General features: G+C 37.1%; 2 protein-coding genes and 1 long non-coding RNA gene across 3 annotated transcripts; 2 read left to right on the forward strand and 1 right to left on the reverse strand.

Annotated features, from left to right (window-relative positions):
• The first annotated feature begins 28,524 nt into the window (after window positions 1–28,524).
• Window positions 28,525–35,719, forward strand: stc2a (stanniocalcin 2a). The gene is made up of 4 exons (XM_067366173.1): window positions 28,525–28,850; window positions 30,951–31,093; window positions 31,376–31,587; window positions 33,960–35,719. The coding sequence occupies exons 1-4, from the start codon at window positions 28,712–28,714 to the stop codon at window positions 34,315–34,317; spliced, it is 852 nt and encodes a 283-aa protein (XP_067222274.1). The 5' UTR covers window positions 28,525–28,711; the 3' UTR covers window positions 34,318–35,719.
• A 7,634-nt stretch (window positions 35,720–43,353) lies between these two features.
• On the reverse strand, window positions 43,354–45,886 carry LOC137005440 (uncharacterized). Its single transcript, XR_010892246.1, has 3 exons — window positions 45,781–45,886; window positions 44,213–44,431; window positions 43,354–43,692 (listed from the first exon to the last, which is right to left on the reverse strand). It is a non-coding gene; the product is annotated as an uncharacterized lncRNA (long non-coding RNA).
• On the forward strand, window positions 43,772–46,738 carry nkx2.5 (NK2 homeobox 5). The gene is made up of 2 exons (XM_067366279.1): window positions 43,772–44,567; window positions 45,585–46,738. Exons 1-2 carry the CDS (start codon window positions 44,222–44,224, stop codon window positions 46,184–46,186), a joined length of 948 nt encoding a protein of 315 aa, XP_067222380.1. The 5' UTR covers window positions 43,772–44,221; the 3' UTR covers window positions 46,187–46,738.
• Window positions 46,739–55,835: the final 9,097 nt, after the last annotated feature.

Here is a 55,835-nt window from a genome sequence, read left to right on the forward strand (position 1 = left end):
ATTCTTTAAAATATTTTCTTTTGTGTTCAACAGAAGAAAGAAACTCATTCAGGTTTAAAACAACTTGAAAGTGAGTATGTGATGACAGGATTTTAATTTTTGGGGTGAACTATCCCTTTAAGGACAAGGGTCCGCATGCTATTAGGATGCTGTCACTTTAAGACCTGCACGCGTCCGATTTTCTCAACTCACTTCAGACATAACCAACTGTGTTTATGTAAACCTTTTGTGTATTTGACAGTATTATAGCGCAATCAGACGCGAAAGATGAAGTCCAGTAGTCAGGTGCTGTTTGACAGGCTTAAGTGTGTGTGCACGCTTCGGGTGTATGGGGTTGGGGTCAGAAAAAGCGCATCTCAGAACAGCACACGAATGACAGGTTTAACTGGCTTTTAAAGCACATGCAAATAAAGAACTTGTGATTGCGAATAAGTGCAGTGTCCCGTGAGTAACTCTACCGCTGTGTTAACGTGTGATGTGAATGTGTCGAGGTCGAGATGTACGGATGCGGCACCAGAACTGCAACTGATAAAATGTACTTCAAAGGCAGAAAGTGGAGACAAGTCACACGACATTGGTGTTCGTCAAAAAAACAGTAGGAAAGTTAATTCGGGATTTTTACACGGGTGATGATGATGAGAGAAAAACACTGACATTCTGAATTCAAACGGCAATAAAATCAACCGACTCGTCCCTGTAAATGTTGAAAACACCTTACGTTTTAATGAGAAACAATTACTATCCGAATAGGGCTTAACTCGTAATAAAAATAATAACTTGATGCAGCTGCTATCTCACCTTTTTCAACGTGTAAAGCACGCAGATCGGCGACGGTGTCGGGTGAAGATAATTGTGAGCTGCCGCTGCACGCGGGGTCTTCCACTGGCTCGGATGTTTTATGTGAACCGAAGCAGTTAGTTTTGTAATTTTTGCTGTAAGATTAGCATCCCTTTTCTCCCTTTCAAGCTTATTTTTCATTTTTTGCGCAACACTATCACTTTTTTTAATCATTTTGAACACCAGCGAGGCTGAACAAGCAATAAAGGCCAATTTTCTAGTCTACATGCGATGCGATAGCATAATGCAAAGAGGCGTTTCCCGGTGTCATGTCGCGAATTGTAAAGTGATTTTGATTGGACAGTGATTTATCAGTCAGGCACATTTTCCAATCATTTTTTCTTGTTATTTATTAGACACAAATCAACCACCTTTGACTTGTCAATCTCATTTCCTCCAGCCAATCACGGGCCCCCTCTACCCGCGGGCCCTGGGGCTTCAGCCCCACCTAGCCCTTATGTTAATCCGGCCCTGGTCGCCACAACGTAACTTTGTGACGTTGCCAGTTAGTAACTGCGACGTCGTGGCAACGTTGTGTATCAATAGTTGTGTGTTGGTCATCAGTTGGTAATTCTTATATTTATTTATTTTTCTATGGGCGGACATGCAGTAGTTTAACCTAATTTATGTCCTCATTTGCCCAAACTAATGTAAAGGCTATTCCAACAGCTGTGAACGATGAATGCAGACTCGAAATGAATTCAATTCATTTATTTTGAAAAACACACAGAACATGAACAAAACTCCAAATAAAAATAATGAAATACACTCAAACTATAAATAAAAACATATAGCCTACAGCGAAACATAAAATAAAAGCATTCAAGACGTTTTGCTCTCAGTATCATTAAAAACATATGCTATGCTAACGTAACATATTGCATAACATATATTTCAGACGATAAAGGAAATCACAAAGGTAAAAATATTAACAAAAGTACTTAAAGTAGACTGTGGGTAATGTTACTTAACCAATCTGACGCAGTTGTTGAACTTTATTGCTATAAAACTGACGAGAAACACGGAGACGTCGACGCTGTCCTCTCCAGCAGCTTGAATGTTTTCCCGGTTGCCATGGCAACTCTAACGGCCACCTGCACTAACGTAAACATAGCAATAAAAAAAGGTTTTGCGTCTTTCCAAAGTTAACTTTATACATTTTTATAAAAGCCATTTATTCGTTGTCACCTCGGAAAAATTAACTTTACACTCTTATCGACATACTGTGGTCACGCGCGCACTACATTTGTGGAGGCGCGCGCTGTATGTCACGTCACTATATATAAAAACCAGTCATCCATACTCTGATTTGGTGAAAAGAAACATTTTTTTTCTTAAGGGGACATTTCAGTCTTGTGTCTGACATTTAATTACACGTTTTATATTGCAAATTACGAGCACATGACGTTGCTGCTACGTTGCCAGTAAGTCATGGAATTACCAATATATTACGAATAGAGGACGTATCTGGAACGTTCTGGGTAATCTTATAACGTTAGGAGAACGTACTGACGACGTTGTGAGATGGTAATCTGAAGGTAATGAAATTACTGGCATGCGACGTCGTAGTTACGTTGTCAGTTAGTAAGTCATGACATTACCAAAAATTACGAATACATTACGTAACTGTTACGTCGTGTGTTAGCTGGTATTGTCTTGTCATTCTCAATTTGCTTCAGATTTCAAAAATGCAATACCTTCACTTAAACATCTAAACGGAACCCTGCAATGCTGAAACATTGTAATTTCAATTTGCTGGTCTAAATCATTACAAAAAGTGCAGGTATTTTAGGTAAACTGTTTTATTATTTTTAACATAAAATTGCAAGGCAAATTCCCTTAATTGTAACCCCAGACTCTGAAATAAACAATGCCGAAAAATGTAACCCACAATTATGGTTTTCATACTCCTGATGTGGTATTTGTGAAGCTTTTGCCAAGTCTGTTTTCATGTTCGTCTCAAGTTACTGCCTAACATAGCTTCCCTGAATCATTCATCAGCACACAGCCCTTAATGAATATGAGTCTAAAACACTCAGCCAGTTAAGAGATATATGCATTGAATTTGGTCTCCACAATTCATTCCTGCTTCAATAGAATGGTCCAAATATAATGATGTCCTTAATAAATCAACACCCATGAATTATCCCTAAAATGACCTGGCCCATGCTATCAGCATTCATTCACTTCCAAGGAATACAATGCAAGTGCTTCATTTTCTTCATCAAGTTATTTTAGGTCACATGCTGAAATGCCCTCTTTACATTTCCCTGGAAAATCCCAAACACAGAGCTATCAGAAACAGTTACCAGTCGCAGTCACCCTGGCAGAGCCACTGGTCAGCGTACTGTATGCAGTGCGCACTGGGACCAGTAGTGATTTTACTCAAGAAAGTTTTCTTAGTCCAAGTGTGGTAAAGTACACTGGGAGAAAGGTGTGCTTTGAATATGCATACACAGTATTAATGCGAGCATGCGCGTGTGCGCACACACACATACACACACACACACTAAGAAAAACGTGTTGGCACTTTGCATGAAGTATAATACTAGCTGGCTGATAAAAATATCAACCACAAGAGACTGAAGAAAACAGGCCCCAGCCTAATTGCATGCAAAATAAACATGAAATTAGAGGCATTTTTCCAAGGCTGTCACGACATTGGCACTCGTTCAGTGGCATACTTGTAGTCTGCTTCATTTAGTGTCAACACTGACACTAGCTTCTAAAAACCGATATCATACAGCAACAGACCCAAGTCAAGTCAAGATTTTTGTTGATAAGGTTTCAATTTATTAAATAAACTTAGTAACTTCAAATTTGAAATTCTACAAAGCAGGTCAGGTCTGAGTAACCTTGAATTATAGGAATAGTTGACAATACTGTCATAATTTCTTGCAAGTCATGTGGCTTAATGTCATGATGTTTTCTCAAGCTCGTTAAACGTGGGTTGTATAATCACCACGAATTCATCATTCAAAGTATTGCTTAAAGGGTTAGTTCCCAAAAAATTGAAATTATCCCATAATTCACTCGCCCTCAAGCCATCCTATGTGTATATGACTTTCTTCTTTCAGCCAAACACAATTGGAGTTATATTAATAAAATTTCTTACTCTTCCAAGCTTTATAATGGGAATGAATGATGTCCGAGATTTTGAAGCTGAAAAAACGCATAAAAGCAATCCATATGACTCCAGAGGGTTAATAAAGGACTTCTGAAGTGAAGCAATGGGTTTTTGTGAGAAAAATATCCATATTTATATCTTTATAAGCTATAATCACTGGCTTCCGGCAATGGCTGTACACAAGTCGATTCTGATGCATGACGTATAGGAGTAGTTGAGGTTCAAACAAATAGGGTTGTGCAACAAACTAAAGCTCCTTTACTCATATCTAAATCCTCTGACGTTTCAAAATTCTCGCTTTAGATTTCTAATTCGTGGCCGATGTTTTTGTGTTTCCATGTTTATTAATACGTCATATAGGTCGGGTCAGAGGTCACTCTTCTGCCGAAACTTGACTTATGCATGGCCGTCTACTGGAAGCCAGTGATTATAGTTTATAAAGTTATAATTATGGATATTTTTCTTACAAAAACCCATTGATTTGCTTCAGAAGGCCTTTATTAACCCCATTGATTTGGATTACTTTTATGATGGATGCTTTTTTGGGCTTCAAAATTTCAGGTACCGTTCACTCCAATTATAAAGCTTGGAAGAGCCAGGATATTTTTTAATATAACTCTGATTGTGTTTGGCTGAAAGAAGAAAGTCATATACACCTACGATGACTTGAAGGTGAGCAAATTATGGGATCATTTTCATTTTTGGGTGAACCGAAGACTTGATGAACTGCTGAGTTTTGTGGATTACTTTTACGTTACCTTTATGTCCTTTTTGGAGCTTCAAATATCCTCTTGTATTCGGAACAACATCATGAGGGTGAGTAAATGATGACAGAATATTCATTTTGGGCTCAGACAAATACTATGTAATGTGAAAAGGTCACAAACAAGCATTTTCTGTCCTTTTTTCAATCTTGATTTTACAAATACATCACAAGATGTCTTACACTCTTTCAGCAAACGGTTGCATATAATACCTTCTGTGTGATCAGTTTACAGCGCCCGTGGGTTTGAAGTACCTGCAACCTTTCCCAGTGTACCCGCAGGGCCAGGTTCCTTCACGATTGCCAAGGCTGCTCTGGATGTGTGTCAGCACAGCAAACGGGGTGGGCACGCCGCCAGTGTTGTGTTTGGCCAGATGCATTGAATGCTCTTGGGTTAGCAGAACACCCACTTTTTTGAAGAGTGCTGGCAAGCATCTGCCAGGGTTGTCACACAGAGGGGTAATGATTTAGGGGCCCAAATTAGGCTTTACACTGTACTTCATTTGTTCCTCCATGTTTATAGATCATTTGCAACCACCATTCCCACTTCTGCAGGGTCTCCGCACCCCCCTAACAGACCAACGACCTTCCTAGTCCAAACCATCACGTTCTCTCCTGACCAGCGCAGAAACAGAACAGCGCTGTAGATTAGCATTCATATGCCATCTGTGGGAGGTACATGATAAAATGAACTTCATTTACGGTGCCGAAAAGTTGAGCAAGTACATCTTGATGCTCCTCAATGATGCCTCATTTTTATTCTTTTGGGCTGAAAATGAAAGGGATAGTTCACCCAGAAATGAAAAAACTTTAATCATTTACTCGCCCTCATGTCGTTCCAAACCTGTATGGCTATGAAGATATTTTGGTGAATGTCTTACGGTGACTTTCTCACTTTTATTTTTGTCTTGTTTTCCAGATATATCCTCAAATGAAGATACATTTACTTGAGATTTTTTGAAAAAAAAATGCATCAAAATGAAGTGAGTGTATGTTTAAAACAGTACAAAAGTACAATTGGGGTCAGGAAAATAAACTTATTCAAAGGGATATTCATTTGTGCTTGTTTTAAGCTTAAACTCAAGTCATTATGCTTCTCAAATAAGATATTTGAACTGGAACTCAAGACAAAAATACTGAATAATACAATTATTTTTGCAGTGCAGTGGTTTTGTGTTCATATATAGTGAAGGTCCAATACTGACACAGTGTAGGTGCAAATATCTGCAAATGTAAAAAGGCTAGTTTTAGCTCTGGATCAATTGAATAAAAAGCACACTCCACAATACGTTTTACTGAGACTTTTTATTACTAACATAAAAAACAATTGGGATTAGCATTCAGTAGTACATTCTGTACAGAAATTTAATTCAAGACTTCTGTAAAATTCTCACCAACTTGAAAGTGAGGGATCCTTTTCTTGAGCTGATCCACCTCATCTGGCGCTACCTCACATAACCCCTCTCCTCTCGCCCTCCCCTATTCAAATGCTATACTGGAGACTGACATAAAAGTCAGACTCAGATTTCCTCCTCAGCCCTGGACAAAGTTCATTTTAGGGGAGATATTTTAATGAGTTCGCACTGATCTGCATAAGCCAGCGGGATCGGGCTCTCTGCAGGGTTCCTGTGTTCCAGCGACTGTTTCTCAATCTCCACTTGAGGCGAATCATTAGACATTAAACGAATCCTCTGTGCTCGCAGCTCTTTTAAATTTCTAATGAAAATAAAACTTTGTAGCGCAGTGCACTTGCTGTGTTGGTTGCGTAATATGAGATAAGGAGATTGTTGTGGCATGGGAATGCACAATGAGAACGCTATTGAGAAGTTAGCAATAATACCTTCAGTAAGGGTTAGTTCACCCAAAAGTGAAAATTCTGTCATCATTTACTCACCCTCATGTCATTCAAAACCCGTAAGACTTTCGTTCATCTTTGGAACACAAATTAAGAATTTTTTGATAAAATCTGAGAGCTTTCTGTCCCTCCACAGACTACTGACATGTTGACGCTTCAAAAAGTTCATAAAGAGATTGTAAAACTAATTCATATGAATTAAGTGGTTTAGTCCAAATTTTCTGAGGCGACTCGATCGCTTTATATTATAAACAGATTTAATTTAGGCTTTTATTCACATATAAACATTCATGAACTCACACACAAGTTATGGTAAACAGAAGCACAAGCATTTTTGCATGACGTACAAGAACCAACGAGGTTCATTCTCATGTTTGAGCTTCCAGAAGAGGTTTGTTCTCATGTGTCAAGCAGGATCGGTTGAGCTTCTGTTCGCTGATCAATGTTTATATGTGAATAAAAGCCTAAATTAAATCTGTTCGAGTTTCTTAAGAAAACTTGGATTAAATATGGATTTAAATACGGCTCAATTCGTTTTATGATTTCTTTATGAACTTTTTGAAGCATCAAAGTGTCAGTTGCGTAGCTGTCTATGGAGGGACAGAAAGCTCATCAAAAAGATCTTCATTTGTGTTCCGAAGATGAAGGTTTGGAACGACACGAGGGTGAGTAAAGGGTGACAGAATTTTCATTTTTGGGTGAACTAACCAACATTGTTGGCAGCAGGTGTTGTATTATTCTCTCTCAGTGCTATTTTCATACATTATCATATTTACACACCTTTTTCAATTGTGCATGTAGCTTTTACAGTATTTTTTAACACAGTTTCATAAAATGCAATCAAATGCATTGAAGGCAGAGGTATTAAAGGTTGCAATGGTTGGAGAGTAATACCATAAGTTGTTATATCTCTCTATCACAGGAAAAGATAAAACTAGCACTATTAAAAATAAACAGTGGTTGTAGTAATAGTATTAGTAATGGTAGTAAAAGTAGAAGGAGTAGTATACAAAAGTAGTAGTTGTAGCAGTATAAATAGCAGCAGTGGTTGTTGTGGTTCTGGTGTTGTTAGTGGTCACAGGGCTAAGGCCAGTGTGGTGAGCTGAAACACAGTACAAGAATTTGAGGCTTAAATGTGGGCGAGACGCTGCAAAAAAAAAAAAAAAAACTAAAACTTTTTAGTAGTTTGAAGCTGTTCTTGGCAACCGTATAACGACGAGCACCTTTACGGCCACTGATGAATTATTATTTTTTCCGTGACAGTCAGGTTTACCAGACATCAACAACCCAGGAGCTTTGAGTTACATCACATAAAACTGGGTCACTGGAGAAGTTTAGTGCTGGAACCATGTTTCTGCTCTCTGGTTACAAACATCTTTATTTTAACTGCGAATTCTCCATAATCTCAGTAATTCCTTCATTTTAGTTTCACGCTCTCCTTACCTCTGATCCTTTGATTTGGGCTAGTTCAGATAATGAATGCTACCCAGAAAATGCCTGCTTTGTCCTCCACTTATCCACTCAGTCAAACGCTTACATCTTGGCCTGGATATGCAGACAGTATGCAGAGCTGGGCTCCTCTTTGCCACTATCTTCTGGCACGACTCCCTCGTGACTGAACGTGAGCCATCGGAGCCTCTACTTTGCTGCACATAAGCTGATTTTTGGAGCCTAGGGCCAGTCCTGCGGTTGGCAAAAGAAATCCATTAATATCAACTTTGGTCTCAATGTAAAGTGAAAAATGTAGCCTGTCTGTGTATGCAAAAATCTGATGGAATGAAAAGACTCACCACAAAAGGATTACACTTGGCCTAACATCCGTAAATGCCATTCATGCAAAAACATTTTGACAGCAAAAACCAAATTCCACAAGGATTTGGTTTCTACTCCTCTACATTGTCACTCCCAGGTTTTTAAACACTCTTTCACTACCCTGTAGTCGAGCCTCTGGAGAGCGGTAGAAGAAGCTCTCAACAGTTTGTTGACAGCAAAACTAGAGCAATTTTTCTAACGAATTAACTCAATCATATTCTGAACAGTATGCGAAGCCTTTTCATTTTAAAGAGCAGCTACTTTTTTTAAATTGAGATAATCCAATGCTGTTCCAATTCAAACCATAGTGAGTCGACTTGCTGTCTTGCTGCCTCCATAGACCGCTGCGTGATTAAACTCTAAAAGATCACGATCTTGATTCAAACAAACATGCGATCTTATTTCTAAATGATAACAATTTGCCTGTGTCTTAAACCTTTGAAAAAACGACAGCGGAACATTCAAATCTACGTTTGCGCTACCGCTGATCACCTTACAAAAAATGACCATGGTTTTACTTAGAATAAACCCAAAAAAACATGATTCTTGTAGTTATTCTATGGTAACCACAAATTAACCATGGTTTTGCTACAAAAACCATAGTTTAACTATGGTCATCAATGGCAAATGGTTATCAATGCACCAAAAACATGGTTAATTTGACCCAGAGAAAGCATATCATGTAGGCTTTTGGTATGAAACAGCTTTACAGTCTTTTCAACCATACAGGGCCCTATTTTAGCGATCTAAGCACATGGTCTAAAATGCACAGTGCAAGTTCACTTAGGACGTGTCCAAATCCACTTTTGCTAGTTTAACGACAGGAAAAATGGTCTAAAAGGGTTGTACCTAGTCTCTTAATGAGTCATGGGTGTGTTTTGGGCATAAGGTGCAATAAACCAATCAGAATGTCATCTCCCATTCCCTTTAAAAGCCAGTTGAGCTCGTGCCATGGCGGATTCGCTATTTACAGGGTGGAATTTGCCAGCGGAAAAACTGAACGCTTCCGGAAGCGAAAAAAAAGCAAGCGGATTCAGCATTTTTATCTTATTGCACACAATAATAATCTTTTACATTGTAATCCTTTTATTTTTAATATTTGTTATGTTTGTGTGCTACTGTGCGTCCTTGTGTGTAATAATCAGAGTGTACGTGTGTTGTGCATCCGCATATAGGCGCATATTATTATATATTATTATATTAACGTGCACTTTAAATAACAAAAAAATATTGCGCCATTGACTTTAGAGCAGGTTTTTGTTGGTCAATGGCACAGTTGTTTTCAGTTCCTCAAAATAGCAACACGCCAACAATGCACCTGAACACACCTCGGTTTCAGACCATTATGCTCATGGGTGAACAGATAACTGCGTCTGGCTGAAACAAGCAAAAAACACTGGCACTGCATTGCAGCGGGTGTATGACAGCGCCCACAGTATCGTTATTTCTGTTTTATAATTCTCACAAAAGTACTGATATAAACTCTCTGATGTCTATGGTATCAAAATCAAATCACAAGCAAATCACCTTTTGAAAGTAACATGGTGCTTCAAATAACGATCGTATCAATTACATCGATACGCCAGTAGGTGGCGACAAGTTTCTGTTAAAAATGTATTTGTCATTGAATCATTCATTCACGAGATTCATTCAAAAAAAATGATTCATCCAGTCATGAAATAAAAAAATTATAAGTATATGTACTTATATATATGTATATAAGTATATATTAGTCATTCATTGAATCATTCATTTAACTATTTTTTTTAAATAATTCCTTCAGATTAATTAAACATTTTAAATTGACTGCAGTTATAAACATTTCGTCAGAACCTCTAGTGAATTGCATGTTATTTTGTTTAGTTGTCTGTTGAGAATCGTGAGAGATCACCTCTGTTTGAAACATAAAAAACATTGTGATTCTTAGCAGTGTATCCAGTGTTGTTCAGTTCGCAGTTTTCCCGCAGAATTGGGCTGCCACAGATTGTTTTTCATGTCCGCGGGTTGAAGCGACCCCAAATAACATGATATTTAGCCCCTGGTTTTCGAATTTTACCAGGGGAATCCCGCCAAAACGCAATTTTTTTCCAGAAGAATGCAAATTTTAACAGGAGAAAACCCACTTAAAATCATTGGGCTAGTTTTGGGCTACTTTTGAGTAGCAATTGGCTGGGAACCCTGAGTGTATCCAGAATCATGCAGTGATTTGGAATACTCTATATAGGCAGCAACTCATGCAAATTAATATTTTGGTGATAACGTTGACTCAGTAAAAATATATGGCACACACAATAAACTTATAACCAGTGTACATTTCTACTTTAACGTGAAGGATACATGTGATGCAATATTGTTTAGATGGAAAAAGCGTTTCTTGTGTTTCTGTCATGAAAACAAGAAATTTTTGGAGCGGAGCTACTGTGCTTATGGAAATAAATGTGAATTGTCACTGGTTTGACAGGTTATGGCAGTACAACACCCAGAATTTATGTGATCAGCTATGTGTCTCCTCAGTCACCTGGACTCACATCAAAGCTATAAATACCTGCTCCAGTGTGCAAAAATACACGTCTTTGGTGAAGAGACAGAGAGATGAAACCGTTAAATGCTGATTTATCGAGTTTATTTTTATTTGTGTTTTTTATTTTGCCTTCTCAAAATTAAGTCCTAACTCAACACTCAAAAGGTGGCCAAAAACCCAGCGTTCTTGATTTAATGTGATTAGTGGTGAAGAGCAGAAGTTCCTCAAGCTACAGATGGAGCAGGACATGGCATCAGTTAGAAGATGCAGGGTATCACGAGAGACTGGAGATCAACAATCAGCAGCTGTGACACGCACAAAACTTCAATGACCCAGAGATGTAAGCGTGACTAAAAATACCAAGAGGAAAAAAGGAACTATTAATAACTTAGCCGTGAGAGAAAGGAGTGAATTACTGCAACAATGAGCCACGAGACACACACATGCACTTGGACCTTGAAGCGACTGGGGTACAAAAATTGGTACCAGCTGTCTAGCCTGCAAATATGTTGCTGTGGAAAGGCAAAAGTGTCCAAATGTGAGGAATTAATCATTTACTCATAAAATCTGGCCACTTAAGAAACCTCAGGCACTCCATGTATTTGCTTCCATTTATGTGTGGTGGTTCTGGCTCTTCTCTTTCTGCATCCACTTTGCAGTCCAGTTTTGCATGGGAATGCTGAGCAGAGGTGGAGACGTGAGAGCTGTGCCACCTACATTCCAGGTGGTTTAGCAGCAAGTGACACGAGCTGCAACCTCTATTGTTCCTTTTCAATAGAGTTCACAGAATAAAAAATCTTGTGTTCTGGTCAGTTATTAAACTGCATGCAAATGAGCTTTCAATCCTTCCAAATACCATGATAACCAATATATTCTACCAGAATTTAAAAAAAAAAAAAATGCTTGGTTGTTTCAACCCATGTTTGGGTCAAATATGGACAAACCCAACCGTTGGGTTTAAAATGTAAAAATTTAAAAGTTTGTTCATATTTGACCCAAACTTGGGTTGAAACAATTCAACATTTTTACAGTGCATATTTACTAGTTATTATGTAAATTATGACACATTAATACCAAAACGACAAAAAAAAAAAAATGCTGGGTTAAACAACACAAGTTGGGTTGAAAATGGACAAACCCAGTGGTTGGGTTAAATGTTTGCCCAACATGCTGGGTAGTTTTATTTAACCCAACTATTTAAAAATGACTATATGGCTGGCTTAAAATCAACCGAAAATATGTTGGAAATTAAAAACTCAGACACATAATTACTAGAGGCAACAATAATAATCAAAAGGTGAACATTTATTAATAAGCAATTTAATAAATGTTTATTGATTAATTAAGCAAGCAATACAGTAATTTTCAAACAATAGTTAAATAAAACTACCCAGCAGGTTGGGTAAACGTCTGGGTAGTTTTATTTAACCCAACTATTGTTTAAAAATGAATGTATTGCTTGCTTAAAATGAACCCAAAGTATGTTGGAAATGAACATTTATTAATATGTTTAATGAATAATAATTAAACAATAAACATTTATTAAATTGCTTGTTAATAAATGTTCACCTTTTGATTATTATTGTTGCTTCTAGTAATTATGTGTCGGATTTTTAATTTCCAACCTATTTTGGGTTCATATCAAGCCAGACATATTGTCATTTTTAAACAATAGTTGGGTTAAATAAAACTGCACAGCATGTTGAGCAAACATTTAACCCAACCACTGGGTTTGTCCATTTTTAACCCAACTTGGTTTGTTTTTAATCCAGCATTTCTTAGAGTGTACATGTACTAAACAACACTTAAAAAATAAGTATAGTTAACGTGGTTAATTTTTGTAAAGGTCCAGGCATATGGAGGAGAGCTATGCAAAAACAAGGCTGACCTAAAAAAGCATACAATGTGCACATTTTCCAGTCTCATTCTGTTCTGATCTTTTTCTGTTAAATTACAGTGAAGCTAATTAAACCTAAATTTGAATTCAAAGAAAAAGTGTCACGACTGAATGCCTTTCTTTATAGTCTGAATTATAACGACTCACTGTGACTCAATGGATTCCTGTCGCAAGAGTCAAACTCTACAAATGACTCAGAAATGGTAAAATAAGAGCTTTTCTCCTCTGTCATATGCAAAGTTGACCGATGCCTTTCATTTCACAGCCTCTGACTTGGCTGACTTTTCATATCAAAATACTTTACTCACTGAGATGGCATGAATAAGTGCTAAGGGCTAATTTTACATGAATGACGATATAGTAAATCATACATAAGTCATTCTGAGTTGGAGCAAAGATGAGTATCTGCGTTTGGTGAACTGATGCCTCAGTATCTAGAACCTGGCAGCCAGTGCTCTCTTAAATCTAGTGACTTACTCCCAAACATTCCTGGAAAAGCAGGCCTGACTTCGAAGAAGAGCGTGTCACACGTCTCAGTGAAGGGTGACATGATCTCAACGCTAACTCTGGTGACTCAGTGCTTTTGCTGAGAAAAAAAGATCACTCTCTCATATACGCACACATACAAACACAACATAGCATCTGTGAGCCTTTGGTTTATGGGTCTAGAGCCTTTCTGCAGCCTGAGAGGACTCTGTTGACATGACTGTTTTATAAGTCAATAAAATATCATTCAAAATCACTGGGCTCTTGTATAACTTGAAAAGCCACATCTGTGGACCGTTGCTCTCTCATATGAGAATGTAGGGAATAGGTTCAAATACTACAGGCTGCACAGACCCCCATAACTTACATCTGAGAAATCTGCCCTTTCTAATTAAACCATCTGTTACTCAAACACAGCTGAGGTTTGAAAGCAGCTCTGCTTATCCTGCAGGTTCAACGTCTGGGTCTAGTGTTTGGAGAACATACTGGGTCCAGTATGTCTGTGCATTGCTTGTGTAAATAGCCGCGGATGTTGGTCTGCATTGATTTGAGCAATATATATATATATATATATATATATATATATATATATATATAGGTGTGTGCTGCACAATATGCATGAATTCTAAACATCTACATCAATAAAAAAAATGCATATATTACTGTTCAAAAGTGCTCACACCCAAATAGGAGCAAATTTGACAAGCTATAATAAATGATCTGTGGGGTATTTTGAGCTGAAACTTCACAGACACATTCTGGAGAAACCAGAAACGTATAATGCCCCTTTTCACAAGATGCCCTTTTTAATGCATCTTTGCTGAATAAAATAATTAATTTATTACAAAAAAACAAAAAAAACAGGGTCTGGCTTATTTTAATAAATATAATCATTTACTCTCTGTTATTATTGCATCCTGTTAATATACAAAATACTGAGGTGCAAATTGTATCTGCCACTATTTCTAAGTATAAACAGCATCTAACAACTAGAAGTGCTACTTTTATATAGTGTAAATAGAATATATGGCTATTTTCACTTAGTGTATATCATCTATCGCTATTTGCATAGCTGCTGCCAAAAAAGAAAAAAATCTTATTGAACCCAATTTTTCGAAAGGCAGTGTTATGTCTTTTCAGCTTTCCAGGAATCACACATTTTATAAATCTTGTTTTATGGCTTTTCAGCGAAGCACAAAAGTAATTAGTTAGTTCCTAGAACTGCCTTAATAAGCATTACTTATCAATAGCAGCTAGATTTGAAAAACACCCTAATAAAACAAGTGCGCAATTAGAGTCTGGTGACGTCATATTTCCTCCAGCCAAAGTACAATGCATGGAAACTTGTCCTACCGAGAACCCTTGAGGAACAATGTATGAATGCACGAGCTCACAATCATGTCTGCACTCAATCTGTGTTCGTTAAGCCTTCAGTTCAAGCCAGGATCAGTCTGCGTGAATACTGTCTCACTCGCCATAAGCTTTTGATAGTCACATCGTTTGGATTAAATACCACCAAGACTCACTTGCGTGCTGAATTTGAAGGTGTCATTCATGTTGTGAGGGGATAATTTTTTGCAGCTCTTGTAAGTGAGTGAAACACTGGAAAATAATCCAAGCTACAAAGGGAGGAGAGGACAAACAGTGATCGTAAAATGAGAAGCAAGTCAGAAGACAACCTTGGTCAAAGCTGAGGTCTGTTCACTATCACACTCAACACCCTCATTTTACACACCACCAGCGCCGGTCAGATGCTTTTGCCCACACCGCCGTCCTCCAGCCAACTTGAACCCCAACAACTGTCCTCTCTCAGCCAGCTTCACAGCACCAAGAATGTGAGAGCAGCAAATAGCTGGAGGGGAAGAGATGACAGATGGCCATCCTGAAGATAATAATTACCACATATTTCTCACTGCTATGCATGTCTCTGACGTGTCCCCTTCCACAGCACAATGAACTCCCACAGAGAATGAGAAAATAGAGAGATGGATGTACAAAGAGACAACAAAACAAGAAACATAACATTTAAAGTTTTTTAAAAAGAGATATACTTGAGTTAAGGATGATATAATGATAATGAAATTGTAAAGAGCATCCATACACATCTATAATAACAACGGCAAAGAGAAAAAATATACACTCTAAAAAATGCTGGGTTAAAAACAACCCAAGTTGGGTTGAAAATGGACATTGGGTTGTTTTAACCCAACTGTTGGGTTAAATGTTTGCCCATTATGCCCAACCTGCTGGGTAGTTTTATTTAACCCAACTTTTGTTTGAAAATGACTATATGGCTGACTTAAAATGAAATTAAAATGTTCATTTATTAAACATATTAATAAATTGTTAATTTTCAAGATATTTTGGGTTCATTTTAAGTAAGCAATACTGTCATTTTTAAATAATAGTTGAGTTAAGTAAAACTACCCAGCAGGTTGGGCAAACATTTACCCAACTTGGGTTGTTTTTAACCCAGCATGTTTTAGAGTGTAGTTCAAATCTCTTTCAAAACTATTTTTTCCAGATGACGAACGAAAAAACAATCAGAATCCATCATCGGTACAGAGTACATTATTTCATTCACAGGTTTTTGTAAAATCTTGGGTTATTTTTTTCTACCCACGTTCTGGGTTGAGCCTTTGGGTCATTTTTTGGGGGTTATTTTCCCAGTGTTTCTGTAGTTTTGTGTAGTTTAAGACGTAACCCAAGGGGTTGAGTTATTTTTCACGTGCTTTTTCACCCTCTTCAGGAGAGAGCAGGGAACCTCTGTCAAATTGGTGCATGTCGTCGTTAAAATATAGGTTTGTGTGCGTTTTATTTAATCTAAAAATGTGTTATTGTTCTGTATATCGTTTAATTGGATGCAAAGCAACATATGGTGTCGCCTAAACGAGTGTCGTGTCGGTGTTTTCGCGTGATGGAAAGACGACTGATGACTTGCATAACATTTTATGATTTTATTCAAAAAGATTCAGAATATAGAATATTCAAATATGTTCTCAGAATTTATAATGATTATTTATGGACAGGTTATGGAGTCAGTCAAGGCATTTTTCGGCTACGAGTGAAACACAGGCGGCGGTCTGAAGATATCAGTTCCCCCGCTGAACGCGAGTCATCTCCGGCACGAGATCCAGCGCCGTTACGGTGGAAACAAGACAACAGAGACTGATAGATTACACTTTAATTACTTTGAAATGTTTAAGTTTTGTTTATAATATTTGTTAAACAAGCTTAAATGTAGGCAATATGTATTTAAAAAATGTATAAAATATGCTGTACTATAAAACATGTTTGAAAGTAAAGGAATTATCATGCAAACCAGTGGTTGTGTGGAGCATTTTAAAAAGTTTAGAGGATTTAAGTTAATCGGCAAACATTAATTCATGTATGAAGTAAAAAAAAAAAAAAGCTAGTATTATAGGAAAAATGAATCAACCCATTATGCTAGGTAAAATTAACCCAACATGTGTTCTGTCCCAGCCCTTGGGTTGTTTTTAACCCCGTCTTTGTTGCATGTGTTTGATTCAGTAAAAAGAGTAATTCGTTCTGGAATCGGACTACACTGGTTGCACTAGTAGAAAATCTGATCAGAAAAATCTCATCACTTGACAAAGGAATTGCATTTTCCCAAAAAAAATATTTATTGTATAAAAGGACTAAAACAATCAATAATGGAATCATTAATTGGAAGCATTAAATGCTTTGCAATTGCTAACCAAAACCTGACTTGAATAAGCTCCACATCTTTTTTGTTTCACGAGGCCATGTCATTGTGAGAATGAATGTGTAGTCCAGTGATCCGGCAGGCAGGTTAAGACCTCCAAAGTAAGCTTTCCTCAGGAAGCGATGATAGATGATGAACTTTCACCTCTAGGTCAGGAAGCCAAGTGACCCCGGCATGTCAGTACTTGCTCTGCTTGATTCATGTGGCATCTGATATCAGAGTTGTCCTTCATCATGACTTCTCTTTTAGAAAGATGTGTCATGTTCATAGTGGGATATTTGTTAGTATAGGCTACCTACTGCACAATGCATTATGAAAGAAGAGTATGTCTTCATTTTTCTATAAAGCACATAGAAGATGGACACGAAGACTGGACACGGCTGTACAACTTTTGTTGGGGGGGGGGGGTGGGGGGGGGGTTGAATGATGAAGACAGAAGAGTCAGAAGCACCTCAGATGTCATAATTATGAGGTAGCTTTTGGAATTCCTCTCTGGGATCTTTATATCACAAAGTCAAAGCTTGCTGCCTTCGGAACAATTCGACATGTGCCAAAAGACAAAGGGAGAAAAGATAAACAAAGGTCCGGGAGATCAAGATTATAGAGTCAGTTTCCTCAAGCCTCTGTAAACTGTATCACCACCCTTGAAGCAAAGATGCCATAGTTTTTATAGAGCTGTTATATTATTAGGGTGTCTTGCGATGCATTTCTGAATCAGGTTGAAATGAATGACCTATCATTATACAGAGCCAGTCTGGACTCTTATCAGGACATTTCATCCGTCACAAATTGGCACATTTGATACATTCCCATCCATTATGAAATTGCAAGTCTGTGTGGAAAACATTTTTGAAAACCTTTGAGTCTGAAAGCTGATGTGAAATGTAAGGATTGTGCCAGCATATAAGTGAGAGAAGCAAGACAAGTAATATGCACTGTTCGTTCAGTATTTTTTCAAGCTTTTGTATAATAATATGACTTTATTATGTCTAAATGTGTTAAATATGTGATAAATTTCATTGGAAACGTCGGAGGCATGGTGGAATTGGCTTAAAAGTCATGATTTACGACTTCACAGAATTTATTGCTAATCTTCAATAAACAATGTTTCAGTAGTTTTCTTTGGTTACAGGCCTGTTTTTACACTGCTTCTAATGATAAAGCCAGGCAAATGAAAAACAACATTTTTTAACAAGGAGGCAAACAAGGGTATGTTTGTTCTGAGAGTGAAGAAAAAATCTTGAAGCTGAAATTGTTATTTCACAGAGACAAAAATAGCCCTGAACAGTACTGTATATCACTCACCTTGATTAGAATGAAATCAGAAGATGAATATTTATAATGTAACTAACGATACTTTCACATACACTTCTTGTTGTCTGTTGCCACTTACAGTTAAAGGGACAGTTTGCCTAAAAATTAAAATCCTGTCATCACTTACACACCCTCATGATGTTCCAAACTTGTATGACTTTCTTTCTTCTGTGGAAGATTAAAAATAAGATATTTTGAACAATGTTCATAAACTATTTTGGTTACCATCAATCTCCAATTTATGTACAAAAAACACATTTCTTAGCTCTTTCCCCACCATTGACAAGATTTTCCATCATTTATGACAAAATGGTTGCATCCGAAATCGAATAATCTCTTGAGTAGGTACTTATTTTGAATCAGTAATTTCTTTGGGACCACTAAAAAAGTATGTTCTATATAGTATGAATGTGTGTATTTTTACTGTAATCCAGATGTACTACATTAGCTATGTTGTCATTATCATGTGACCTACCAGAGTCAGTTGCGTCGCTTCACTGCCATTCACAAATCCTCTACCGCGGCCTCATGAAATAGTAAAGTATCCATCAAATGCACACTTCAGAATTTCATTGGAAATAGTAGGTCATCCAAATACTTTTTGTCTTCTCTATTATGAGTACTGTGAATTCGGACATACTTTTTTGTGACATACTGTTTTTTGCCTACTATATAGTGGGGAAGTATGCAATTTTGGATGCAGCCAATGCTTTTCCCGCAATCCATGTTTTCACTGTTATATGGTAGGGGGCGCTGTTACTGAAATAGTTCAGCATCTCCGGATGCAAAAACAAGCAAAGAAGAAAATCTGCATAAACCAGAAGGCGTGTGCCAAAACCCAAAAATGACATGTAACCAAATTCAAGGATATTTGGATATTAGAAATGGGTTACTCACAGCCGGATTATATTGGGTCTATAGTTAACTGAGATGCTGAAATGATGGCTATTGCTTGCTGGGTAAACTTGCCAACATTCAAGTATTGATAAAAAAGAAAGAATGAAACTAGAAAAAAACAGAGAAAGCAGAGGCTCTGTTCGCTCTTTTGATATATTGGCTTTACATATTCTTACAACAATATATTCTGGGTTCCATTTTATGAATTTGATCAAAATCATCTTTGCTGTCGATGAAAGAGAATAAAATATCTTCTTTTGTGTTCCACAGAAGAAAGAAAGTCATACAGATTTGTAACAAATAACAGAATTTTTATACCAAAGTCCCTTTTCAAGGAAATTCCGGTTCACTCGGCGGCCATATTTGCAACACCTCAAGACAGCTATTTCGTGCATTCAAGACCAAGTCCTATCTATTTGAATGGGGGAATCCTGAAATCTAAAAAACTGCTTGGCGAACTCACAATTAAATAACATATTTTAAATCGGCAACAAAATCTGACATGAACTGTCCCATACATTTTGTTTCTTATGCTCAAATAGCATTAAAAAATCTTATTTTTCAGGCTAAACGAGCCAATGCGCATGCGCAGTCCTAAGCACGAGTCTCAGGTTTCTATGGGAGCTTCTAAAGGCAGCTGCAGTGATGCAATGACTTTATCAATCAGCGATTGGCTCTATTACTTAGAAGGCGGGACGTGTACCGCCATATTACGTGTTACACCGAGGGAAAAACGATGGAAAATTACTGCTTCACAACATTGTCCTGTGACGTTAAAAACCTTGAAATAGAGACAAACACCCCTTGAATCTACACAATCATAAGATTTAAACAACAATAGAAAAGAAATCATATAAAATATAAAACATACATGACATAAATACATAATAATAAAATGATAAATGTGATACATTTAAATGAAATAATATGAATAAATGTGTGAATCAAATAAGAATAATAATATGAATAAATGAATGACAACTACATAAATGACTAATGATTATAAATAATCATATAAAAAACAGAGTAAATAAAACACAGATGTATCGTTGCTCTCTTAAAGTAACACACACAGGTTGCTATTGAAAATTTCTATTGTTTCAATTGTTAATAATCAAAATGTTTCCCATCTTCATCTAAGTAGGCTATTTACCCTCTGGTGAGTTACAACAAAGCTATGTTTCCTCAAAGTGTGCTATTAGATTAACATAAACCCTCCAAACAGACATGCCAGATCAATCATTGGTGTTCACAGAAGAATTGTGAGCGGGGGAAGGTATGGGAGAGAGCGCTGCTGCTCAACAAAAGGCCTGTAAGCTGATTGAGCCCCCTGTTAAGCCTCCTCCCCATAGAACCAGGCGGGAAACTGCCCTTCCTCTGCCTCAGGCAGGGTCAGAAAGACCCCCTCCCTCAGGCTTCATACGATCGCATGCTCCCAGTCACATAGGCAATGGCTGCAGATGAGGCATCCATGAGTCTGCTTACACACTTAAGTGAGCAAATGCATGACCCACACCATTGCCACTAGTCAAAGAAAAGTGTGGGGTGATTATTATTTTTAAACCACTTCTGTGAAGATCTCTTTATAGTCATTTTGTGAAACTGCAATTCAACTCTAGAAAATAGTTTTAGCACATTCATCAATGGACTTTCTACCACCAGCAGACAAGCTGCTGTGAGCATTGCTGCAGCTGCATGAATAGACATACATAAATCCCATAGCAGATCTAGACAGGTGGAGCTGGGGGAAGTGGCGGGTTTCAGTGAAATCTGAACCAAATGTTGAGCAATTTCATTGGCTGCTTATTCCGCAGAGGCCAATCAGCTTGCGCCGTGTAGTAATGATGCGATTGTTAGCAGATTGCACGTAAAGGACCTATCAGCCTGCGCCCTCTAGAGTTTCATGACTGAACTAGATAAATGTATTTTTGTTATCCGCCTTATTTTTTAACAGAAGTGTGGACACAGCCATTTGCTTTTTCAAAAACATTATAAAGACACAGCAAGTAATACATTGAATTAAACATGAAATTTTGAAAACTGAAATATAATTTTTTTAAAACATACTCCAATAATCTTGTTTTTATTTACAACTTTGAAAAATCATTTTTTACAGTGTAGCGGTTAATGAGTTGGAAGTCTCACATATTCACAGTAAGTCACAATTGCGTGTTATAAAGTCAGAATTGTGATATAAAGTCACAATTGTGAGATATTAAGTCAGAATTGCGTGATATAAAGTCGCAAGTGCGTATTATAAAGTCAGAATTACGATATAAAGTTGCAATTGCGAGATATAAAGTTATTGTGTGATATAAAGTCACTATTGCGAGAAAGTCGCAATTGTATGTTATAAAGTCAGAATTACGAGATATAAAGTTGCAATTGCAAGATATAAAGTCATTGTCTGATATAAAGTCGCAATTGCATATTATAAAGTCAGAATTGCATGATATAATGTCGCAATAGTGAGAAAGTCGCAATTGAGTGTTATAAAGTCAGATTTGTATTATATAAAGTCACAATTGCGAGAAAATATTATTTTTTTAAAACATACTCCAATAATCTTGTTTTTATTTACAACTTTGAAAAATCATTTTTTACAGTGTAGCTGTTAATGAATTGGAAGTCTCGCATATTCACAGAAAGTTACAATTGCGTGTTATAAAGTCAGAATTGTGATATAAAGTCGCAATTGTTAGATATTAAGTCAGAAGTGCGTGATATAAAGTCGCAATTGCATGTTATAAAGTCAGAATTACGATATAAAGTTGCAATTGCGAGATATAAAGTCATTGTCTGATATAAAGTCGCAATTGCGTGTTATAAAGTCAGAATTGTGATATAAAGTCGCAATTGTGAGATATTAAGTCAGAATTGAGTGATATAAAGTCGCAATTGCATGTTATAAAGTCAGAATTACGATATAAGTTGCAATTGCGAGATATAAAGTCATTGTCTGATATAAAGTCGCAATTGCATGTTATAAAGTCAGAATTGTGTGATATAAAGTCACTATTGCAAGAAAGTCGCAATAGCATGTTATAAAGTCAGAATTATGAGATATAAAGTTGCAATTGCGAGATATAAAGTCATTGTCTGATATAAAGTCGCAGTTGCATGTTATAAAGTCAGAATTGCATGATATAATGTCGCAATTGTGATAAAGTCGCAATTGAGTGTTATAAAGTCAGAATTGCATGATATAATGTCGCAATTGTGAGAAAGTCGCAATTGAGTGTTATAAAGTCAGATTTGTACTATATAAAGTCGCAACTGCGAGAACGTTACAATTGTTAGTTATAAAGTCAGAATTGTGTGATATAAAGTCGCAATTGCATGTTGTAAAGTCAAAATTCTGAGATATAAAGTTGCAGTTGCATGTTATAAAGTCAGAATTGTGTGACATAAAGTCGCAATTGCATGTTATAAAGTCAGAATTGTGTGATATAAAGTCACTATTGCAAGAAAGTCGCAATAGCATGTTATAAAGTCAGAATTATGAGATATAAAGTTGCAATTGCGAGATATAAAGTCATTGTCTGATATAAAGTCGCAGTTGCATGTTATAAAGTCAGAATTGCATGATATAATGTCGCAATTGTGATAAAGTCGCAATTGAGTGTTATAAAGTCAGAATTGCATGATATAATGTCGCAATTGTGAGAAAGTCGCAGTTGCATGTTATAAAGTCAGAATTGCATGATATAATGTCGCAATTGAGAGAAAGTCGCAATTGAGTGTTATAAAGTCAGATTTGTACTATATAAAGTCGCAACTGCGAGAACGTTACAATTGTTAGTTATAAAGTCAGAATTGTGTGATATAAAGTCGCAATTGCATGTTGTAAAGTCAAAATTCTGAGATATAAAGTTGCAGTTGCATGTTAAAAAGTCAGAATTGTGTGACATAAAGTCGCAATTGCGTGTTATAAAGTCAGAATTGCGTGATATAAAATCACAATTGCGAGATATGTGATTTGTAAACCATGTTTGGTAGAAAATGAAAAAGACTTATAGGATATGTTAACCCGTCAAGCATTCATTCCTACTGGGATACATGTCAGCAGGCGAATGTGAACAAAACCGGTTTCAAAGACAAGGAGATAGTGAGCAGAGGTGTAAAGTACTTGAGTAAATGTAATTAGTTACTGTACTTAAGTATCTTTTTGGCTACTTTGAAGTTGTACTGAGTATCAAAGATATTGGCATCTTTTACTCTCTACTTGACTACATTTTTGAGCAAGTAAATGTACTTTTTACTCCACATTTTTCATGGCAGCCAACTTTTTCTGCAGCAGTCTGTTTCTGATATAAAGAAGCGATATCGCCATCTAAGGGCATTGAAGGTAATATATTTTGTGCATTTTGCCTTCACTCCCCCAAAACTTGTCTACAAGGCAACTTTACGTGAATGTGAGCGGCGCATTAGCAGGTAGTTTCTGATCGCAGGTGTTTGATTTATTAGATGAGGAATTGACTGCAGCTGGTGATGAGGCTCAAACCAGCACATACAGTAGACTTTGACTATTTATTTTACTTAACATTGTTTTATTTATCCGCTATATAGACAAGACCGTCTTAAAGGATATTGGTTTACTCAAGGCCTTTTTGTGCACTTGAGCTTAACTGAGAATTGAGAGTTTGTAGATGTTTAAAAGGTTGTTGTGTCGACCTTGATTTATTGCAACATTGAGGTGTTCAGTTTTATTTTGAGTTTAGAAAATAAACTTGATTTCTCATCTTACAAATCAATTGTTTCTTATTTTCACCGGCAGTCTCTCAGGACTAGTGCATCTCTGAGCCTACATTCAGCTTGAGTAAAATACTTAATTACTGTTAAAATCAGATACTTTAAGACTTTTACTCAAGTCGAATTGGAATTGATTACATATAACTTGTAGTGGAGTCATTTTCGATGTAAGGCATCAGTACTTTTACTCAAGTATGGTTTTCAGGTACTCTTTACACCTCTGATAGCGAGAAACTCTTCAGTCTTACACGCTCTTTCCTGAGCATTGTCAATTATTTCCCCATGCATCCGATGGCTCTACACAGCAGCGAATGTGGGTCACGAGGCACACAATCTTCTCTTGATTGACAACTAGTAAATACATCATTGAGGAAGGGTTTTAATGATCCTCCGAGATCTCAGACCAACCACAATGTGCTATTCATCTCTAATGAGGAGTAAGTGTGTCACAGCGCGTTGGCTTGTTGTCTTTGGACCTCCACGGCGATAAATTTAGCATGCTTTGGGGGCAGTGTTATGGGATCAAAACAGCGAAACCCACGGAAATCCAAGCGTTGCCTTACATAGCAAAAGTCTTTCGGTAATTCATGAATAGCTCCATCTCATTTTCCAGGTTCCCATTGTTTCCGGCCGCATCGCTGTCCGAGAGTGTGTCCGTTCCAAAAGCGGATGACATCAACCCCTCTCCTGATCGACAGTGCAAGCAAGGTAAAGGGTCACATGGGAGCATCACTGAGTCTATTGTGCTGCAGTGGGAAAGCCACACGGACTGTAATGAGCTGGAGGGCTGTAATCTGCCAACACTGCTGCAATATAAATCACAGCATAAAAAACACTCTATAATAGCACATTGTTCGAGGCCAGTAAAAGCTGGGGTCCAAGGCACTATTTTCACATGTTTGGAATGAAAGTGCATTTTTGGCGCATCGTACCGCGCTTGTAAAAACACTCTTTTCACGAGTCAGGTGAGTTTACGCGGCAGAGTACGCTTTCATGTTGCAAGTCTTTCCCGCACAGTAGGGAGAGCTTTATGATCTGCTGATACACGCATATCTTTTTCTCCACCGTCACGGTTCCTGGAAGAAGCTCGGACATTCCAGGTCTCCTTCTCTGCTTCCAAATCACCAGGCATCCTGGGCCCTCTCCATTTCACCCGGGATCACTCTGAGCCCCCTGGAATGTGGGATTAATGGCCCTGTACATAGTGCAGGCCGCTTGAGATATCCGAGATGACTCGAGCTCTCCGTGCAGCATGTCCTCTTATCAGTAACACCCAATCATCGTGATGTGAGTGGTCAGGAGCACATTAGCATGTATATTATAGATTAAAAATTCACCACCAAACCAGAAGATGGAGCCTTTCATTTTGTAGAAGTAACGCCAAAATGATGATGGACTGATGGGATTAGCAAGCTAAGCAAAACAGAAATTGATGCACTTCAATATGATAACTCACATTTTAACAGACCGTCACTGCCAAGAGGGAATTAATAAGCACTCTTGCTGACAGCCTCATGCAATCTGTGAGCAAGGCTGGCATTTTCCAGCAACACAGCAAGCGAACGCAAGACATAAATTACAGCATGATTAAAGACCCTCCTGAGAGATGTTTATGTATTTTATGCATGGTTTTGGTCGGCTTCATCCCCGTTCATGCGGATGTGATTGCCTTTAATTATTGAGAAGCATCTGATAATGCCAGATGACTGCACCTCTTCTTTTAAATTATGATGTAGACGTCACGTTGAAACTACATTAAAATAAATATAGGCTATCTTTTAGTTCGGTAATAGCACATTTCGGGCTCTCTCTCCCTCTATGAGACACGCTTTTAGGCATCTCAAAAGTACAAAATAAACGGGTAAACCATCAGTACTCTTTTCGGTGCTCCAGTCGTCTGTGGTGACACGCGTCATTACGAGGTTGCGGTCTGTGTGCGCCCGCTGATTGGTGGACACCGAGGGTGTGCGCGCATCATGGGCTGGCATTCTTACAGAGCCTGAATCCCTGATTCAGTCCATGCTGCGAGGTAGGCACAGCCTAAACCACCGCACCAAACAGGTAAAGCAAGACCGAGTCTCTCCTAAACGCCATATATTCCCCATTTAGCAGAGTATTGAAGTCTTGAAGCCACGAAATCATTCGCTCTTCCATTTCCTGGAAAGCAAAGCTTAGAGAACTGAAATACCTTATTTTAATTTATAGGCTTTCTGTTGTGAATAACCCTGCCAGTAGTATTTGAAGTGCTTAATAGGCTATAAAAGCTTTGACAGTCTAACCATGTTTTATTGTCCTCTCAGCACGAGAGAGTGTGTTGACCAAATATTTGTCTGCAGCTTCATCGCTGTTCATCTATTTTTCGCCTACGGGTGGCCGCACAAGAAACCGTTTCAGATCTCAGTATGGCAAACCGTTTTAACATTTAGTGCTTAAAACTAGCGAATAGCGTTTTTTATGTTATTACTTATTTATTACATGAATGTATTCCTTTGATAGGCTACTAGTCGCTAGGGACCAGTAATTACACTCTAAAAAATGCTGGGTTAAAAACTACTCAAGTTGGGTTGAAAATGGACAAACCCAGCGATTGGGTTGTTTTAACACAATGGTTGGGTTAAATGTTTAAAAATAATATTAAATCATTTTAATTTAAATATAAAGTCTCGCTAGTCATTACATATGAGAAGCTAAAAGCAATCATAACTAGTGAGATAAGGAATAGTAACGTATTATTAGTGTCTCATAATACATACATATATAAACACTCACAACACATGACAGAACATATAAATATAAAATAAAGACAACATAAAAGTAAAAATTTAAATAGATAGGATTACATAACTCTAATTAAAACATAAGTATTAGTAACATAAAATTGCCATATTCACAGTTTCTTAGTAATGCAACATGCACGGCCTGCATCTGATTTTTCATTTGCAATGGATTTGCATGACTTCAAGTGGATCCCATTCGTGTATACCGCCATAAACCATAGTTCTGTGTAATTCTCAAAAGTTTATAATTATAAAAATAGGTGATTGATTACTAGAAAAAAACATTTATGGACTTCATCTGAGAATTCATTGCAATCAATATAAAAATGAAGCTTAATAACAACTAAGCCTTGATTCAGTTGTGTGACTGTCTATATGTTGTGTATGTGTGTGTCAGAGTCAGATATGCACACATGTCTATATGCCTTTTGTGTTGCTTTGTCTAAGTATGGCAGCTGCCTGGAGGGGGTGGTTTGAATGATGCAATCCCTGCCATCCATTAGCAAATTTGTCCCATTTTCTGCACTGTGTGGAGTTGGCACATTGTGACAGTGGGACTATATAATTAGCTCTGTTGACTGAGTTTTCAAAAACTGCAATGTAAAAAGTCACATTATCATTATGTCTTTTTTTCGTGTTCATCTGCTGGATCACCAATATACCAGCAGTAAGCAGAACAGAATGTGCCATTCCCTGTAAATGCCATTTTTTTAAAAACATTTTTTAGAAGGGTTTTGGGAATCCTGATATAGACTCACTGAGCATTTTCTGTACATTGTCATATAATGGTTACTTATTCCAAATGTTTGTGTTTATTGTAACATATTATGTAAATTGTTTGAAAGATACCTTGTTTTAATATATTCTATTATATCATATGATACTTTATATCTATCCAGATGATTTATAAAGAATTGATCAAGATTTAGTTGCACTCTCTTTAATGCTCATATGCAGCATGGTACTATGGACTCTTAAGCTTACACTCTAAAAAATGCTGGGTTAAAAGTTGGGTTGAAAATGGACAAACCCAGTGAATGGGTTGTTTTAACCCAGCGATTGGGTTAAATGTTTGCCCAACCTGCTGGATAGTTTTATTTAACTCAACTATTGTTTAAAAATGACTGTATCGCTTGCTCAAAATGAACCCAAAATATGTTGAAATTAACATATAAACATAATAAACAATAAACATGTATTCAATTGCTTATTAATAAATGTCCACCTTTTGATTATTATTGTTTCCTCTAGTAATTATGTGTTCTAACCTATTTTGGGTTGATTTTAAGTCAGCCATATAGTCATTTTTAAACAATAGCTGGGTTAAATAAAACTACCCAGCAGCTGGGCAGACATTTAATCCAACCGCTGGATTAAAACAACCCAATCACTGGGTTTGTCCATTTTCAACCCAACTTGGGTTGTTTTCAACCCAAAATATTACATATGAAATTGTAGTCAGCTATATAGTCACAGACATGCACGGTACACTTTATGATTTGATTTCTTAGAAATTCACGGATTGTAAATGCAACATTTAGCCATTTTCTTTTCTATTTGATCAGTTACAGCAGTAATACCTACAATGATAGTCTCGCATGCTCTTGTCCTTACAACAGTCTGATGCCTCACAAGCACTTGTAGAGTAAATACCCACCCACTCTTACACATTTTACAAGCTTAGTTTATGGCAAGTAGAGACAACTTTCGCCAGACACACCCCTAAAACTTGGACGTGGTGGTCTGCCTCTCTGATTGGTCGGGAAGCACGACTGACAACACCTGCTTAACTCCTTCATCCAAATTGACACCCGGACTCTAGGAAATATATCCAGCATCCATCCCGTTTCCACTCTCACACGCTCTCGCTGTCATCTCGATCAGTATCCACATCAGATCCCAGGCTGGCAGCCTGTTATTGTTTATCGAGAAAACTGAGTGTAGAAATGCTGATCAAATGTGCACTAGCCTTGCTACTTGTCTGCGTCTTGGGGGAAGTGGTAGGAACGGATAATGCTGATGTTCACGAGAGTCACCCCGAGAAACCGGCCAGTCAGAAGGGACGTCTCTCCTTACAAAATACAGGTAAGAGAATGCAAGTGTTGTGAACCTGTGATCACGTCTCGCGAAGCCCGGAGTGAGTCTTGTGTGTGCGGGCACGTGCGAGTGGTGCGTTCAGAACGCGATTTAAGCGCAAAACCGGCCAGTGCACATCTTATCACGCGCTGCGCTACGTTTTCCTATTACGCAGGAAGACGATATCTCGTAAATCCGGAGCACACGTAGAGAAATCCAATATCTTCGTAAACTATTAATAGCATGGCACAAGGTAGGCAAAGATATTCGGTGACATTACTGTCAGGTTCGCGTGCGTGTCTTGTTTTCGAGCCCAGAGTGGATTTGTGTTTACATACGACATCCTATGCTTGTGTTTTATCATTATTAAGTTGCGATTCAAAGTGCTCGCGCGCATCAAATATAGACGTACGTGCGCAACTTTTGTTGCATTGCGCGGACAAGCAAGTTAAACCTGTAATGTGGATCTGAGTGATGCAATGGCTCTACATGTTGCACTAGAGGTGGGTCAAACTTAACCTTTCTCACGGTAGCAAGGCGAAACAACCTCATCCATACATGACAATGAAATAATGCAGCTTTTGCATGGGACCGAGTGCCCAGAGTAGGTTTGATTTCACGCAAGATCCATGTCCATTCTCGCACAAACGCCAACACAAGCAAGCACTGCAGGCTCAATTTACCTGTGCAGCCCCATAAACACATATCCACTGCAATACATTTAGACTGGATGCAAAAGCAGGCAATATTGGACAGTATTCATATACAAGACTATAAAAAACCTATCATATACTGTTTTGTCCAACTGGAATTCTTTAGGAATACTGAACATGAATTTTTAGGTGAGATATTTTGGAATACTCTTAGAGTAAGTGATTTTTTAGAAATACTATTTCAGTTAGAATATATACGAAGACTCTATGAATTTGAATCTTTTCTCTGGAAATAATGCCCACTCAGATCTGTAACCAACAAAATAGCATGTTACTCACGAAGAGGAGATTGAAGAAAATGTCTTCAACATTGTTGCGTTAATGTTTTTGGCAGTCCGACTGGCACAAATAACGTGATGCTAGTGAAAGACAAACAGTTTTATCAATAAAGTCTGTTTGCAAAAATGCATGAGAGTGGAAGTAACCATTGTGAGATCCTCAGAAATAACATTTTAAAATAGTGCAATTTGTAATGTGATAGCTGCAGAGCTTTTTACTTTTCATGAACTGTATTGCCTTATACTGACACAATGGATTTTAAATTTTACAAGTTGAATGAACTATTTTCCTTGCTTTTTTTCTTATTACAGCACAGGATTTCTTCATTTTAAAATAAAAGTACTTAATTTGCTAATATATGTATAGTTTGTATTTACCCTTTGGTTGCAGTTGTACATATATACATAGTATATACATATAGTTCAATGCAAGCCTTTCTCTTACTGCTGTTCTGTATAATAGGACACAACTAACAGACACATAAAAACTAAAAGCTGCTGATGTGGTCATGAAGTGCCTGTTTGTGAGTTGATCTATAAAACATACATCAGTGCATTCACACTCTCTAAATCAGAAAGTAAAGCAAATACACTTTACTTTGACTATTAGTACAGTTATCGGTGAATCGTAACCACCTTCATCAGTTCTGATTAAAAGTCAAAAAGCGCTTTAATTGTGTATGTTGCAGATATAAGTGGAATTGATGAGAGAGAGACTTCCAGGTTTTTTTTTCTTAAAACTCGGTAGTCATTTCTAATCTCCACAGCAAGGTAAAAGCAATCTCGTCTTGCCCTATATACGGTTAACCTTGCTTTCCCACATCTCGGGCAGTTACTGCAAGATGCCTCCCAGTTTGATGGACTTTAATAGCATACCTTAATTACCACAGTGCTCTCTCTGCTAAATTTGTCCCCTAAATACAGTTCTTCAATTTTCACAGCAGAAACAAAGCCTGGAAAGAGGCTTTAGCATTCATTTTTGTACATGATGTAAAAGTATATTTCTAAAGCAACTTTATGTCTTATATGAATATCGATCTGTTGTGGAGATTGCTATGAAATATAATGACCAAAATCGAGTTGCATTTATGTAAATTCTCTCTTTCTTTTCTCTACAGCTGAGATCCAGCACTGTCTTGTGAGCGCTGGAGACGTGGGCTGTGGTGTGTTCGAGTGTTTCGAGAACAACTCCTGTGAAATCCGGGGCCTCCAGGAAATCTGCATGACCTTCCTGCACAATGCTGGCAAGTTCGACTCGCAGGTAAGCACATGGCTGCCCCAGTCTCCCACGAGGTTCATGTCCCTCAGACGCATCCAGAGGATGACCTTTTGGCCGGCTCTGGCCAGCTGGCACTGCCTCTAATGTGGCTTGTGTTTCACAAGGTGCAGGTGGATTTGAAGCAGAGGGTTTCAAGCTTGTAATGCAGTCTCAAGATGTGTGTCTGTACTGAGACATGCTCTATTAGTCCTTATTATTCCAACAGAGAATGAAAGGCTGTTTATGACTGCAGATCTGATGAGATTTTGTCTTTAATACTCACAGGGTAAGTCCTTCATCAAGGATGCTCTGAAGTGCATGGCTCACGGCTTAAGGCACAAGTTCAGCTGCATCAGCCGAAAATGCCTCGCCATAAAGGAGATGGTCTTCCAGCTTCAACGGGAATGCTACATGAAACACAACCTCTGCTCAGCTGCTAAAGACAATGTCAATGTCATGGTGGAGATGATACATTTCCAAGACTTATTTCCCAAAGGGTAGGTATCACGCTCGAGTTTCACTCTGCTCTCTTTTGCACACACTATATGGCTTTCTGTTTGTGTGCTCAAGTATTGTTTGAGGTTTTGCGACTAGGACTGCCACGATTAACGCCTTTATTCTCTTTTTTATATAACAATCTCATATATAATTTTTTTACTTTACTACCCAGGAAAAGCAGATGCCATATCACAATTTTGATGCCATTTCATTTTAAAACTGTCTGATTTACTTTCTTTTGTGGAACACAAAAGAAGATATTTGAAAGAATGTTGGTAATCAAACCATTTCAGTTCACATTTGACCATACAATGAAAGTCAATAGCCTCTTTCACACAGTAATCCCAGTAAATTATTGTAAAATTACCAGTGACTTAAACGGTAAATACAAAAATGTGCTGTTCACACAAGCAATGGCTTTTTACCGTTAAGGCCGCGTGTCCACCAAAGCGTTTTTCCAGTGGCTAGCGTACTTTTTCCAATTGTTTTCAGTGGGAGCGCTTTGTTTTTTGAACGCCAGCAGCGCAACGAGCCTTTTTTTTAATGCTTGCCTCGACGTTCAACTTTGAGTAAAACACTGCGCTCATCACTGTCACTTTTTAGCCAGCAATCCAATCAGAGCGGAAGAGGAAATAGTCATTAAACCCTGAGTTAAACTTTGAGAACACAAGGACGCAAGATCTGAGAACCAGCCATTGAACTTAGTTCAGAGTTCTACGAGAGTCGATCACTGTTTGCAGATACCATAGAAATGAATGAGAATCCTACCTGTTGCGCAATTGCCTGTGACCTCTCTTATAAAACAGCATTTTTTTCTGTTGTAAATCCTAAAAAAATTGATCAATCCAAAATGTATGTTTAACATGTTGAAGATTAGCTGATGGGCTGTCGATTCATTAAACGATAAGCTATTTCCTCAGAAAAACAGTTTATTCAGTATAATAAAGCCTCTCCAATGGCCTCTGGTCTCTTCTGCGTACCGCAGCGTTAGCAGGCTTTGCACTTTTTTCGGCTAAGGTTGCAGGCTTGCCTTCAAGTGGCTTTGATTGCGTCTTCTCCATAAGAGCTTGATGATTTGCCCGAAGCAGACTTCTTACATCAGCGCGTTTAGACCTTCATTCTTTGTTCACACTCGACATCATAGCGATAATTTACTGGTAATGTTACCATTTCTCATACTGGTAAATTACAAGAACCGATTTACTGGTATTTTTGAAAAGGTCCTGTTCACAAAGGATCTCTTAATTTATCAAAGAATTGTTATAGCCTTGTTATATGGGATGCTCTAGCTATGGAGGATTTGTATCATTAGATATATTGAACAAGCCTATTTGTGAGTCAGGGAGCTAGTTTATTAAATTAATGCAGTTTGATGACATCAACTTAACGTGTGTTATTTTCATTTAACAGCATGTTTCCAGGCAATTAATGTTCTTTTCCATTTTAAAATACATGTGGAGCTGCGTTAAGTTCTTTAAATGCACAAAGTTCATTTATTTATTTGGTCTGAGGGCCGAGACCATTCTGTCAGTTGTTTAAAGCAGAGCTGTCACTTGACAAGTCACTTTTACCGTGACTGACCTGCCTGGGCTTGACATGAACGTTTTTGCTCACCAGCACGATGGCTTGTGGTTTTCCAAAGTTTCTAGCCACAATTTTGACATCGATACCATGGGGAAAAACTGCCATATATATATTTATAATGTTATCTCATAATTTGGCAGCAGGTTTATTAGGCTGCTGTCACTTTAAGAGCTGACGCACGGATCCATTATACTGTTACACGTGCGTTTTCTTTCTCAACTGTTTACATTCACTTAAACACAACTGACTGTGTTTACGTGAATACTCGCCAAGCATGGCTTTTTGACATTATTTTGTGTGTGTTTGACTGTTTAAGTGCAGTGAGCAGTGAAAAAAAGAACTTGATTTAGTACCGAGAGGCGGTTTATGTGCCGCACTTTGAATGTGAGAACAAAAATGTGTAAAATTATGCACAATCCCATGTTGAAATTCAAGCCCTGTAACACCAACAGTATTCATCCAGAGCAAATGAAACAACGCAGGTTTGTGTTAACTCGCTGAGATGAGAGAAAGAGAAAGAGCAGCTGGTATCATGTATCTATTCTGCAGAAAATGAGTATTGGAAGCGCTTTAAATATTTCCGTATCAATATCAAAAAATCTATATTTAGGGCAACACTACATTGAACTTAAATGCCTTTTTAAAAGACTACATGTAAAAATTGATATATTATGTATAGAATTCAACCCGCCAAAGTGGCTAGCAGGAGTGACCGCATTATACGCCACTGCTGAAATCCACCCACATTTGTCAAGCCCCGCTGACCGCTATCATCCTGCTTTCCTAGGCCGTACGTTGAGCTGGTGAACATCTTGCTCAGCTGTGGAGAGGAGGTGAAGGAAGCCATTACCCGGAGCGTGCGTCTGCAGTGCGAGCAGAACTGGGGTGCTCTGTGCGACAGCCTGAGCTTCTGTACATCTATCACCGCCGCTCCGGTGTCAGGCGGCCTCGAGCGACGTCCAGCGGTTTCCTCTCATTCAGAGGGGGAGCACCACAAGGGCGCTCGACAAGGAGACAAGGACAAAACTGGCAAGGTCGGGTTCGGTTCCCACACGAGAAGTCGGAGCCAAGGCCCACGCCGCGCCAGTTTAGATGCCGGCGTTGCCGAGCAGGAAGACTCTAAAATCAGTGACATTCGGAGGTGAAATAGCAGGATCACCTAAACTGACCACGAGACCCCAATCCCAAACTTAACAGACTCAGAAAACCTCCTAATTCAACCCATCCACCCTCACATCTCCACAGTCATTCCAGCACTCCCAAACTGTACATTTTTGCAAGGGTAAATGTGGTGCAGCTTTTTTGATACTTCAGATTATAGGACCGATTGTTAATTTTGTAGAGTTCAGTGCTTTTATTTTAGCTCTAATACAGCATCTCTATTTCGCAAATCATATCCTCAAGATTCAATCACTTTATTTATTTCATGCTTTATGCAATGTTTGAATATAAACCATGTACATATAAATCTATGTATATCTATATTTATATAAACATGTCTAAATAATATAGCCTCCATATTCGTTAATGATAAACTTTATGTAATATAGTACAAAGAACGCTTGCTGTTTTATTAGTTACATTATTGCACCAATTACGCATCTGACTGTAGATATGTAAGATATGTTTGTTTGTTTGTTTGTTTGTTTGTTTGAGAAATGTATATGTAATTGTTATTTTAAATACTTGATTAAATACAAGCTGTACAGGATTGAAATCCAGGTCAAGCACATACAACGCTCTGTGCTTCTTAGAACGAAAAGTCATTTCACAACAGAACAATGTCCAGTAACAAGTTTATTGTGCCTTGAGAATATTTTTCCCCAGAAATAAACCGTAGATCCTTAGCAGATGTATTATAGGAAAATGCCCAAATATAACAGCCCCGTTCAGATCTGTGCTTAGAAATATAAACGTGAGCTGTCTCAAAGAAGCGCCCTGATAGTATCACTTAAGTCTAATATGTATGCTGCATTTCTAGGCTTTGCCCAAACAGATTAGTTCAACACATGAACAGCTTCAGTGTACGGTGTCTCATGGAAAGCAGGCCTGTCTGTGTTCTGGCCAAGTCCACAGCCAGCCACTGGTGTTTCCAAGTAAAAAATAGCCATTTTTTTTTCTCTCCCAGAGCCACTGAGAAGAGCCAGAAGCTGGAACTGTAGTCGGCTGGCCTTAGACCCAGGAACTAGGTTAAGTCTACACAAGAACCTCAGGGTATTACTGACAATAATATTGAAATGGGTGAATTATTGTTTACTATAGCTGCGAAAGAATTGTTTTGGGCCCGTGCCACGTGATTGGTTAATAAAATGTCTGGAGCTGATTGTTGGTTTAAGAATAAGCAACGGCTTGAATAGATCTACTATTCATCAGCCTAAGGATAACAGTAGTTACTTTGACCAATCATATTTTGAATTCGCTCAGGTATTCCGATGAACATGAGGGCAAAATGTGATCATCTTTGGGTTTAACCCGGGAAAACATTTTCAAATGGTTATAATGGGAAAAAAAATCTGTATACAACAATTACATGGAATGATGGATTCCAAATCACTACAGATAGCATGTGTTCCAATTGTTTTAGGAAAATAAATACTAAAGCTCATTTCTCATTTGGATGTGTCCTTCTGTTTTTTGTTGTTTTTTTACTTAGGCAACAATATTTTTTATTATAAGAGGTCATGAATATATATATATATATATATATATATATATATATATATATATATATATATATATATATATATATAAACACGATTTACAGCCTGCGCCCATTTGGATCCCATTTGGATCTACACGATGATTGCGTTGTAGCCTAACCACCATTAATCGCAATAAGCTCTGCGTTTTGTTACTTTCGATAAGTAAAAGTGTCATTCAAATTCTGTCCATTTAAACACAAAATTCAATGGGCCAAAATGCCATTTTTTTCATTGAATTTTGTGAATTGAATGAATATCTGAAGGTATGTTGAAAGATACAGTACATCTTACTGAAATGTTTAATATATATCGTGTAATCGCTCAATCAGTGTTTCAACAGCAGAAAGACATCAATAAAACTTTAAACACTGTGTTATGTAGCAATAGCATTTACCTCAGGTCAGAGAAATCAACTCTTTCACTAAATATGTATAATAATTGGCTTATTTATTCATTTTATTTTACTTAACTTGTTAGTGGGTAATAGTTTGGGCTCTGAACCTTTAATATTATAGTAATGTAGGCTATTTTACAGCATTAGCAGAGATAATTTTTTTGTCCTTAAGAAACTTTTAATTCATGTAATCACAGAGACAATTTGTTCAGTAAACTACAGTTTAATAATAAAAAAGCAATTTTGCTTAGTTTTCTTCCCCTGCTGTACTGAACCGAACCATGACTTCAAAACCGAGGAACGAACCGAACCATCAGTTTTGTGTATCCTTACCCAAATATGTATATGGATAGATGGATTAGTATTAATTTGACAGCTTTGTGCACCATTAAATTATGTTTACCATAATAAAAATGTATAGTTTTATGTATAGATAGTTTAATGTATATATATATATATGTATATATTTGTTTATATAATAAACAAGCGAGAAAAATGGTCTCGTTGCAAAAAAGCACAATCTGCCTCTTGATTTCCACAGTGAGGGTGATGAGTCCGCATAGACATTAATCACAGTAAAACTCAATCCAAACAGCCCTGAGTTTCTAAGAATCTGGTTTCTAAGGGGAAAAAGCGCATTGATGTTGGTCAGGCCCATGTTGCCTGAAGCCAGCTCTGATGATCTGAAGAGCGTTCCTCTTGACTGGCACATAAAGCTGTCAGGGCGTGTGGCATGGGGTTGGCGCCAGGCTGAGCTGCAGCTGCAGCGGGCACCTCCACCAGCCTCCTGCAGAAGCACTCAGCTCATCGCAGCAGTGGGGAAAAAACGCTCTTTCTCTCTCGCCAGAGTGGAATGAGACCACCGCACCGTAAACAAGCTCTCCTACACTCTGGCTCGGGCTCTCCTGTCATAGGGCTGAAGATCTATAAACAGGCTTTATGATGCTCTGGTGGCTGTGGTCAAGCAGCAGGCGAATTGGTTCTCAGGCTGGGGCGCTGCAGCTAACATATGACAAGCCAACACCACAACAAAGTGGCTATTCTAAACGCTGATGAATTTACTGAGCTGAAGGTGTGGGTGATCTGGTCAAGTGGTCAAATATATGTATAGTCAGACTCTCAAAGATCCCTGGAGCCCAGTTTTCAGAGATGGCTGTAAGGATGAAGTGTAAATCTCATGCATCTTATTACCAACGGACTCTGTTCATTATGACGGAGACATCATAAAGGCATGTCAGAAAACAAAAACACCAGGCCTTAGTTAAGCGTAGCCACGAAGGCAGATATAGAGTAGACCACAGACATCACATCAGACACCATAATTTCACATCTAAACAACTGTAGGGACTGAAAGAGCAAGACCAAAAAAACACCCCAATATTTTAAGAATTTGATTAGGATTCTATTGTTTGCATCAATGCCCTTCACGTGTATGGCTGCTGTCCTCGATGTAATGCACTGCGTTTCTGCCCTCTAGCGGTCATTTATATACAATGCCTGTGGAAATGAACGTCTTTCTTTTCAGAATTTAAAGGTTATGCATTTGAAGATGTAATGCAAAGAGTGAGAATGTTGAAAAAACATAATTCATATTTGTTTGACAGAGCTGTCAATCATGACATCACAACCCGTTTTTATAGCATCAAATAACTAACTAAAATCAAACTTATTTTAAAAAACAAACTCTTAAACTTACATCTGCATGATTAAAAACTGCATAAAATGACAGAAACCATCTTTTGAAAAAAAAATTATTTGAAGTGTAATTGTTTAGTTTGTCTCAAGTACCATTACATTGAGAAGGTGGGGTTTATGATCTATACTGGGACCAACCACCTGGGGGCGATCAAGGCACTTTGGCTTCACTTTTCAGGACGTGTGTGGCACGCTTAATTGCAGCCACATTTCTTCTCTGATGACGTGTTTACTGGCGCGAGTGCAGGACAATCTGTCAATCGCAGAGGCGTTTAATCTGAGGAGGCAAGGGAGGCAGCGCCTCTTCAAAAAATTGGATGAGAACATAATGCATATTATAAAAATAAGCAAATGCAAATATTACAAAACGTGACATTAAAAAGTGTATTAATCACTCATTATTTTTTTAAAAGTAACACTGTCCAACAGCAACACCAGCAGGTAAAGTTACAGTGGGAGTCTGCGTCTCTCTTGCCTCCCCTGAGCCCATAGAGTTTTAACAGACCCCCTAAAGTGTGCGGTGGGTTTGGTGGGGGGTAATCGAGAATGAATAGGGGAAAGTCACGTGAGAGGAGGCAATGCCTCCATCGCACTATGATTGGTTATGATTGGTTTGTGCAATAAATCCCGCCTCTTGTTTTCACGCGTCCCACTTAGGTGCCATTTTATACAACACCATTTTCAACTGAAAACGTTTTGTGCATATTGGCCGTTCCTTTACACGACAAATGCGTTTAGGGGGCCTGAAAACGCAAACTTTTGAAAACAGGATTCAGAATGCAAGTTTTTGAAAATTATACTGTTTTCGTCTGCAAATTGGTGAATTTGTGAAAACAGTGATGTCATGCACATGCGTATTACGTATTCAGTCTAGGCGCGTAGTGTTTCTTTACAAAGTGACATCGCCAGCTACTGGCCTGGCATGAATAATTCAGCGTTTCATTTTCACGGATCTGAGGGAACGGGGACTGTTTTGACAATGTACGCAAAAAAACTCAAAGGAAAAACATTTCCATTTTTAGTAAATTGTTGTCATGTAGATATGACTGATTTATATCACGTCAAAATTTAAATTAAAATGACCTGAAAACATGACGACTGTGGGGGTTTTAGTGAGTAGCTAAATCAGCTTGGTGAAATTAAAGTTAGACCTACATCTTCGTGTTTGTGACCAGTGTTTATTGAGCTTGATAACTGAAGATGATCTGAAAATAAGTTGACTATTAAAAAGAACAGTTTAACATAATTTCACAAATAAAATAGGGTAGGTTGGAGTAAGATGCCCAAGATCGCAAGATCGATGTGGAAATACAAACCGGAAGACAAAAGACAAAAAGGGGCGGGGCTACATAAGGTCAAGACTAGCAAGTTCCGTTTTTTATGCCGACTTTTACCTTTAGTTATTCTGCTTTTCTCTAAGCTGTATTGCCTAGTAGGCCTATGTGATCTTTAATAAATATATTTGCTAAAGCCTAAACTGCCAAACTGACATTTGTTAATAATATATGTTTTTGTAAAGAGAAACGTTTTACCTTTTCGGCTCCGTTGACTGTGTGTGGTAGGCCTGCATGAATGAAACAGTGACACTGCTATGTTAAAATCTGCCACCAGGAGGCGGGTTAAGTAAAACTACAGGAAAGATTTGCAAATGAGGTACAATGTAGGCCAAGCTTAATGTCACAGGCAAAATCTGTTTTTTTTTTAAATAAAATATATTTAAAAAATATTGTAAAATAAAGTGTTATAAATGACATAAAGAACATGTGTATATGGTCTCCATCTTCTAAACAGGGATTGTTGCCAGGAAGACAGTCACTTGTCCAAGAGCCTGAACTCCACATCCAGTGGCATTCCATGAACTCAGCAACCGGATGGTCTGTGAAATCATACGGGAGGAACCAGCTGCAAAAGCCTCTTTTAATTATGATTAATATAGTTACAAAGCCTTTTTGAAATGTGAGCATATGAACATATTTCAATGTGAGCGAGTAGTCAAAACTATTCTGAGCCATCCAAAGCAGAGCAGGTCATCTGACTCCCTCAGGGAGCAATCATGTTACTGTCTGCCCCGACTAATCCACTGCCAAAGCTCTGAACATGACTTATAAAGAAAATTGTTATTGCCCGAGAGATGGAAGACAAATGATGTGATGACAAAACGTGCAGCTTTAAAATAACGGTAATGATTTTCTTCTTCTCTTCTTCATTCAATCTATTTGAGATGATCTACATCTAAACTTATAAATACCGGTCAAAAGTTTGGAAACAAAGGTTTTTTTGAAAGAAGTCTATTAATCTCCCCAAGGCTGCATTTATTTGATTAAAAATACAGTAAAACTGTGAAATGTTATTACAATTTAAATTAACTTTTCTATTTCTGTTGTAATATATAGCCTATATATTTTGATCAAAGCTGAATTTTCCGCATCATTGCTCCAGTCTTCAGTGTCATCCTTCAGAAATCATTCTATTATGATGATTTGGTGCTTAAGAAACATTTATTATTATTATCAGTGATAAAAACACAGTTGTGTTGCTTAATATTTTTTTGTGGAAACTTTTTTTTCAGGATTCCTGGATGAATAGAAAGTTTAAAAGAACAACATTTATTGTAAACAGAACTTTTTTTGTAACATTTATAAATTTCAAAAAATGTGCTTATCTTAGCAATTTAATGTGTCTTTGCTGAATAAAAGTATTAATTTCTTTCTTTCTTTTTTCTTTTTTTAAATCTTACCTTTTGAATGGCAATGTATCATGTTTGTCCACAAATAATGAATAAATGAAGTTTTTATTTATCTGTTTTCAACATTGATAATAATAAGAAATGATCTCAGAATGATTTCTGAATGACTGAAAATTCAGCTTTGCCATCAAAGGACTAAATTATATTTTAAAATATATTACAACAGAAACCAGTTAATTTAAATTGTAATAATAGCTTATTTCAAAGTATTTTTTCCCCCAATACTGGACTGAATTAATAATACGCACTTGACTTTTCGGGATCAAAGCCTACAAAATGCATGACGATGAATTATAATTTTCAACAATGCCCATATATAAAAAGACAAAATAAAAGCACTTGGAATAGTTAAAACATAGCAGATAACATAACAGATGATAGCAGATAAAAACATGCAAGAGAGTGGCTATTTATAAACGTGTTCTTGATACAAACCGAAGATAAACACAATTCCTCAATTGGCCTGTAAATTATGAAATGTTATATATAAATATATAAATAATACGTCTCTACCCCACACCACTAATCCTACCTATTGCGTATCATATAGACGCGAAAAGTAATTTCAGCGTATAAATAGCACGTCGAACACAAACATAAACTCGTGCTATTGAGATCGTGTTGAATTGTATACATAATAAAAAATAAATTGAACACAATAAGATATTGTTTCAAAATAAACGCCACAATCACATGTAAAGAAAATATTTGTTAATAATTCTATTTAATACAAAAATTGGTTGATGTACCTCTTGGTAGTTCTTAAAATATTTTTTTTCTCCCCTTATAGTGTGAAGAACATTTTAATAATCTAAAGATATCTTTTTTTTTTTTTTCATTATAAAGAACATTTTGTGCATTTGAAAGGTTCTATGGATTTTAAAGGTTCTCCTTAGATGGCAGTAAAAAAAAACACGCCCAAAACGTCAAAACGTGTTAAATTGAGAGTATTAAGAATCCCCAGTCATGCAGGTTCCTTTAGGAGGTGTTAAATTTGGAAGTGATTGACAGGGATGAAGAGTAGCGGAAAGAGGTCTGTGCTCTCATCACTGCAGCAGACTCATTTAGATAACACCCATCTCACCCCTCTGCCCCATCATTTCCTAAACAGGTTGGCCTACAGGAAGTTTTCAAGAACGTTATCCAACTCTTTATCTGCTCCAAATGCGCTGTTGAAAGACAAACCTTCAGATGCAGTTGCTCTGTGGGAGTTTGTGCCTCTTCTTCTCTTGACCATGTAGTCTGTCATAATATTTATTTCACAAATGCATCAAACAAGACGAATTATTCTACACTGGTTAAAAACAAAAATCTTGGTAAACTCTCGGAAACATTTGCAAGTCTTCAGCTCCATCCGTCATGAGGACTGTCACTAACATGCAGTGGCGCTCAGTGGAGGAGATGCGCAATAAATCATCGTGATATAAAGCAGTTTCCATAAGCTGCGGAGTCAGTTTACTTTATTTCACCAATTATTGCAGCGATGGATAAGGGAGTGTTGATTCGCCCATAGAGAAAAGTGCTTGCATCCATTTATCAGAAACGCCTGTCTGAGACTCAGACACAGATTTTCTCCAAAACTATAAACATGAAGCTCTATAGTGCAGACACGGGCACCATTTACTGCAGCATTAACCGTTAGAGATAAAATGAACGATAATACTGTCTGTCTCCTCTGCACAACGGATGACTAATATCCAGAGGAACGGTATCTCTGTCCCCTGCTGTAGCAAAAATCCTGGATTACATTTATTGTGTTCGTGTTGCAGCTTAATTACATATTTAATAACTGTTACTAATTAACTACTTAATAGGCAATTGCGTAGATGAGCTTGTAGGCTAATATTTTTGTTGTGTTATGAAAAATGTGAGAAAAATGGTTCTAAACAGTGGTTCTTCGGTTTGTAACAATAGCAGAAACCTTTCTAGTTCTAAATAGAACCCTTTTTATAAGGTTCCATATAGAACCACGCTTTGAAATGTTTTAAAAGATTTCAGTTAGGCTACAGATTTAAAAAAAAAAAAAAAAAGGCGGGAACAAAGAACCGTTCACTCTAACTCGAAGAACCATTTCAGCGTAAAAGGGTTGTTTAGAACGATATGGTTCTAAATAGAATTGTTACTAGCAAAGATATGTGTTACTATGAAAAGAACCTTTAAAGAACCATCTTTTTTATATAATGTTGGATAATATTGTAACGTGTTATGTAATTTACGTCCAAAAGGTCTACTTTATTAAATAAAAGTAAAACAAAAATACAGATACATTAAATATCCAAAACTGAATAAAATACAAACTAAAACGAATATAGCCCCTTTTCACGGACAGTGATGACCCGTTTTAACAGTAATCATCGTAAATCTGGCAAAGTTTGTTATATTTTCATTTTTTAAAAAAAGATGTATGTTGATGTAGCTATAACACTACTTAGTATTCATCAAAAAAAAAAAAAAAAGTTAACAATGATGATGGTCTTTCTAATGTTAATAAAGTTGACATCTTTCTTTCTTCTGACTGCCTTTATCAAGCTCTCTCTACCCCCCCCCCCCCCCATTAATATAATTAATAATACTTGATGAATATCAATTAATTGATTTTATTAAATACATACTAATTAAGATTCATTCAATTCAAATTATCCAGATAACATAACTAAGATGTCCAAACTATAGATGTATGTAACATGCCGAGCATAAAGTGTTATCATCAATCACAGATGTCCTTTGTACTGTTCTTTATATCAGTTTCCTCCACACAGGTCTATATTTCATGTGAATTGGCATGTGTTGCTCTTCTGCTGCGGCTGTTCGGCGTGGGTGGGTTTCTGGTTTGTTGTCATCTGTTATCACGTCTTGATAACAAACCCAGTGGCACCAGAATCTTTCAGTGGTAGACAGTTGGGTAGGGTTTGTCATTGCAGGTTTCAGGTTCCAGCAAAGTCTGATCCCTTGGAGAAAACTCCTCTCTGGCCTTTAGTTTCCTCTGGATTAAGTAATTAAGAAGAAAACAAACAAACAAATGAGAGCACAAGTGCCAGGCAAAAGGTCCATTTTGCCGCCAAATTCATCTTTAGAGCTGACAGACTGCTTTGCCGCCATAAAAAAAAAGCATCGACCTGAATTGCAGCTGATAAAAACACACAAAACAAGTGATCAGATCAGTGTTAAGACCATTGAAAAATTAAATTAGACGACAGCAATGTAATTTATTTGTGTAAATAAAGTTGTTATAATTGGTGGAAATTGTTTCTTGTATGAAGGTCTTACAAGTCATTTTAATATTATGCGTCATTGACCAATGAAAAGCTCTAAAATGTTGTACGCGCAGCTGACCCCGCCCCTCTGCCTCACTACAGTAGCCTATGCCATCACTCCGACTTACCGAACACCCCGAAAGTGTGTTATGAGGGGTCTATTAGAAAGATGAACGTGCGTATACCTCTAAACACAACAGATTAACACTATTCATTAAACGACTATAGGCACCCCTGATAAATGCCAACCCTCATTCCATGGCAATGTTCTCCAGCCAGATGACTTCCACTCCTTTCTCAGTGCGGGACATATTGAACCTGGAGCAGAATCAGGAGGATATGGTCTCTCTGGACATGTCTCAGCGGCTGGACAGTGCCCTTATTCCGCCCTCATCCTGCATGCTGTCCACTTTCAAACAAGAGCAGTTCATGGAAATGCCATCCGGAGCCTCTCTCTTCAGCGAAGACCTTCAGGACGACAAAGGCAACAAAAACAGCGCTCTGAACTTCGGTACTGCTGCCTTTTATGGGAAGAATTTCCTAGAAATGGACTATGTTAAAGACGCAAAGACGGATGACACGTTTGAAGACAAAGAGAAAAAAGGTGAGGTGAAAAAGTTTACAGTTCATAATATTGAATTGTTTAAACGTTTGTGTGTTTTCCAAAGAGTTTCCACGTGTGGCAATCAATTATAACCCAATAGGGTAATTACTATAAATCAATGGCATGCGTCGTCTATTTTTTTAATCTTGATTTTTACTTAGCTTTTGAAATTAAAAATCGTTTTTTTTTTTGTCACCAGAAAATAAAGTTCATAATTAACTACTGTTAAAAGGGCCTGTCATATAGTGCACAAATTTCAACTCACTACAATTGAAAATGTAGGTTTTAAAGTAATTTCTTTAAAGTTTTTTTTTGTTTGTTTGTTTGTTTGTTTTTTAAATCCAAAAGGTTCAAAAGTTTCAGCCTGGATTGAAAATGTCACATATTAATAATAATAATAATAACAACAACAATAAAAAATCAAGTAGCCAAGTTTTTTACTTTCTACATGAAATTATTGGATGGAAAGAAATGCCTATAAAAATGCTGGGTTAAAAACAACCCAAGTTGGGTTTAAAATAGACAAACCCAGCAATTAGGTTGTTTTAACCCAGCTGTTGGGTTAAGTGTTTGACCAACCTGCTGGATAGTTTTATTTAACTCAACTATTGTTTTAAAATTACTGTATTGCTTGCTTAAACTGAACTCAAAACATTTATTAATAGATTTAATGATTAACAATTAAACAATACACATTTATTAAACTGCTTATTAGCCTAAATGCTATTTTGTTTTTATTATTATTTTTGCCTAATTATGTGTCTGATTTTTAATTTCCAACCTTTTTTGGGTTCATTTTAAGACAGACATATAGTCATATTTAAACAATAGTTGGGTTAAATAAAACTGCCCATCACATTGCTCAAACATTTAACCCAACCACAGAGTTAAAACAACCCAAACGCTGGTCCATTTTCAACCCAACTTGGGTAGTTTTTAATCCGGCATTTTTTAAATAATAATTTTACAGTGTAAACTAAAATAAATACATTCTGTTTAATTATCGACTGTTTTCAGACATCAGCTGTTCTCAGGAAGATCCCAGTGAAGATCTGAAGCTGGATGATGCGGATCGACCCAAACAGAGGAAGAGGAGGAAGCCTCGGGTTCTCTTCTCTCAAGCGCAGGTGTACGAGCTGGAGCGACGCTTCAAACAGCAGAAATACCTCTCTGCTCCCGAGAGAGATCATTTAGCCAACGTGCTCAAACTCACCTCCACACAGGTGAAGATCTGGTTCCAGAACAGACGCTATAAGTGCAAGAGGCAGCGTCAGGATCAGACCCTGGAGATGGTGGGCATCGCCCCTCCGAGACGCATCTCGGTGCCTGTTTTGGTTCGGGATGGGAAACCATGCCTGGGTGACACGTCCACTTACAACACCTCGTACAATGTGGGGATCAATCACTTCACCTACAACACCTACCCTGCGTTTAGTAATTTCCCGAGTCCAGGCAACACGAACTATTCCTGTAACTATCCATCGAGCATGTCCAGCATGCAGCCTTCACAGTCAAACAGCAGCTACATGAACTTTGGCGTTGGGGATCTAAATAACGTCCAGGCTTCTTTTCAGTCCAGCAGCGGAGTTCCCTCACTACACGGCATCCGAGCTTGGTGAAAAAACGGCATTTAGGCTATTGCATGAATCATTTGTGCGATCAAACGACATTGATGATGATTTGAATAGACAGAATCCGGGATGGTTTTGCTCTGTCAGATACAAGAAACGCTCATTAATATCTTTCCGTATACGCATCATTTTCTTTGTAAAACTGTCTGAATAATTTGCTTGCACTTGAGTTAAATGATGAGAGATTAACCGCACGTGGAATATATAATTTATAATTTTCACCAGATGTATTATGAGGCCTGTAAAGATCGTGCGAAGTAACCAAGGTATTTCATTTTTCTTTCTTTCTTTCTTTCTTTCTTTCTTTCTTTCTTTCTTTCTTTCTTTCTTTCTTTCTTTCTTTCTTTCTTTCTTTCTTTCTTTCTTTCTTTCCTTCTTTCTTTCTTTCTTTCTTTCTTTCAATATATAAAAGGACATCAAGGAACTAATATTATAAGCATTTTTTTTCTTTGCCAGAAAGTACGACTCGAATTAAGGTTTTGTTATTATTGCCTGTGTAAGTTTGATATGTAAACTTTTCGAAAGAAAATAATGGCTAATAAAGGCTTTTCAAGAATGTATGCAATTATTATTTGGTTTGTGTATGGAATAACAATTTAAATATTAACACAACAACAACAACAACAATAGGCTAGCATATTAATTAACATTTGTAGTAAATAATTATAAGCATAATAAGTAAGTAAATTCATTTTTATGAATTAAATTCAAACACTTTTTTTATTATCATAAGGCTATTATTAATATAGGCTAGATTTTGTTTTAATTCACGGCTTTATCTCAATTATAGGAAACCAACATTTTGTCATATAATTTGGTTTAGACACTGTAAAATACATTTTCACGGTCACTGTTTTTATCAAAAAATGTAAAGCTTGGTTAACATACTTTGCTAATAATTTATTAGTATAAAGCAAATTAAATATTTACGATGTGTTATTAATAATAATAATAATAATAATAATAATAATATTTTAAGACCGATGTTTCTCATATTTTTCATAGATGACATGAACTTATACTTGCGCTGTATATGTCTAGAAATAATCCCAAGTTGCAAATGCTTCAGAGGACCTGCTTCTGTTTAGCGCGTCATGTGATGTGATTTAATTTGACAGGTCTTCAGAGTAAAACGCTTTGACCCGATTAGAAGTTTGTGGTCATTGCAATGATCAATCCAGATCGACGCCAGCTGAGATAACATACTTACACAGACTACTGTTAGCCTAATATTAAAATGGTCCCACTATATAGGTGTCTTTAATTATGTACTGACGTTTAAATTAATAATTTGATACAATGCACTTGTGCACATACATGTTACATTGTTCTTATGTTTTAAAAATACCTGTAATTAATTTCTGTAATTACATCTGATTACACTGTTGATCCTTAAAGGGTTAGTTCACTCAAAAATGAACTTTCTGTCATTAATTACTCACACACTCATGTTGTTCCACACCCGTCTTCAGAAGACAAATTAAGATATGAAATCTGAGAGGTATATGATATGTTCAGACAGCAATTTAACCACTTTCAAGGTCCAGAAAGGTACATATGTAAAACAGTCAATGTGACTGCAGTGGTGGTTCAACCTTAATGTTATGAAGCGATGAGAATACTTTTGTCCGCAGAAAACAAAACAAAAATAATGACTTTATTCAACAATATCTTCCTATCTCTCATATGTTATGTTCAGCAATTCCATGTTCTACATCCAAAAAGCGTCTCACAACGTGTCTACACCGGACACGAGCGGCACGACATGACCAACAGACAAACTCATTATAATCAGTGATACTGTCTACAGTGGATGCGGCGCGGCACGACAAATTCCTGACAGTAAATGGATTCCACGTTCTATTTCTGATGTAGTCCAAGTGCTTTGCAATGGTCGGTCAGTCTGATCGCGTTCAGTTTAGACAGCTTAGCTGTTGCAGCGGTGCGATGTGATGCAACGCGAAAAAAGTCGCATCTGTAGACATAGTGTCATTATTAGACGCTGTTCATGTGAGCAGCACGCATGTAATGCTGACGCAGGAGCCGGCCAATGAGACAGAAGAGAAGATATTGTTGAATAAAATCATTATTTTTGTTTTGTTTTTGCGCACAAATTGTATTCTTGTCGCTTCATAACATTAAGGTTGAACCACTGCAGTCACATCGACTGTTTTAACGGTCTTTAGTAACTTTCTGGACCTAATGGACTAGTCATATACCTCTCAGATTTCATCAAAAATATCTTAATTTGTGTTCAGAAGATGAATGAAGGTCTTACGGGTTTGGAATTATACATGAGGGTGAGTAATTATTGATAGCGATAGTTCACCCAAAAATGAAAATTCTGTCATCATTTACTCACCCTTATCTTGTTCCAAACCTGTATGAGTTTCTTTCTTCTGTTGAACACAAAAGAAGATATTTTTAAGAATGGTGGTAACCAGACGGTTGACGGTAGTCATATTTTTATTTCCTACTATGAAAGTCAATGGGTGCCGTCAACTGTCTGGTTACCAACATTCTTTAAAATATCTTATTTTGTGTTCAACAGAAGAAAGAAACTCATGCAGGTTTGGAACAACATGAGGGTGAGCATATAATGAAAAAATGTTCATTTTTGGGTGAACTATGAACCCTTGGGTGAACCCTTTAAACCTAGCCATACCACCAAACCTGTCCCTAACCTTACCCGTATCCACCTCAATAGCAGCACAAGTGTTTTGCAATACAATACAAACATAATATGTTACATACATTGTTCTTTTTTTTTTTTTTAAGAACATAGTAGTTAAAGACACCTAATATAAAGTGTGACCCTTAAAACTATCATATAAAACTAGCTATATAAAGCCTAAAAAATTCTGGCAGTTGCTTCATATATAACCTTTTAGGGGTTCCCATCATGTGATCCTTTTTGGATGTCGCTTTAATGAATTAAGTTTGCTTTAGTTTACTGTTTATTTTGATTTATATGAAGCTTGTAAACATACATTATCTATATAGAACCCCATTGAACCTTTTGTAAGTTTGTAAACATCCACCCACAAAATGGTTTTGTTGACCCAAACCTATATTATATATATCATTTTCTTTTTATGTGAGTGTGCTATTTTTGTAAAAGCTGGTGTCACCCTTGATTGACAACACAAAAGTGCTCTGCTTAGTGTGTAGAATGGCACAATTTGCTTGACATAGAGAGGTAAGGGTGCATGGCTGTGCATGCAAAGACTTGGATGGAGGAGGGAAGGAGATCCATATTTGCTGCCACTTCAGATGAGTAATAGATTGTCCTTGGGCATCTCTCTGGCCTCTCCACACATATCAGTTAACACAATTCCCCCTCTCCACCACATCTACCTACAACTGAGCCACAGCATCTATTACAGATGAAATATAATAGAAAGCGTGGCTGTCATTTCGAGTCAAATATGGGGCCACTGAGAGGTAAAGAGAAAGGTCACACAGTTACAATGGTGGCCCACTCTTCAGAGGCGTTGAAAAGAACAAGTCAGATAACATGAACGCACATCTCTAAAAATAACAGACCTTGTCCTCCGGCTACAATGGAAGGAGAATGACAGAGGGAGAGAGAGAGAGCATGCGAGAAAGAGACCAGGGATGGAATAATCAGCTTTTCCGGGTCTTATCGGAGGAAAGACAGGGTTGCATGCCTCTTTATCAGCGGAGCTCTGATTATGGCCATAGCTTTTCTGAGCTTTTCCCCCCCTGCGATACTCCAGTTCTGTCCTGCCCAGCATAACAGCTGCTGGTTCATCGCTGCCCAGGATGTGAGTTTAACTCAACTAAATTGCCTGTCATACTGTAGGTGTCCATGTGACAGCCTCCAGCGTCTGGAGGCATGGACTAGTGGCAACACCAATGGTTAGACGCTAAATGAAACCTTATTTTACAAAAGAAAAACATTTCTTGCTGTAGTTTTTATAAAAAGGAGTCTTAAAGTAGGTTGGTCATTGACAAGTAAAGCTTCAAAATCTTTTCAAAACTGATGAAAACAAGAATGGGTTGTTAAACAACATGTTTAAATTCATTTTTTGACTTTTTATGTCAGGTGGTATACAACCCAATCGTTGTATATATCAAGCGTGCTGCACAAATCCTGAAAAGTGAAGCCAAAGCATCTCGATCGCCCCCAGGCAGTGTTGCCAACTGCTTTCAATTGAAAATACCTAAAACTGGTAGCTAAATGTCACTAGATGACATCATAATTGCAAATTCATTGATTTATATAAATATGAATAGAGATCAAGTCAAGTCAAGTCACTTTTATTTCTATAGCGCTTTTTACTATGCAGATTGTATCAAAGCAGCTTTACATTGATAACTGGTATATAATTTTGGCTGCACAGCAGCTCTTCAAGAATAGTGTCAATGCAGGCAGATCAAAGCACTGTTGAATAAATGTCAAGAATACTGTTGAATATCAAATGTCAAGTCAAATGTCAAGTGTCCCCAACTAAGCAAGCCAAAGGCAACAGCGGCAAGGAACCCAAACTCCAACAGGTGACATCAGGTGGCAAACAAGTGGCCAATAGGTGTTAAAATGGAGAAAAAAAAAAGTTCTCCTCTGGCAAAAAGTGCTTTGTTACGAATCAGGTTGCTATCATAAATCTGATAGGATTGCAACATTCAAAGTATTTATTTCAGTTCCATCCAGTTGAGGATCATATTCATCACGCCGGTATGGCAAGATCAGTTGGCAAAATAAGAATCTAGAAAAGGTTTGTCCAGGAAGTTGCTAGATTTGTCCCTAAACTTTTGAAAAAAGTCTCAAAAGGGGTGGGGAAGTCACTAAATCTAGTGACAAAATCCCTAAATTGGCAACACTGCCCCCAGGTGGTTGGACCCAGTATAGATCATAAACCCTGTCCTCTTGTAATTTAATAGGATTTTCCCCAAAAATGATTTCTGTCATTTTATCACATTGATGTAAGTTCAAGTGTTTTTAAATAATTTTGGTTTTAGTTAGTTATTTGATGCTATAAAAACGGGATGTGACTTCATGACTGACAGCTGTGATTGAGCAAATTAGTCACTGCGGCACCAACGCCTTTTTTGAGATTTTTGGGCGGAGATTGGAGCTTTACCTTTAATTTCTACATTTCCATAAATATTTATTTCGCACCGACATAATGAGTTTTTCTGCAGTAAACTGTAGCCTTCTAAACGGGAGTGTGGGCGGGGCTTTGAAAGCGCGCGGCTCCACTTCAGCATCAGCACGATGTCGGCGCCATATTGGGACATTGGCGGCTTCACTTTTCTACAATGGAAGAGAGTGGAGTTGCATTGTAAAAAAAAAAAAAAAATGCTTGCAATTAGCAGTTTTTACCAGTATTTGAGAAATATCTACAAATCTCTTTCACTTGGGCTCCTCTGGATGATTCATTATGATGTCTACTGTTATTACCCTGTCAGTTCTTAATAAGAGCCATGTTTGCAGCTGTGCCACCCTGATATTCAAACTGCTGGACAAAAGTTTTTTAATTATCTCAACAGCTTTAAAACTACTTATATTTATAAACTTTGTTTATAGGAAAGGTTTCAAAAGGCTTTTTATTATTAAGAAATCATTTTAAATAGTTTTCTTAATCAGTTCATTTGTTCAGTTGCACCAATGTTGTGTTGCCAAGTCTGCCGTTTTCCCGTGGAATTGGTCTACTTTATGTGTTGCCTGTTGCCTGTCATCTGTTTTTCATGTCTGCGGGTTGAAGTGATTCCAAACAACATGATATTTATCCCCTGGAATGTGAATTTAACCCCGCCTGAAAATTCAGCTTTGCCAATGCAGGAACACATTACATTTTAATATATATTCCAAAGAAAACAGTTCTTTTAAACCGTATATTTTCACAATACTCTTTTTGGTGTATTTTGTGTGAGCACAAGAGACTTATTTCAAAACATTAAAATAAGGACTGACCCCAAACTTTTGAATGGTATAGTTTGTACCAAAATTGATTGATATTCAACTCATAAACCATTTTGAATAATATTGTAACGGTTATGATCAGTTTTCTTGTCGTTGTGTTTGGTTTTCCATGTCTGTCCTAGTTAGTTTCTGTGGTTAATTAGCTCTACATCTGTTCTGTTTTACCTTGATTATTCTGTGTATTTAAACCCTTAGTTCGATCTGTTCATTGTTCTGTGCCATTTGTGTTATTATATCTTCTGAGATTTCCTATTCCAGTTGGATTTATTGATTTGTTGTGTTTCCTAAGCCGTGGGATCATTGTATTTTACTTTCAGGCCTTCTAATCTATTGACAACTTTTGTGTAGAAGTTGTCATGTTGTATAGATTCTCATTTTCAACATAATCACTATTTAAAAACTTATGATACAAACTTTGTCATTTCAGTTTACTGAACTTAAACTGTAAAAAAAATGTTATTGATAATTTACTTCTTTGCGACATTTCTGCTGTAACATCACTTCTGTCTATTTTGGTTCTTGTTTCATATTTTCAATTCATGTTTATCTTCTTATTCTTTTGAATTTAATATGGTTTTGGTGCATTTTCGCCACTACTAGAGTTTTGAAAAAAAACGACATTTTCAAAAAAATATTGTGCACACAAGTAGCCTAATATTTACTTTAGTAAATAGTAAGTAGCCTAATATTTACGGATAGGGTGGATAGTAAGCACATTGGGATGCAGGGTTTGTCTTCACAGAATGGGCCGGAATCAAGGAACTGAAATGAAATAATAGACTACCAGACGATTTCTCTTGTTATTTAGTGCCCCCTGCTGTTTGCAATTGAGCAAAGAAGAAATGTAGAAATGGTGTTATCCCAGTAAAGGGACTTCATCAATTTTAATTCTCAGGATTGTTAACGGACGAACGTGCACATGGCAAAAAAAAAAAAAAAAAGCATTCAGTTAAAAAGAAAATGACCCTTTGTATGCCACTGGCTAAGTTACGAAAGAGAAGAAAGGTGGGATGGTAGATTCAGTCTCAAGGTGTTTGTTTTGGAAGTGAGGAGTGTCAGCAGTCCAGCTTCAGTTTGTCTGATTGTTCAGCTCAGGGAATATTCCTGTGCTGGAGAGTTTAGAGCAAGACACACTTGGAGAACAACAGATTTGAGATGATTCAACATCTCTACAGCAGGTGAGCTTTCCTTTATGGGTTTTATTGATTATTACATTACAGAAACGTGTTATATAAAAAACCTGAACTTTTTTTTATTTTAGATTAAAATTGTTTAGCAAAAGAAGCGTACAAGTTGAACATATAGTTTTTGTAGCCGGAATGTTTTTTTAGGTACAGGCCCTACTTGAAATAAGGTGAATTTGGCTTTTTGACTTTGTGTGTAAACTACAATCAATTATTTTAATTCTAATTAATAATTTATTTTATGTATAATCTCATGTTATTGATCAAACACTGCATTTTTTTCAGCAAAACAGCAACACTTATGAAACAAAATAATTCATGAAACCCAACTTCTTTGAAAAATACTCTATAGAGAACAGTTCAGTTAAAATGAATTCTTATCTGAATGTGTCTACTGTGTTCACATGCTATAGCAAAAAATATAATAATATTGGAATTTTAGTTCAGAGGGTGGGGAGATTATTCAAATAATTTAAAACGATCCTAGTTTAAAACATGAAAAACCACAGCTAAACATAGGAGTTTTGCTTTTGTAAAGCTTTTGAGGCAAAACTCCTGTTTGGCAGTGGTTTTGTGACAAGGGGTCCTGTGTGACCCTCTTCCCCATTTTTCAAGATTTAGCCTAAAATTGATTTATTTTAATATATAATATATGCATTTTTCAATTGTAGTATTTTAAAAAAAAAGGCATCTGAAATAATAAACTAAGTGCAATGTAGTGTTACTCAAAAATACAGATTTTTTTGATACAGTACATATCAATACTGAAATATCTGAAACGCTTCCAATACTGCACTTTCTCTCTCTCTCATCTCTCCAATAGCGATTTTACTCATAATCTTTCTCATTCCCTCAGATTTTGTTCTCACGTTCAAAGTGCAGCACATAAACCACCTCTCAGTACTAAATTGAGTTATTTTTTGCTGCTTGTTGCCCTTAAACCGTCAAATACACACAAAATAATGAAAGAAAACGCACGTGTAACAATATAATGGATCCGTGCATAAGGTTTTAAAGTGACAGCAGCCTAATAAACCTGCTGCCAAATTATTAGATAATATTAAAAATATCTATATGGCAGTTTTCCCCATCATATTGATGTCAAAATTGTGGTCAGTGCTGAGTGGCTAGTAACTTTGGAAAACCACTAGCCACAGTGAAAAAGTTAAGCATAAATAGTGTGATTAATAAGAGACTAGAATGACGAGCTGCATTGTAGTAAAAATAAATAATGATTGTAATTGATGAAAACAGGAAAGACATAGTGAGCTACACTGACCCTTTTCCCACACTTGATTCATTGATCTCCATGTTCTTCGTTGCTGAGGGTGGAGTGAGCATCCCATTATTTGAGTGATGATTTTTCATTCAGAGGAACCTGTCTAGCGGGATTAACTACAGCATTTGAAAGAAGGATCTGTATCCGTGGACTAGAAAGTGTTGTTTGTCAAGTACTTAAAGTCTTTTATGTATATAGCAAATAACATTAGTAACTATATCAGTGGTGTTCTATAATAACCCCAGAAGCCATACTCCTAATGCCCCTGTATTTGACATTCATTCACTTGAATGCTAACTTCAACAGAGCTTAACTCTTATAGTCCTGTAAAATCATTTAGGGTTAAATAACAAAGAGTTTACTTTCATTTAGCAGATGGTTATATACACAGTGACTTACAGTATGCTGTGTGTTTGCAATACAGCTAAATACATTGTTATGCCGTCAGTTGCTACAGCACAAGTAAACTAAATACACATGAAGGGTTAATTTCAGGATGATGATATTGACTTTGCAGGCCTGGCTAGCATGTGTTTCAGGTCATCCATCAATAAACAGGCTAACATGAATAATCATTGGACCAGTTTACCGTTCTTACACTCTAAAAAACGCTGGGTTAAAAACAACCCAAACTGGGTTGAAAACGATTGGGTTATTTTAACAAATGTTTGCCCAACATGCTGGGCAGTTTTTTTTATATAACTCAACTATTGTTTAAAAATTACTTTATTGCTTGATTAAAATGAACCCAAAATATGTTGGAAATTAACATTTATTAATATGTTTAATGAATAGTAATTAAACAATAAACATTTATTAAATAGCTTATTAATACATTTTCACCTTTTGATTATTATTGTTTCCTCTAGCAATTATGTGTCTGATTTTTTATTTCCAACATATTTTAGGTTCATTTTAGGCCCGACATACAGTAATTTTTAAACAATAGTTGGGTTGAATAGAACTGCCCAGCATGTTAGGCAAATATTTAACCCAACCGCTGGGTTAAAACAACCCAATTGCTGGGTTTATCCATTTTCAACCCAACACTCTAAAAAAAACACTGGGTAAAAAAGAACCCAATGTATTATTTTTATCCATGTTTGAAAATCTTGGGTTATGTTTTCTACCCAATTTCTGGGCCTTTTGGGTCATTTTTTTCAGTGTTTGGCTAGTTTTTGTGTTACCCAGCTCCTGGGTCAAATGGAACAACCCAATGTTTAGGTA

The sequence above is a fragment of the Chanodichthys erythropterus genome, chromosome 1 (genome assembly GCF_024489055.1).
Source record: "Chanodichthys erythropterus isolate Z2021 chromosome 1, ASM2448905v1, whole genome shotgun sequence".
Classification (NCBI taxonomy): Eukaryota; Metazoa; Chordata; class Actinopteri; order Cypriniformes; family Xenocyprididae; genus Chanodichthys; species Chanodichthys erythropterus.

Bases quoted from the DNA above. Each gene is read 5' to 3' on its own strand.
- nkx2.5 (XM_067366279.1), top strand. From the start codon at position 44,222: ATGGCAATGTTCTCCAGCCAGATGACTTCCACTCCTTTCTCAGTGCGG. The intron at 44,568-45,584 runs GTGAGGTGAAAA...GACTGTTTTCAG, and splicing joins TGAAGACAAAGAGAAAAAAG to ACATCAGCTGTTCTCAGGAA.
- stc2a (XM_067366173.1), top strand. From the start codon at position 28,712: ATGCTGATCAAATGTGCACTAGCCTTGCTACTTGTCTGCGTCTTGGGG. The intron at 28,851-30,950 runs GTAAGAGAATGC...TTTTCTCTACAG, and splicing joins TCTCTCCTTACAAAATACAG to CTGAGATCCAGCACTGTCTT. The intron at 31,094-31,375 runs GTAAGCACATGG...TAATACTCACAG, and splicing joins CTGGCAAGTTCGACTCGCAG to GGTAAGTCCTTCATCAAGGA.